Source organism: Ammospiza nelsoni, chromosome 5, assembly GCF_027579445.1.
Source record: "Ammospiza nelsoni isolate bAmmNel1 chromosome 5, bAmmNel1.pri, whole genome shotgun sequence".
NCBI lineage: Eukaryota > Metazoa > Chordata > Aves > Passeriformes > Passerellidae > Ammospiza > Ammospiza nelsoni.
Genome location: NC_080637.1, coordinates 19,725,143 through 19,797,231, shown reverse-complemented (window position 1 = coordinate 19,797,231; position 72,089 = coordinate 19,725,143).

Here is a 72,089-nt window from a genome sequence, read left to right as displayed (position 1 = left end):
ATCTGTTATATTCTATTGTTTCGTGCTATTTGTTCCTGAGGATGATTTTCCTTATGAAAAGCACCGGTGGCATTGCCATGATGGCTGAAGGGCTTTGTGGGATCTCCCATAGATTTGGCTCTTTTGATTTCCGTAGTGTTATGCCATGTACAGCTTTCAGAGGAAAAATGGGTACAAGGCTGTGAACTGTTACAGAAGTTTTTGCAAATCTTGAAATCCACAGTTCCCTATTTTTTTTTTTGACAAGGCAGCTAAGCAACTTTTTCACATCCCTTTTGTTTCTCACATATCTTCAGACACCCATTTCCCACCCACCTCTATCTATCCTCAGCAGCTTCCTTTTCATGATGTTTCTGTTTCATCTTCAGGGCTCCAAGAACATTTCTTCAAACTGAACACTTAACCACAGTCAAAACAGCAAGCCTTTTTTTTTACCTCACAGATCTTACTCTTGATTTCTGACTAACTTTATTTATTAATTTAGCAACATCAGACCTTGCAGGAGGTCCTTCCACTTTGAAAGGGCAAGCATGGGAAACAAATGGGAATTTGCAATTTTTTTTTTCCTATAAAAATCTGAATTCCAGTTAGATGAAAAGGGAAAAAGAAGAAGGTTGAAAGGCTATATATGAGAGGAATGCACATGAGAGGAATGTGCAGGGTATGACTAATGTTGCACCTTTTGAAACAATATATAAAGGATATATCTGCTGTCAAATTATCCCTTGTTATGAGGTTATGAGTGAGGAATGAATTGCAGGTCCAAGTCATCAGGGACCACACAAGCACACAATAAGACATAGTTTCTAAGGAGAGGAAATTGCTTGATTGTGAAGCCTGGCTTTTTTTGTTACAGAGGTATTACTTATTAGTTTGTATTAATGTGTCTCCCATTGTTGCATAAAGAATTATCTCTGTTTGTTTATAGCATACTTGTATCCAGCCTTGCAGATCCAAGATTTGCTTCCAGGTCTGCATTCTCACTAGCCCTTCTTTTCTCTTAGTTTTCATTTAGTAAAAAAAAACCCCAAACAAACAACAAAAAAGCCCATAGAGATAATATCATTGTATTGCACTGTGATGATACTCTCTCTTCCCTACTCTGTTTTCCCAGAGATATTAAAATATTTATTTTGCCCTACGTGTTCCTTGTGCTGAAAAACTGGCTTCAGATGTAGGTTTCATGTTTTCTTCTCATCTCAGCTATTTTACTTTAGTAATTTGTTATCTGCTTTACTATAGTAATTTGCATCCTCCAACTGTTTATGTGGGAAGACGTAATCTGTCATTGGGGAGGAAAAGGTATATAGTATCAGTATTTGTCTTTCAGGTGAATTTTAATTTATTGACTTGTTGCCAGAATTGCTTCCCTTTTAGGTAAGAACCTAAAAGCTGTAATCAATCATCTTTTCTTATCTCTTTCATTATCTCTTTCCTCAGACCCCTGTGAAAATTGTTCAAGTTCTTAAACTTTTCTGTCTTCAGGATGAACTCACAGACTGATTTTTAACTGGATCTTCACCATCAATGGCAACCATTTCAATGTCAGTTCTCATTCCAAATTTTTTTTTTAGCTTTAGCTGATTGCAGATGAGAAAGCTTTCAGGTGAATTCCAGGTACTCTTTTAAGCACATAATATGAACTGGAGAATTATGCCAGAGAATCCAGAGGGAAAATCTGTGGAATCAGTGCCTGTGCCACAGTGGCTGTGCCATAGCAGGGAACAGCTGACTGCAGCATCCAGGTAATTATGTGACTTTCTGTCGGTTTCTCAGCTGTTTATGTGGCTTGGAAAGGTTCGGGGATGGCCTTGAAGAGTTTGCGCTTCAAAGGACGAGAAGAGGCTTCAGGTTTTTTCTCGGTCTCGGTGTTTATTAATTGTTTATCTAAAAGACTTTTTCTCGGCCCGACAGAGGTCTGCCCAGCATGTCAGCTATGGGCACACTGAGCGCCCCCGGGGCGGTCACCTATCTTTATACTTGAAGTTACGTATACAATATTTATTATTTTTCTCTAATACCTTTTACCCTTATTAACTAGTGCACTTTTAGTAATAACCAATCTTAAAGTGCCAACATCACCACAGAAGATGGAGGCTAAGAAGAAGAAGAAGAAGAACAGGACACGCCCCAATTCCTCCATCTTACTTCTTTAGACTCCCCTGTACAGAAATCCTAAACCCTGTGTCTTACACTCTAATTAACTTATCCCTTCACCATTCACCCAGTAAAATCCTCCCATCCTCATACAGGTGTCGTCTCCTGTGTCGGATCAAAGTCCAGCCACCAGACACTTCTGGCAACGTTCCAGGACTCCCGAGCCCCCCAAGGGTGGTCTCGGCCACTCTGCACCTCCGTCCTGAGGTGCTGAGATCCCACAACTTTCCTGGCTCTGGTGGCTGCCTGCAATGTTGGGGAGCTAAACCTCAGTACAGAAAGGGCAGTAACCAAGGTTAACTGTGGACACACAACCCGTTATAAAACTGGTTATCCTTTCCAGTTGCAACACAGCTTCTTTTCATTTTCAGGGGATGGTAATTCATGGAAAGTAAACCAGGTAATTCTAAAAGTACAACCTGTTCCCAGTTTCCTATAAGGGAACTAGGCAAATGTAATATAGACCGTAATCTGTGTAAATTTCTTCAAAGTTGGGAATTTCCGCTTGACAAACATTTCTTGGTGCAATAAAAAAAAAAAAAAAAAAAAAAAAAAGAAAAATTCTGCGAAGAATAACAGTGGCAACAACAGTTTCCAGTAAGGCTGTCATGGTAAGAACAAGCCAGCCAGTGCTGGGAACCCCTAACAGAACTACAGAGCAACACAGAGTGACAAAGGGAGAAACTACCACAATGCAGCAAATGCCATTACTGTCAATCGTTTTTCATGTGGCTGTGTGAGGAAGTGTGACTTCCTCTTCTTTGCTGGTTATGGGCTATTTCATTTGGGAAAACCCCTTGAAATCTGCATAGGTAACACCAAATTCTGGCCTTTGCAGGCTGGGATCTTTCTGGGCTCCCCAGGGGACTCCACTGCCCAGGGTATGCTCATCTGAATGATCTTTACTGGTTTGTTGTAGAACTGAACAAAAGTCACTTGTCCAATGGAGGAAAAGGTCAATCTGGAAGGTGTGAGTCACTGGATTTTTTTGCCATGTTGACCAATCATGTTCTTAGCCAGTTACCAGCTACTCAAATTGCAAGATTAATGACATTAAATTAAAAAACACCCAAACATTAAAGACCTCTACAGATTTTATTTCTCTTAATGATGTCCCATGAAGGGAGCAAGACATGGAACCTTCAGAGGAGGAAAAGCAGTATGGTATGCCAACTCCCTGGGTACTTGGCACATCTGTAAGGAGAAGGGGAGGCTTTAAGTGTAGCATCATCTAGCCTGCACTGTGCTGCTGGAAACTACCCCTTCCGGTTGGGCACTTTCTGCAGAAGGTAGGTGGAAGGCTTTGCAGTGGTTCAGCTGATGGTTACCCACTCACATTTTACACTGCTGGGAATTTGAAATGGGGATTTGGGGTTTGCTAGAGGATCACACATGGAGTTCCTGCTTTTAGGCTGCAGCAGTCAGAAGATGCTGCAATAGTTCCATTTTCCAGAGAGCTCCAGCTGTCTCAGGGATCTGGGCATCTGAGGACACTCATGAGGAGCACACTCCAGGCTGTGTGGTTTATAATCACTCCTCTCCACAGGGTGTTGTGGGAATGAAGCACCATTTTCACTCTCAGAGAGGCATATCAAGTATGCAGGTTGAGAGAGCGATTGATTACAGGCAGATCTGCTCCATTTGCTGTAGATGCTTGCCCTTTTGCAGGCCAGCTCCTGCCAGATTTTTGGATGATGACACACCAATCTGAATTATGGAAATATTTAGCAGGAATTTATTGCTGATATGCAGTGAGCCACAGGAATGTAAGCAAGTCAAGGGTGATAAGAAAGGTCTACTTCCTCTTTTGGGTGAACTCCTCAGGTTTCATGTTTAGGCTGAATTAATTATGCAGTGCCAGGTATAAAAATGCTGTTCCTTGGCTAATGTACTGTGTAATGACTTTTTGGAAAAATAATTACCTCTGAACACATCATTCTGATTACATCTATCTGAAATATCAGCGACAAATTTATGCTAAACCAGAAATAACAGTAAGTTTTTCCAGCTTTTGAATCATGATAGTGTTGATCACAGTTATAACATGCAATTCAAATCCAGTATAGAATGGGAAAACTTGATTTTTTTTTACTCTGTAAAAACTCATTTGGGGTGAATTTTGATCAGTTGTTCTGGGGAAGAGTTCTCTGAGACAAAAAGATTGCTAGTAGGTACTGTCATAAAGGACTGTGTCCCTTAATGTAATTTCTTACATAGAGTTAAACTGGAAAGAGTAAGTTTATTATGAGCTTCTTTTTTCAAGCAGGAGCAAATACAGCTAAACAGCAGAAGAAACTTAACAATTTCTGTGCAAATTCAGGCAGTTCAAAGTCCTCAGGGGACTCTGAAATAAAAACAGAGGATAAGGCAAATTCATAGAAATTACCAGGATTTTTAAGACCTAAGTATAACCTGCTGGTTTTGTACAGATAGAAGTGACAGTGAAGCACATGGGATTTTGCTTCAGGACCAGGTCTGGGAATTGGAGTGTAGGTATCACCAGCCTGTCACCCTATGAACATTCCCTTCTGACAATACCAGACATGTGCTGTTCAAAAGCTTTTTAAGGGATATCCTCAGGCAGCTGCTCACTTTTTTGGCATGTTGAATGTGTGCTGTGTTCCTCCCTCTCTGTAGCTAATTCCAGCAAGGAGCTGCCTCCTGCAGCTGGAATCTTCTCACCAAATGACATGGTTATTTATAGAAATTCTTCCTTCTCCCTCAGAAGGCTAATATCTCCACTTGTTTTCTTCTACTCCCTTCCTTCCACAGACATGGTTTAGTGGCAATATGGCAGCACTGGGTTAACAGCTGGATGTGGTGATTTTACAGGTTTTTTCCAATCCTAATGATTCTATGGAAGATGATAAATTTTGCCATCTGGCAATACCAACAAAAAATGCTTAGATGCAATTCCTTTTCAGTAGTGTAGATGATTTGACTAACAAGCCCATTTGGATGATTCTTCATTTTATCTTAATCACAATATTTTTGCAATTCTTCCTAAAAACAAAAGTACTTCTGTGCTACCTACTTCCTAGCATGAATTTTCCCAAGCTGGTTTTTGGTTACATCATCAGGTCCTTGCACCCCTTTGAAGCTTCTTGTTGTCTTGTGGTTTATTTCTGGCGCTCAGTCTCTTTGCCAAACCAACTGAAAAGGAAGCCTCAGCCTACAGAGTGTAGTGACCATGCCCAGTGGATCTCCTGGGGTGGCCTTGCTGCAGAACAACTCTTGGCTCTGAAGCCCTGTGGCTCTGTAGCTAGCAATTGCATGGCTTTGCAGATGAACAACACAGATCTGTCAGCAGATAATGGATTTGCAATGAGAACTACACATGGGACTGACATTGGGACTCCTGATGACAAGTGGGAGGCCTGAGATTCTGGGTGGAGTGGGTGTTAGGAGGGCTGAGCATTAGATAAGGTTTTTGGGGGATGCAATAAGGTTTTTGGGAGAAGGCAATGAATTGGTACACTGGCAGTTTTGGAGGTAGGCTGCTGGTGCAGCCATTAGGTCTGGGGACACAGTCTGAGGAAACAGAGACATGCTTCTGGATGTCAATATCTGTTTGTGCCTGGCCTGGTAGGTAGGGCCCTGCCCCACCACCCCCAGCCCAGAAAAGTGGCCTAGATGCTGCTGTGCATGAAAAAAAGAATTCTTCATAGAATCATAACATGGTACGAGTTGATGACCCTAAGGGTCATTTGGTTCTGATGCTACTGCCATGGACAGGACACATTTCACTAGACCAGGCTGTTTACAGCTCTACCCAATCTGGTCTTGAACACTTTCAGGGATGGGGTAGCCTGTTCCAGTGCCTCACCACCATCACAGTACAGAATTTCTTCCCAATATCTAATCTCACTCTGCTGTCTTTCAGTTTGAGGCCATTCCCCCTGGTCTTGACACCACATGCTCTTGTAAAAAGTACCTCTCCAGCTTTTTTATAGACTCCCTTCACTTACCTGAAGGACACAATTAGGTCACTCTGAAGCCTTCTCTTTTCCAGGCTGAACAACCCCAAATTCTCCCAGGCTTTCCTCACAGGAGAGGTGCTCCAGCCATCTAACCATGGTGGTGGCCTCCTCTGGACTCGCTCCAACAGGTCGGTGTCCAGAGCTGGGTGCAGCTGTACATGGGATCTCACCAGAGTGGACCAGAGGGGTAGAATCCCCTCCCTCATCCCGCTGGCCACACTGCTTTTGATGTAGCCCAGGATACAGTTGGCTTTCTAGACATAGAGTTGGCTTAATTGACATAAGATGCTATCACACTAATCTGAGGTGATTTCACATTTATTACGTTGTTTATTGCTATTGCTCTGAACCATAGTTCTCTGTGAGGAGTCCCCAGTCCACCTTTAAACATAAAAATGCAAAAAAACGCACTAGGATTCCTCAGGGTGTCTTCCAGTATGACAAATTTGTATCTACAAGATTTTGTACAGAATCTTAGTTTTAGTCATTAATATTTTTACAAAGACAATAAAAATGATGTGCTTTCACAGAGCTGGAATTTGGCTGTGAAAAGCCACTCCTTCTCACAGATTTATTGGTCCATAAAAATTGCAGGCATAAAACCAGCCTTTGGATTTTTATGAAATCTGCTAAAAAATCTAGCAATATAAAAATGGATTATAATTTGTGGCATTCCTTAAGTTACCAAAAAAGACTGAATCAGGGCAAACCAATTCAAATTTGAACATACTGTCTACAGTGCTGCCAAAAGATAAAATCATGCTTGAGTGCTACAGCCTTATTTTATAGCTTATGCCTGAAGATAAATTTTATGGTTCAGATAAGGCCTTTTGAAAATAGGCATTTATGACTCTTTTATTAAAGAGGACTCTTCACTGGGCACCACTGTAATAAAATTGTATCTCTGCAAAACAGATGATAGTGTCACTTTGACTTTTACCATGCAACAACAGAGTGCTGCTTCAAAGTCTAGCCACAAACCATACACAAAAATGCTACAGTTTGGATGGGCAAAGGTTTGTGTTATTCTTTCTGTGGAAACTGTACATTCCCTTTAAGGCCACTTTTCCTAAAATTAAAAGTGAAATTTTGACATTGGAATGTTTTGGTTTCAGAGAACTTATGAGCTATGCATGGTTTGACTAGATTCCAGTTCTCCAATCCATGAGGAGTTCCCAAAGCCAATGATGGACACATTTCATCACAATCTGAAGGTACTACTGCTACTAAATGCACAAGGGCAAGGGAGAGAGACTTTGATCATTCAGTCTGTTTAGCTGTAGCTTCACTGCATGGCTCTGGTTTGTCTCTCTCCTATCTGCTTTAGCAAGGACACAGCCCAGGCATAGCTCTGGGGAGTTCACTCCAGGCTCTTTTCCCCAAAATACATGGAACTATCCTGTCTCCCTTCCCCTCTACAGTCATTCCATAATACATATTGCCCTCCATTCACTGCTGCAGTACATCCCTGGGCATACAATGCACACACTACATCTGTTGCTACCAGAACACCCTGATGGACTGCAAAATGCAGTATTTTGAACACTTTCAGCTGAAAGCAGCAGACCAAGTAGTAGCAGCATTTTAGAGGCACCAAGGTATGACTGAGGCACAAGGATGCGTGCTCTGAAGGGAGCTAACCTTTCCTGTGTGGCCACAAGCCAGTCTACACTGCTCAGAGGCTTCTACTCAGCCATAGTGAACAAAGAGCAAACTGCAAACAAGCTAAACGGCTCCAAGGCATTGGCTTGAGAAGTGACTCAGCAGTAGACATCAGTTCTACTGCTGGTGTTTACCAGCCCCCTACCTGGCCTGCTTTTGCACATGACCTGTTAACCAGCACTGCATCAGAAGGTGGCCAGGAGCGGTTTCAGGGATAACTTGAGGTCAGAGACTGGCTGCAGTACAAGGTGTAGTGAAGATCATGCTGTGGAAAGGATCCAGCTGTGCTGCTGTGAGCAAGCCAGGCCATCCCATTGGTTTGCATGGTCAGAAAACACACCCCAGTCATCCAGCTGTAGCCAGTATTTCATTGTAATCAACATCATGGTTTTCCTTTCACAAATGTGAAAGGAAAACACAACAAAGCTGTTTAAATATGGCAGGTTCTCCTTTGCTTTAATGTCCTTTTGTAACTTTGTAACCTAATTGGCTGAATTCAGTATGATTTTAGTGCTGTTAAACAGTGTCCAGTTTCAGTCCTGAGAAAAGTTCCAACATTTCAATACTGTTTTTATTACACATGAAGAAAAAACGTGAGCATGTAGCTCTCCAGAAAACAAGATGTTCCCACAAATTTTAATTAAAAATCTCAACGTTTTCCTGCTGTTTTTAAAATCTAAGTGAAATATTATCATAGACCACAATCAAAAAAATCCACTTTGGTTTACTGAAGTGAACCCAAATGATTCATTTTAATGTTTTCACCTCCCATCATACACCCAGCATAATGAAGTAGTGTGACCATGCAGAGTTCTCAAAAGAAAACATGGGTTCATAATGAAAAATGTAGGGATTGAGAAGCCTCTAATCTAGGACTGGGGCAACAATTTTGATGATGATGGGTTCCATCTGATCAGGTGCAGACATCTACTGCTGAGCTGGTTGTCTGCTCTCTTATTAGAGTTACTGGAAGGAAAGAGGCACTGTTTGGAAAGTGAACAAGGTTCAGTTTCTGAATGTAACTTAACCACACAGACTGAGCTAATGATATAATTCTAGGTAATTTTAATGAGTAGAAACAGGCCTTTTGGAGTGAAATCCTTTGCCAATATTAACTTCAGATTGAGACAGAAAAGGACCCAGAGGCAGGCACAAAACATATTTGATTTGCATTTCATATTTTTCCATACTTGGGAAAATTTCTGTCAGGTATTTTATTGCCCATATTGCCCAAGACACAGACATTCTTTGCAAACTCCTCCAGCACCAGAGTCTGAAGCAGCCCAGAAAGCATCTGAATGATGTCTGTAACATCTCTGCAGTTAATCAGTGTCAGTAATGATAGACAATGACAGTGAAGTGAAAGGCAGAAAGAGTTTTTCTGACTGCCAGGAGGTAATGAAGCTTTTGAACTCATGTGTGTGGCATCATATCACTTTGTGCTGCAGTTATTAGAACAGTCTGGTGGATAACTTAATCAGGCACATCTTTAAACACCACAAGTGAGCAGTCATAGATTCTGAATAACAAGGATTTTCTTTGTACTTGCTGTAGGTTTGACTTATTTGCAGAACTCATCAAGAAGAAATGCAATTATTGTTTTCATTTATGAAGACCTCAGAGTTAAGAATGCCTTGCCAGTGTCTCCTGGACAATGGAGGAATCTCTGTAAGCTTGCTCTCAGCTTCTGATGGCTACAGCTTTTTAGAAAATCAGAGGGTAAGCCCATCACTCCAACCAACCCAAACTTTCTGTACCCTATTCTATTGTCCCAGTCCCTTTTCTGCAAGGGACTGACTGGCAGAAAGGCAAGACTCAGTCACTGGCCCAAGCTCAGACCCTGGGGTGCCTCACTAATAAGCACAGGTACACACTGTTTGGCACTTCCATGCAGAACAGTCAGAAAATTAAATTAAATTGAGTACAATAAACCAAAGTCTCCAGGCTTTGAAGAAAAGGTTTTTACTCAGTCATAAGCAATGCACAGTACAAATGGGTGTAAAAAAAGGGAACATGGGAGGACAGAAACAAAATACGTCATGAATATACCCAAAGGCAAATTACCACCCCAGAACATACCACTGCCAGGATAAATCCAAGTTTCTTCCCTGTCAGTGTGGAAGCAGAACAGTGACTCACCTCAGACAACCACAGCAGCCACCACCTTGTTTGCCTGCTGTACTCTTGAATCTTATTTTGCAGCTCATGTCTGAAACTGAAGATCTATGTTTTCTTGAATAACTCTTTGAAATTATTTTTCTCTAAGCCAGTTGCCAGTGGGTAAGTAAAGCCATTCTCACCTGTGATACAACACTTGAATGGAGGGGAAGTCGCTTTATTCAAATTGTTGGTATTTTATACAACAAAGTGTTAGAAAGAAAATTATGCAACAAGAAGAGCAAAAAGATACATTTGATGCATGAAACAGCTTCTCAATTCAACTTTTTCCACTGCAAATGACAGAAGACAATCCCCTTCATAGGAGCTATTGACCAGTAATTTTTCCATGGTAAAGGCTTTGTAGTGTTGCTCTGTTGTCAGTCCAATATAGAATGGGCTGTCTTCACTGGGCTCACAGGAACTGAAGATTAACTTCAACTATGACAGTTTTATCCCATATACAGGAATTTAAGTGGCAGTGGACCTGCCTTTTAAAGTTTTTAGTTTACATAGTGACTAGAAATTACCTGGCCAACTTCATAACCAACCCAGAAAAAATGTGAACTTGCGTGTTCCTCCTTTGCAATTCAGTGTCTACTTCTTTCTGTACCTTCCTGCAAAGGGGAAGTTTTGAAATGTCTTAGGCACCACAAGGTGCTCATATGATTTGGAAATCCCTGATCAGGAGCCAGTCTGAGCTGTCTCCCCCACTTCTCCCAGCCTCTCACACATATTCCAAGGCTCTACTCAGAACAGCTATTTTTGGCTGTTTCAGAAAGCTGTGTTGTTTATTCCAAGAACCCGTCTGCAGAATTTACACATTGGAGCCCACATTGCCAAGAATATGGAAATTATAACTGCAATACAGAGGACAGCTAATAAAACCAAGACATGATCCTAATGAAGTAAATGCTTATTTGTGTCCTATCTAGGAAGCAGGAAATCTTTATGTATGCAAAGGTATAAGAAAAAAATTCTTGTTGCTCAAAATGGTGGCATAATTATTTTAATAGGATAATAGCTAGGTGAAGACACATTCAGATGATGTCAGCGAGATTATCTTTTACAAGTGGAAGTGCAGAAGTTGCACCTGTGAATGGGAAGACAGTATTCTTGTGACTTGTCCATAGACTGAGGACATGGTCCTGCACAGCTGAAATGGCAGGAATTGGGTTTAATGAAACCATGGTTCTAGCTCTGTTTGTGGAAATTTGTAGAGATTGCACACGAGAATTAGTACCCCAAGCTGATAATAGTTCTTTTCCCCCAGTGCAAGGCACATTTCAAGATTGATATCTTGCCAGACTTGCTATGAAATTAAAGTTGTGGTGAAGTACAATGAGAAGCATCAAACAGTGTGATGTGAAAGGGTGTGAATCTCTGCTGAAGTACCGTACTATAGAGCTTGGTGCTGGACAGGAAGGTGGGCTAGATTCAGAATTCTGACTGTTACTTAGCTTATGACCTAGAAAGGGACACTCAATCTGCTTGCTACCACGTGTACAAATGACACCAAATTGTTATTCCCTTTTTGCCTGTACACCAAGGAATTAAAAAAAAAAAAAAAAAGTCACCCCCTTATGCAAATAATGATTAGCGCAGTTCTGGGGCCCAGGACGCTCCTGGAGATCATCAGCCTTGGGTGGAACTCCCTTACCCTGAGCCAGCCGCTTTCCCAGACCCACCCCTGCGCTTCCAAACACAGAAACTCCCTGTGCCGAAACACACAAATTCGCGTGGAGTTTTGTCCCAGAGACGACCCTGGATCCCCTGCAACCCGTTACGACTCGCTCAGTGCCATCTGGGAATGGTCTGGAATGGCATGGCTGGGATCCCAGCCGTTCTTAGGTCCCGGTACCGGGGAGGCTCGCTGCCCTGCCCGCCTCCCCGCACCAGCCTGTGGAAAGAAGGTGGCTGTGGCTCAGCACACGGACTCCTTTCCGCAGTGTCTCCCGCTGTGGGGCCCGATCCAGCCGGGAAGGGCCCTGCTCGCGTTGAGCGCGGCCGGGATCGCCTCTGCCCCGGCCCCGCCGAGCCACGGCCTGCGCGCTCCCCCTGCCGGCGGCGCCGCCCGAGCCCGCCGTGCCCGGCCCGGGGGGAGCGGGCGGCCTGAGGCGAGCCGGGGCTGGGCTGAGCGTGTGCCGCTCTGCGGGTTCTACCATCCATCGGCCGGGACGGATGGACAGAAACTGCTCTCCAGCCTCCCGGTGCTCATCATGGAGCGAGATTTCCTATGGGCTGTTGAATGAAGCTGAGCTGTGTAACAGTAGCAGCGTTCCCTTGGCGTTTCGACATTACAGGGCAGGCCGGCAGTATCCAGGGATGGCCCGTGCGGTCTGTTAGAGCAGGGCATCGGTCCTGAAGAACCTGAAGTGGTTTCCATGCTGGGCTTTCGAATGTCGGCCGCTACACTGGTCTGCCTCAGTGGTGACAGAGGAGGACAGTGTGAACACTAGCGAGGCCTTGCACTGGTTGTGGAATTATTGTCTGCGCTGTGGGCCAGGTTGGGTCCTTCTACACCTGGGCAGCTGGGGACTGACTGCCTGGGGGACAGCGCTGCCAACAGGACTTGGGATACAATAAAAGTTATTTTCCAGAAATGCATCCTTTTGCAACGATGCGGCATATTGTTCTCCAGTGGGCAGGGGGCTGCAGCAGATGGAGGGAGATGTTGCTTCTCCCAGCTTGGCTCAGCCCTGGCAAGACTGCAGTCAGTGTTTTGTCCGGGACAAGAAGGACATTGATATACTGGAGTGAGCCTTGAAAGGATCACTGAGATGATTAGGGGATTAGATCTAATCCTGATATGTAAGGATAAGCTGAGAGAGATGGGACTGTTTAGACTACAGAAGAGAAAATTCAAAGGGTTATTATCAATTTGCGCTAATATCTGAACAGGGACACTGAATGAGACGGAGTCTGCTAAGTGGATCCAGTGAAAGAACAAGAGGGAACTGACACAAACTGAAATATGATACATCCTGCTTGAATGTAAGGATAACTTTTAAATGATGAGGGTGCCAAACACAGGCACATGTTGCTGAGAGACCCTGCGAAGTTTCTGTTCTTGTAGATGCTTGAAATGTGGCTGAACATCATGTGCATAAAGCTGCTGTGGGTGACTGTGCTTTGAGCAGAGAGACTGGACCACATAATCTCCGAAGGTCCCTGCCAACCTCAGTCATGTTGTCTTCCTTTAAAAGAAATGTAAAGAAGAAAAAGGCAGTAGGTGAGGAGAATATTTCCCTTGCTCTCTGTATGCTAAAGACTGAAACAGATAAGAGGGTTTTTTTTCTCTTTTATTGTTGAATTGAGTTAGGTAAAAACATGAATAAGGACAGGAGGGGCACTGGTAAACAGAATACTTATATTATTACTCAGTCAAAAGGATTGCAAGCCTGAGAGGGGGACTTTTTTTTTTTTTTTTCCAGGCATGTAAACCCATTTGGAATAACCTTGTGTTTTGGCTGGCTGCCTTTTTCAGCAAGGAGATTAGCAATAAGTTTATTTGTCATCTTCAGGCAGGTATAAGCCACCATTGAAGTGGTATGTGTGGACTTGTTCACTGTAAACTTTTAAAAATTAATCTTAACTATATGTTTTGAGTGCCACAGAAATGAAAATGAAGTTTTAAACTGTAGGTCTGAACACGAATTTAGAACATCTAGCAATACAGGGTGCAGTCATTTGCTTCTGCAGTCCAGGGTTCAATTGGATGTTCCCTGAGGTTAACTGGAACATAGCAATCAGCCTCTCTTTGTTAAATGACACAGTGTAAGATCCTTACTCAAGGCAAATCTCATCTTCAGGCTTTGTGTAACTATTAATCCTCTTTGTAGCTTTTCTGTAAATACTGTGTAGCTAGTAAATACAGAGGCCTGACTTTTGATCATGTTTGTCTTTCAGGAGATATCGTGAAACATGTATAGATGATCTATTTATAATATGATCTAATTAGAAAATGCATTGGGCACATCCTGGTGTTAATCCCCATTCCTTAGTCAAAAGGTCAGTAAAAAATGTGTCATGCTCAGTAATCTCTTTGTGTCTCAGACTAATACTCTCTGGTTATGAAACCATACTTTGTGTACTCTTGCAGCCTGTAAAATGGGGGTCCATATGAGGCAGCAGAAGTTGCAGAGTTCCCATGTCAAAGCAACAGGAAGCATATGCTTCTTTTCTGGGTTGTGCACACTTGTGTTTCATAAAGTCAGCCTGCCAAAGGTTTTGATTTCTTCTTGTACATGAAGATGAACTTTGCGTGATAAGCCAGCTGATTGCTTGTGAGCTAGGTTTAGTGGGCAACCAACATGTGTGCTAGAGTGGGTGTCTGCTGATCAGACAGGAAGAAGTAGATGAGATCTCCTAACTAAAAAAAGTAATAAAGGAACATAGAACAAGTAGTAGGAGGGTCAGGTTATTCCTCCAAACCTTGAGGGAACAAAGGCACTGTCTAGGTGTGTGGGAAATCAATGAGGAAAATGGAAACCCACCTGAAGTTGTCCCATTTCACATTAATTAAACCAGACCATGGAATGAAATAACTTTTAAATTTGAAAAGCTGAAAATGTTACTGAAAATCGCTGTTTGGGGGATTTTTCTGTATTTTCATCTATAGAGAACTATAGAGGGAAAACTGAAAAGAGAAAAGCTGAGACTTAGCTTTTTCCTTGGATGAAAAGAAGATGGAAATGGCTTTTGCCTGATTCTCCCTAAGCTGGTTCTTAGACTAAAGCACCTCAAGAGTTTGTTTAAGCATAAAGTTGATCGCCCATGCCTGAAACAAAGTTGAAAACATTTTCAGGTCCAGAAGTTCAAATTAAAATTTGTGGGAATTACAAAACTAATTAAGGATATTCTTAAACATACATATTTTAGGCTGGTGTGCTGCTTTGGAATGCATCTGTTGGACTCAGGCTCTAGAAATGTTTACACTCTCCAATATAGTATCACTTGAATTTTTTTCAAAAGTACTTGAAATTAGTAGGATTATTCCCCTGAATCAGAGCATTCCACAGCTCTGCCCTTTCCTATTCTCTGAATGTGTAAGTACACTTGTAACTTCATTCCCAAGAAGCTTGGAAATATTCGGGTTTATTATTGAAGAAGGCCAGTGGAAGTAGAAATTCCTAGCTTGGGTAAGAATAGTTACTGTAAAATACATGTTGCTGAATGTTTCATTCTGATTTCCAAAGTACATTATTCCTCTTGAAGCCAATAGGATTGGGGTACAGCTGGAAGATAATTTTCTTTTATAGAAGATTAAAAAAAAATATAATTTCCTCTTGCTTGCAGCCTGTAAAGGAATTTTTGTAGGTGTTAAGCCATATAAACCTTTTGAAGGCTGGTGCAATGTGAACTTTACATATTTATAGTTAAAATGCCTCAGGTCTGTATTTTGAACATGTTCTGATCTTATAGTATCAGCAAAGTGTAGATTTGCTTTGAATTGTATTTTGGTTTGGATATGAGTACCGGGCTAGAATTAGAGTTTAGATTTCATATACTTATTTAGTGGGAAGACCAACATTAGCACTGCTCATGTGAAGCAGCAGTGCAGTAAAATGATAGCACAAAGGCCTTCCTGCTTGTCAACAAGCCCACTAGATGTCCCTCCAGCTCTTTGTGAGACATAGGTGATTTAGGCTAAACGGATCTAAGATGAACAGCACTGCATTTTATGTCCCATGTCTTGCATATGTAGCTCTTTTTGGATTCCTACAGCAGTTATGAATTCAACATAAATCCAATTTCAGAAAGTGATGGTAGGCGTCTTCTTTCTATATGTGTACACCTGTGATTTTGATCTGTCAATAGCAATCTTTCCCTGTAGGGATAGTGGGCAGATACTACACTGGGGTGGAAAAACGAATGCATTTTTTGGTTATGCCTAGATTCTTACAGGAAAAAAGGACAATTTAGTTCAGTCTCAACATTTCCATTCTGCAGGTGAAGACTGGTCTGAGAGGTAATGTAACACAGTAGTTCAGTTGGTGGCCCTATCAGATATTCAGTCTTAGTGTAAAAGTGGTCAGCTCAGAAACCTCAGAAAAGTTTAAGATACTTTTTCACTACACCCTAAAATATGAAGGTTAATCTCCTCAGAAATGCTGTTAGCTCTGTTCCATATTTTCAGCTGCTACCTCTGAATTTGTAATTTTTTCAAGCATTCTGCTGCCCTGATGCTTGTGACATCTGGAAATGCAGTTCCAGAGTCTGAGTAAAAATCATGTGAGATGATAATGTATTTTGATTGAATATCTTTACTTCTGTGGTTTGACACAGAAAATTAATATAAGTCTTGTTCTTTGTATTTTTAAATCCCATTGTCTCTAATTCACCTGCTTTCTAAGGAAAATAATCCTTAAATTTTTGTGATTTTTACCAATATCCCTACTCTTTCTCATCACATTTTCCTTTTCTCCCTCAATTTCTGTGTGTTATGTTTTCCGTGGTGAGGTGACTAGTGTAGCATGAATTTCTTTAGATGACAAAACCACAGATGTTGGCAGAATAATACACTAAAAATTTTAGTTGTTGGCAAAATAAATTAGTTAAGATACAGAAAAAATAGCTCTTTGTAATTTCATCTGCAGGACTACTCATACACTCATTACACAGACTGATAGTTACTTTGAATAGAGATAAAATTGTTTGAAGATAAGGCCTATTGCTTTGTAATTAGGAGGTGCTTCTGCTATTAATTTTAATGTGACCTTTTTATTATCTTTTGCTCACTGTGCATTTTGCCTCTCAAAGCACATCCCCTGTACAGTAGCATAGCAGTTGCAGCTAGATAATAGAGAGCAAGTGGTCTATGAAACCTTTGCTAGGTGTCAGGTATGTAAATGGTGTAGGACAGATGTTTCCATTTTAATCTTTTGTTGTAGGTGTATGCTCTAATCTGGGACAAGAGGTCCTTGGTTATTTGATGTGGTAACTAAGCAAGGAGACCTCAGACCAAAGCCCTGAGAGTTCAGAGCTGTACAAACAGTGCTGTTTAGAATTAGAGCAATAGTTAATCAGATCCTCTTGGTTCCTTCTGATCCAGTTATGATCAGCATAGCCCAGTTATGTAATTTAAAATTATTGAGCTTAAGATGTGGGTGAGACATGGTGAAAGGAATTATTTTCTCTGCATGGGGCATGGCAAATGCCTTCAACATATCCAGTGATGACAGTGAGTTGGAGTGAGGATGAGGGGGGAAGAGAGTATACAAGGAGCCATGCAGATTTACTTTGATAAATCAGACTTCTGGACTCTGAATCATCTCTGACTACTTCAAGCCCTTATCAATAAAATGGGCTAATTGAGATCCATAACAGAAGCTGGTAAAACTATTAAAAGAAAATATTAGGTTTTATTTTTCTCTGTAGATGATTTTAATCAAATCATATAAGACATTTTTCTCTGATCATGGCCACATAGCAAGTTGAGAAAACCACAGTTTAATTCACTGGGGGAAAAATACTCCAAGTTATGTGTAAAAAAACTCCAACCCCAAGCCAACAACAAAAAGATTATGTCTGTGCTTTAGGATTCCCTGAGTAAGCAGGAGTGGTGAAGCTGGTGTTATTGCCCTGGATGAGCCAATGTTCATATGCAACTGGGTTGCTATGGAGTTACTTAAGGCGTATCAACAATAAGGGATGTGGTGATTCCCATATCTACACGACACCTCCCTCCTGGTCCTTCTAGACCCCTCTGATCCTTTGCATCTGCTGTTTTAGTTATTGTTTCCATGGTATTGCCTGTCATGGATAGGAAGGAACTAAAACCACATTTTCTCCTTTCTCTTCTGCTTAGCTTTTCTTCCAACCTTCCTCTCCTTCTTTCTCCTATGATAATGGGAAATCAAACAAAGGAAGTAAGATTAGGGAGGTTGATGGGAAATACCTTTCTTCTCTCTGCTTCCCATTCTGATAACATGTGCTTGTACTGCTTCTCTAACTCCTTCTGGTCCTGAAGTTGTCACTTTATCATTCAGTCACTCAACTCTGTTTTCCTGTCCAGTTCCTGGATAGGTTTATTAGTCGTAGCTATCACAGAAATCCTCAGAAGGGCAATGTGTAAATTCTTTGCTGCTGAAGTTAATAGTTCAGATCTTGACAAGTATCTCATTGGCAATTTTGAAGATAGACTTCAGGATCAAGTAATTGTTATAGAAAGTGGCTTATGTTATTCAAGTACTAAGTAGCATCACCTGTGCCAAATTTTTCACTTTGGGTCAGGGATGCACTTGTAAAACATTGAGAATACTCTTTGCCAACTCAGACGTGTAAAGACAGATGCATAAACTTCTGACCTTAACTTACTTTGTAAGAGAATCTGTGCTCAGTAGCCTGGACAGCTGGTCATCATTTATCATGTAAAAAGAAGCATCAAACTAGGTAGGATTCTCTTAGTAATCTTCAGGGTGATTGCCACAGAGAAATAATTTACTTTTATTTATTTAGAAAATGGCTTTTACTAAATTCCTGCCTGTTTACAAGTCTTCCTTAAAAAGCATGACAGAGAACAAATCAACTAAGATAATAACATAGACATGTTTTCCTGTTGAACAAAAATGTATTGGTTTTGGATTGACTTAGAAGAATAATATATCTTTTCCTTACTTAGTAGTGTTTTAAAGACTAACTAATATTAATGTGATAATGGATAATGAATTAGTTCTTAAAAACAGAAATCTCTTTTGTTGTTCAGACTATCATAACAGATAAATAATTCATGTTAATGAAGCCAAGAAAGAACAATATTAATTGTTCATCATGGAAATATTTCCATGATGAAACTTGCAGTAAGACATTTCTGTATATCTTTTTCATTATCTTTTCGGAAGTCTATTACTTGGCAAGTCAGCTCTATAAACTAACTCACAGTAATTGCAATTCTAGTACTTTGGAAAAAATAAGTTTACCCTTACCAAAATCCTCTCAAATATGTCTATTTGGAGTCATTTTTACAGGCCAAAAAATAGTCAAGCATAGGCTGTTAGTGATTTCAGATTGCAGACCTGCAATCTAGTAAGTATCAGTCTGATACAGGGGTGTCACAAAGAGCTAGTTCCCTCTGATGACACTATTTTAAATAACACAACTGTAAGAAGCTCATTTGTTAAGGATCAGATGTCTAAGTCCCATGTTGGAGAACATGCAGAAACCAGATTGCACCTAGGTTGTATTTTTGGGATTGTCTGTACATGGATTTTTCTTTGTGCTCATGAAGTTTCTACAGTGGTTTTACTCATGATCACATGGTACAGTTTATTAGGGATACAGCTTGGTGAGATCATTTGTATGCCCTCAGCTTTCAGCAAAAATAATAGATTCGTGTTTTAACAAAGGTGAATTCTCAACCCATAATTATTTACTGTGTCACAAGGATGAGAGGCCATTGAGGTTTATTTTTCTTTGTCATTCTCCCATTCCTTTTTGTTGGTTAATTCTCAGGAGAAAAGATAAGGTGACTGGAAGTGAGCCTAAACCTCTCCTCACTGCCCTGGAGAACTTGTCAACTTTTTATGATCCATTTCTTGTATTTAGTAAGCTATCAGAAAAAGGAATCTACAGTTTGACTTGTCACAGCTTCTATGTGACAAGTAAGGCTTTGTAGCATATTTGGTGACACCACTAATAAGTCACCTGCTTTAGGAGGAACCTTAGATAATGTAATAAAATATGCCAGTTTCCTTAAAAGAACAGAAAGAAAAATGTCTCCAGTCTTCTCTGGCCTGAATTATCTCTTTGCACAGTGGAATCTGTGCACGTTAATGGATGATTGCTGCATGCAGTCCTGGGCACCAAGTGCGTGTCCTGACCATGTCTAACCACTCTGGCGTAAGTTGTAGATGGCCCCCTTCTCTCATCCTCCATAGGCAGAAAACCCAGGCAGGGGAGGAGGATGTATGTAGGGGGATCATAAGCAAATAAAGGTAGTATAGAAAGTAACCTTACCCTTAAAGAGTTGCAGATGAGCCAGTTATTAAGGATTAGGAGCAGGCCTGAGTTTAACAGGCCACAGCTGTAGCCAATAAGAAGAGTGTTATAAAAGAGTGGATTGGTTGGTTGAGGGGACCTGGAGTCAGTTAGGTGCTGTGAGGACAAGGAAGAGTCAGTGCCTAGAGGAACTGCCTACAAGAAACATCAAGGAGGTACAAAACTAGCAATATGGACCCCTTGCAGTGTAATGACAATGGCTGTAATGTTCCTATAGCTCCCCCAAGACAGAAGATTGGGACAGCAGGGTTAATAGTGATTCTGACATTCTCTTCTCAAATTTAGGAAAAATATGTGCCAATAGGTTTATTTGTAATAAAATACATACTGACCTTTTCTCTTTTGCACCCTATTCTGCCACCTACATTTTACACTAGTGAGAGTTTTTGTTGAAAGTGTGGGGCATCTCCTGAGAGGAACCAGTACTTGTGCCCTTTGTGAAGTGATGAAAATGTCAATACCAACTATGTAGGAACAGGTTACCTTTACCCCAATTTCATCAGGTCAAAAGCCAGCTCTTCACAATTTTATGCATGAGTGTGGCATTAGCAGAAGCTCTATTACTCTGGTTATTAATGGGCGTAAAGGATGTTTATCAAAAGGTGTATAGTTCATTGAGCACTCTCTGAACTGTGTTTCTCAGAAGCCAAGGATTTGTTTTCTGTTCTGAATGTCATGGAAAACACTTTCCATTTTAGTCATTGTATTTACTATGTGCTGCTTCTCAAATCTGTCATCATGCTGTTCCTCTTGCCTCATGTTTTCATCCTTTTTTTTCTGTACTTAAGGTTATTTTGATCCAGGCTTTTATTTTCTTTCAGTTCAGTAATTAATAGGGCTGATGTCACTCCTTTTATGTCCATGCTGAAGTTGCCTCATTTCTATTTTGCTTTTCAATTCATACGTCAGCCGAGATCTCTAGTTACAATAGCTTCATGTTTCCTGGAAGCTCTGCGTCATGGGGCCAAATTTATACCTGGTGTATTTTCCATTGACACAAAACTACTCCAAGAATGAATCATCTTTATGTTTACATGAATCTAGTCTTATGTTTTTCCTCAGACACTGTTCATTTGTACCAACCATGTAACACTTGTAGTAATTTGAATTATATGAAATCAAATTATGTTGTTTTGGGGACTTGGCAAAGACAGCAACAATGAAATGAAATTATGAAAGTCACAAATCCAGGCTAGACCTGTTTTTATGACATAGTGTACCTAGTACTCACAGTAAGTACTAAATCTTATTGCAGTCTCTTTTTCACTGCCTTGGAAAAAGAAAGAAATGTAAGATGGGAGAACAGATTTTAGAGATAATATTGCATTTCTGAGTATAAAAGCTCAAGATATCTTTGGCTGCCATGCAGAACAAAAAGATGGCTAGTAGTTAACGAAATTTGAAGTGATGCATACTTAAAAACATATAGAACAACCATTTTGTGATGTTATGGGTGCCTAATATGGAGGTAAACAATGGAGCTTTTCATTGTGTTTGTTAATAATACTAGAAAACTAAACATAAAAATAGGTTAATATATGACCAAAGTTGCAACTTATTTAACTCTACTGATTCCCTCCTGAAATGCTTGCCATCAATCTTAAGAGAGAAGCATAAGAAAAATGAACTCTTGTTCTGGATTCAGTGCCAGTCTTTGCTCTGTTCCTAAGTATCTGATAAAGAGAGAGGCTACCTCTCTGCATCTCTTGCCTGCAGTACTTTCTAACAGTCTGTGGGGATGGTCCCTGCACCACTGGCACAGCAGAAGGAGCTGTAAGAGAGCAAATGAGTAACCTGTTTGATTGATTTCCACCTGAGCTTAGAGGCAGCAGTACCTGGTCAGTATTTGTGTACTCCTCACAAGTGGCTGATACACCAGCACATGGTGGGGGGATCTGGGTGTGAGACTCTTCCCTACCCAGCCCAGCTCATCCCCAGACAGTGAAGGCAAAGGAATTCTGGAAAGTAACCTGGATTTTATCTGGATCATGATGATGATAGACACTGTCTCCCACCACACTGAGGTAGAATTTCGACCCACCATGAGAAATTTTCACTTTGGTGCCTTGCAGGGAGCACTCTGCAAACTAAAAACAAGTTGTAGAATGTAATAGTTTGATTGATGAAAGAGATCTCCACATGTTAATAAAAAATATACTGAAAGAAAGTCTTCCTTCTCACATCTGTTCTTCAGTTATGGGTATTGCAGAGCACCCAGATGTTTATTGTGAAGACTGTTTAGATTTGGGTTTGATATGAGGGGCACACTCTATTTACAGAAATTATGGGATCTCTGGAGCCTGCTTTATGCATTTAAAACATGCTGAGGCTGTCTCTGCCTTGTGATGGGTTAGAAAATTACTCTTAGCTTTGTCATTGAGATGAAGCAGATTGGGGCAGGATAAATACTTATGTGGATACTATGGTGTGGTAGGAGATCTTTGAAAAAAGTGACTGGTGCAATAGGTCCCAAACCCTGAGGCACAAACTAAGAAAGAGGTGCAAGGAGAACTGGAGGGGGAGTCAAGCTGAGAGTCTTTTTAAATGCAGAGCTTCAGTTTCCTTCACACATATTTTCACAGAAGTAAAACTTGTGATTTCTAATCCTTGCATGCTCCGGGTTTTTTAAGCTATAAATGAAACTAGAAAAAATAGTTTGGGTTTTATTTTAGTTGTCAAAACTCTCAGCAAATTTAGTGCTAAATTCACTAAAACATTGTGTCTAAAAGAAAAAGACAAGCTTTGACAACTGTATTTTTACAAATTTGTGGTAAAAGCGCGAAGTGACAAACATTGTTCACTAAAGAGCCAGACAGAAAAATTACTCTTTTCTTGCTTCTTCCTACCCAGTCATTCTGGACTGTAATTTTAGAAGATGTGAGAAACCCAGATTCAATTTTCTTTGCAATTCAGGGGGATTTTGAACCCATTATCACAACAGAGATCACCAGCCAGTATTGGATGTGTTACTCCAGAGTGGATTTCTCTCAAGTACTCTTTCTAATGTTGCTCAGCATTGCACAGAATACTAAAATCTTTGTGGAGAAAGGATAGGAACTTTGCTGTCCTGCCTATTTTTGTGACTTTACCCTGGTGGATATTTCATGTAAAGTGGACCTATTGCAATAGGAATGATTAAGACCAGCACTCAAGTATACTCTAAAGTGGTTTAGGCTCCCCCTGGGAGGTGGGATGCGAGTCTAACTGATTCTAGGAAGTGGAGGGGTCCTGTATCCTTCCAAATAAGCTTAAGTCCAGATATCCTGTATCTTTCAAATACTTTAAAGCTGAACTGTTAGTGTGTGTGATAAAAGGAAGAGGTGAATATTTACTTCCTTGAATCTGTGTCCTCCTGTATTGCAAGTACAAGAGCCCAAATACTTTCCTTGTTGTTTCCTTCAACTTTGTCCACCTGTCAGAGACCCATAGTGAAAGAAGTAAAACCACATTATGAAAGATGTAAGACTGCACTCACTAAAGCCTTTAGGGAATAGACACAAGTGCCCATCCCAACCTTGTAGTATCAACCAAGCAGGAGTGAACAAGCTGTTGTAAAGCAATATCTCACTCAGCCTTAGCAGGTCCTGCAGGCATGTCAGAAGCACCTCCACATCAGGGACTGATGAGAGATCAAGTAAAGTTGGCAGGGATACTTACTGTATTGAATGATAAGTAATTATAATGGAGAAAAGAAAAAAAAAAAGAAAAAGCAAAACCTCAAAACTACAAAGACTAATGGGGGCATTTGTACATGAACGTGACTTGCAGTTACTTATCTCCCAGTATGTGATCTTGAGCAAATTCAGACCAAGTACTGTCTTTGTTCATTGCTTTAGTAGCTACAAGCCTTCCTTAAAGGAAAGATGCATTTACTTTTATCATCTTATCAACTTCATGTGAAACAGAACCTTTCAGTCAAAAAGAGCCTTGTGCTGAAGGTGCTTTGCAAAGTAGGAGCTCTGTAAAGACTTACTGTGCACTGACATATAAGCAAATGGAATGGGCAGGTGTGTTTGACAATAACTTTTACACAGTGTTTTGTCTAAAATTCTGGAAGAACTGTCCAGCTATGCTGCATAGGCTTGTTCCTTTTTTTTTTTAATGTCAAAAAGTCAGTCTGACAGAACTAGAATGTAATAAAAAGAAGCAGCTCTTACATGTTTAAGTGGACCTCTAGCTTGTCAGGCTTTTGCTAAAAAGTGATAACTTGGATTATATGCAGATGGTTTCTGTGTGGTGGTACTCCTGTATTTGTGAGGTTCTGACATGGGAATGCTGTTTTCAGTATGAATTGTATAAAAAGCTGTTAATAGGTTGATTAAAGATTTATGTCTTGCAGGACAACTCCTTCAGTGTTTTCAATTATTATTGACAAAACAATGGCAGTTCCCAAATGCAAGTATTCTTCCACATCAGCTCAGATAAATGTTATTTAGCTGTTGTTTAAATTTTTTAAACTAAATTTTAGTTTAAAAATGCAGACATCATGAAAGATAATGCTTGTTTTTAAACAACTGAAAAGGCAGGAGAAGACTGAAAGAAGTTATTCTCAAACTTATTTTGACGTGGCTTACTGATTAGGGCAGTGCATCTAATTTCAGAGTAATATCTTTGTTCTCCTTGCAGGTTTTGGAACAACATGTGCATGGTAAATATTTCTTGCCTCTCTCTTTCAAACAGAGATCCAAGGCACAGCATGAACAAATGTGAATTTCATATTTGGAGAAGCATGACAAGCATTTCAAAATTTAGCCCAAATATAACCAAATATATTCCTTGTTGGAAAGAGAGCCTATAATTAACCTTCTGAAACTTTTTACCATGGGTGATCATGGTTGTTTTCATTTCTTTTAGGTGCATATCATTGCAACTATGTGGCATTATAAACGATGGATAAAACCTCATGGTTTGTGTTTTACTTTGAGAACACAGATTTATTGCCAGATTTAAGAGTGTGCCTTCTCAGAGGCAGATCTTTTTAAGAAATACAGATTATTTTATGAAAAACTAGGGGGACCTACATTCTTTCAAATTTGCTCTCCAATGAGCAATCTACAGCATCTAGCTGTATATCCTGAGCAACATGAATCCTGGCTTTTTTTGGTTCTCTAACTAGGTGTAAGAATATCAGAGTTTTCTCAGAAGTGTTGAAACTTCTGTCTGTGCTACTGGGATTCTTAACTCTCCATGGACTTTCTTTAAATAGGGCACAGCTTTCACTGTGTCCCGATATCAATACTGACCTTGCAGGAGAGTGTTCCCTGGCATTGGCTCTTTGAGATCAGCCTAACCAGACTAACTCAAACTGTGACCCTGGGACTTTTGCTAAGTAACTTGGAGCCTCCAGGCACAGAGGGGATGATGATGTAGTTCGGGGGTTTTTTTCAATCTTTTCTTTCCCTGACACATCTGTGTCACTGGTCTAGAAAACATGTCTTGCTCAGCATGTCTGTCACCAGCTGTGACTTCAGAGCACCTTATTTTCCTTTTCTAGTGCTGCACTACTCTGGCCTTAGTGGCTTTATTAGGGCAGTTTCTCATGGCTTGTGATTCAGTTACATTCCCACTGATGCTCAAAGATGATTAAGCTATTCCCTTCCAAAACACACAGCCAATAGATGATAGCTGCTGATACTGCAACTTTACCCAGCACTCACTCCATGCAAAAGCAGCTTTGCAGGGAAGGAATGGCCATGGTCTTTCAGAGAAGGTGAACAACAGGTTTGTACTGTTAGGGCCCTTTTTGTTCTCTTCTGGGCTTACAAATCATTCTAGTCTTTATGGAAAAACTGTTCAAACAGAAGGGTTGGAGTGTGCTACTCACTTTGTGGTAGATCCAGGCTTGGTTTTGAGGATAGCCTCGGGAAAGCAAAGCATCTGAGAAATGCCTTGGATCCAGTTTTTGTACTTGGGATATGTATAGAAAAAACATAGCTCCCTCAGCATTATATGTCTGTCAGTCAAGTGGATTTCTGAGCCACAGTTGGCAAACATATGCCATCTTATTAGAAACAATTTGAGATGCTGAGCTTCAGGTGAGCATCTCTTCTTCTCCAATGTAGAGAAAAATTTTAACCCTGAGGCTGCTGCAATATCATGCTCCATTTTTTTTGGGTAACTGACTTGCTCTTTTCTGTTTGCTTGTGGGAATGGTACAGATTCCAGGAAATCTGGATTGTCCACACAGTTTCACACAGCATGCATGATGTGCTCAAGGAATATCCCTCCAATTTTGGGAGAAGTGGCATCCTATTCATTAGCTTTTCCTACTCACTTATGTAGATAGTGTGCTCATTATTTATCTTCCATATTTTTCTGTAATGCTACAAGTTACATGTAGTCTGAAGCTTACCCTTACTATTTTCCTGCCCCGAAGAATGAAGAGTGTCCCTATCTGTGCTTTATCAGAGTAAATGAGTGCTCTTTTCATGCCCTAAAGAGCTCATCTGGAGTAATGTGCAATGCTTCTTTTCCATAGAGAAATATAATCCAAGTCACAATCCTGCTGAAAATAAATGTTTCTCTACAGCCTGGGATCTTTATCTAAGCATTCAGACTCTAATTACATGAACTATTACCTCTCAGGTAATAGTGTATCACAAGGCCACAATGAGGTTCCTGGATATTAAGTTATGATTTAACTCACAGGTTGTGACTTCTTGCAAAATATTAACTGGTCTCAGGTTCCTGGGAGCTGATGCTGTTGTGGGCCTGGGTTCATGGGTGCTCTGATTCCACTGAAGATAGCAGGGGACGTATCATACTTCATGTCGTGCTGCAGTTTCAGGGGAGTTTTTGTTACAGGCATTCCAATGATATTCAGAGCACATATCTAATTTCAAGCAAGCTCTGCTAGTCTGGTGCCATTAAACATATTGTTTGCACAGTTGGTAGAATTTTGAGGAGTGTTGAAGGTAACAAGTGGATTCACTTTGGTCTTTAAATTGCCAGGGAAACACAGCCATGCAGTCACTTTTTCATATGACATTGCCATCCTCAGCCAGCTTTGTTGAAAGTATGTAACTTCAACATGTGAAGTATTGATGACTTCAGTCATTCTCTATCACATTTATAGCAAATAAAAGAACACTGTGTTTTGCAATGACTGAAACTATTCAATGTGCACTGAATTACAATCATTGAAGTCAAATGGAGTTTTCTATCTACATGAGGAGTAACAGCACCTTCAGCAAGGCAGAGGGTGTGGGACTTGAAATATCCCAGTAGAAAGGGAAGATGGAACACTGCGGTGGTCATGGGGAAGGAGCAATAGCATTCAGTGAGCATTTGAAAAGTGTATGGCCCATCTTTGCAAGTAGAGGAGTCTGACTGTTGTTACTCTGACTACAAAGGCATGGGGAAGCAGCTCTAGGCAGCTGTTTAGGAATGCTCCATCAGGCAAGGCAACTGAGCAAACATATTCAAAAAGGAGTTTAACTTCTGAATCATCAATGACTGATTGATTCAGAAAAATCTGTAACTCTTACTGACAGGGCAAATAAGCCTGATTTTTGTGTTCTTTTTGTTGCAATTGTTTAAGTTTTTAATGTTTTTGCCAGTAACCAAATTCTTTGAAATATGCTGAATGCATATTAGGGTTTTCTTTTTATTTCAGTGCCTCTCAGGACTTGAGCAAATGGTCTAGGGGCTGGTCTCATTGATACTGTCTCCAGAAAAACAATCTCTTTCTGCTGCTGTGTTTCCTTCATCTGTTATAGAGGAGATTGTGAAGGAAATTTTAACCAAGTATATATTTTGTTTGCCTTTAGTTTTTGTCTAATTTTATAATTTCTTTCTCATGGGAATTGCATTAACCCTATGTGTTACAGGTCTCAAGAGGAAGGATCATCTTCCAGTGTGAGAAGAGCAATGTGGAACCATTGGAGATACTAATTTTCTGTTTACAATGCTGTTCCTGCACTTGCAAGGCCTGTCTTTAAATGAGGTACAGTTTTCAGTCTTTAATCTAACTGAGAATTTCACTGGCATGGTTACACAAAGGATTTAAGACTGGTCAACTACAAAGCAACCTAAATATGTGAATGTTTTTAAGCAAGTTCATTCCTGTCTGTAAATGCCAAAAATGAAATTATTTTTGCAATTCGTTGGAAAACTCAGCTGCTTTTTTAGCTTATTCTTATTTCTTATTTTTTATCTTTTCTTTGACCACCAAGAAGTCTGAGAAATCATACTGCATTCTTTAGAAAAAGCCTTGTTGAGGGGATAAAAATGCAAAAGCAGCCGGCAGGATCTTCTTTATTTTCAGCATTCTTTGAGGCTGGCTCATGGTTTAGCTTTTTGGTTATCCTCAATGGATGACATCCACACAGGGCAATCCCTCTAAGCAATATTACTCCACTAGCTTTTAATAATCTGACCTACACAAGGTCATTATAAAAATCTTCATATAGAGGTTTTCTATCCTGAAAACCTCTCATCAGTCAAGAAGCCAGAATGAATGTGAACAACCTCTGTTCTAAAGTGTCAAGGAAATAGGTCTGAGTAAGAAAGTGCTTTTAAATGCACAGTCTTGCCCTAGCTGACCTGTGATACAGCTTGCTGTCCACAGCCCTTGTGTTCCATAACAACATTAGAATATGCTGGGACTTCTGTGGCCTAACTTCCTATTGTAAATCACAGAACCATTTAGGTTGTAAAAGACCTCTGAGATCATCAGGTCTCAGTTGCTAGCCCAGCACTGCCAAGTCCACTACAAACCTGTGTCCCTAAGATCCACATCCACAAGTTTGAAACACCTCCAGGGTTGGTGACTCGTTCACTTCCCTGGGCAGCCTGTTCCAGTGCTTGACAACCCTTTTGGTAAAGAAATTTTTCATAATATCTCACACCAAAACCCTCAGTCATCTGAACTGCTATCAACATCAGGTATTTGTATTTAGGGAAGGATACAGTGGCATCTCTCTTATCACAGAGGAGGTCTGCTTCATTGCACAGAATAGTTAGTGTTACTGAGGATGCTTTTACAGACAAATGAGCTGAAAGTCCAGTATTGAAACCACAATCCTGAGAGTCACTAATAAATATGGACACTGCTTGAATGTATGGGTGCTGCATACATTTCAGTTTAGTTCTACAAACCTTCTCTTATTTCCCTGCAAAAGGCTAATTACCAGGTCTGATGTATTTCTCCTTGCCTGTATATGTTCTCAGTTGTGCTTATTTCAAACTGAGACTTCTGCCTATATATCAACTCCAAGTAAAAGGAAGATGTAATTGCTGAAAGGATTCTTTTGGCATAGTGGCTATTTAATACAATTACCATTTATCAAGGAAACAAGCATTAAAAGTAAGTCAAATTTTGATCACAGTTAAAATCTTCTTTCATGAACTTAGAAATTGAAAATATTTATATGGATCCCTTTAAAAATCACCTATGTTGCTTCTAAGTATTTTATGTAAAGGGCTGGGATCAGCTGCTCCTCCAGTTGTTGTATATCCAGTGTTGTCAAAACCAGGACTGATTCCTAAAACAATTTTTGAAACAAGTACTAGGTGGAAAAACTGTTTTCCTTCATAAATGTGTAACTTCCCACCTGCAAATCTGAGTATATTATAAAACAGCAGGTCAGATTTAAAGATACAGTATTTGCTAATTGAAAGAGATGGTATTGATTAATGAAGTCCACCTGATATATAAATAAAATTTGATTTATTCATTTATTGTTTAAAATATATTTTACTTTTATTGGTTATGGATCTTTCAAACTCCCTTCAAGGAAAATTTAAAGTACAAACACAAAGCCATGCCACTTCCAAGTTTCCAAGATCTGTTGGCTTGCATAAATCCACCAAATATTTTATGAGAAAGAGTGTTTACAACTGTGATCAAGGAACAACTGAAGATCTAAGTCATCATTGATTCAACTAAAATTGGTGTTACACTTATATATTGGATTTTGGGATTTTAATGGTCTGCTTGTCTGGCTTTTTTTCCTCAAGGTGATGTGTCCATTAGGAAAGATACTTATAGCCAATGAACATAGGTTTTTTTTTTAATGATAATAATGAATCAGTTGATTTTTGAAGGAAAGAATAGAGTCTGTGAAAGGGTAAAACCACTCTATAGAGGCTAAATGACCTGCAGGTCAGAATGTCAAAGCTGAAATGTTTGAAAGTGCACTTTTCCCTTCTCCTTTAATACAGCATTGAGATGTGCTTAGTGTTTTATTCTTTATGCTTTGTATTGATGCATTTTTTGAAGATATTCTAGTATGGATTATTTAATATATATTGAGCTTTGAATATATATATGATATATATTGAATTTTGAACAAAGGGAAAGTATTTTTATTTAAATTGACCCTTCCTGAGACATATCACTCTCTTTTTTTCTTAAAATGATTTTTATATAGACAACATTTAAAACTCTAAATGTCTGAATTCATATCTATATTTTCCCATTGAATAAAAGTAATTGTTTTTAAGATTTTTCTTCATATTTATACTTACCAGGGCATATGCTCATCCATTCAGAATGTTAATTGATGGCAGAGTTCAATTTTTCTGTCATCACATGGGATTTGTCAAGGACAGACAGCAAAAACTAAGAGCTGGGAGACTGCAAAACATGTGTCCTAGCTGAGAAAACATTGTCTTCCATCACAGCAGGCTTTCTTGTGTATTAGAAAAGAGCTATTATTAGGAAACTCCCTTCAATATTTCTAGTGATTTGAAACAGTGACACTCTTGCCTCAAATGTGTATGGTAGAATGTTGCTGAGTGTACTAACACTCTAGCCAACACTAACACTCCCACCCTGGCTGGATCAATGATGTGTGCACATATACCATCACTCCAAATCTGCATATATGGCTTTTGCATGTAAAATACAGGTTCTAGCACAATGCTTCCAAGTTCAATATGTCATGTATTGTAGCATTGTATTTTGAAAGTAGTAGCTGTTATCTGATATTTTTACAATGCAGACTCTGGGCAATCAGGTATGTGGGACTGGCAGCAACTTTTGACTGTTGTTCTTTAAGAAGTTTGAGAAACTATGTGGTTTTGAAGGGCCCTTTCCAGCCTTTTTCTTTCTGTGAGCAGTTCCAGACATGCACCACCCTGCCCATGGTTCAGGGCACTGTTCCAGCCCCCCCAGGCCATCATTCCCATCCTAGTGACTCTGGAGCAGGGCTGGTCTCCAGCTCCCCACAGCCTTGCCCCGCTGAGCAGGACCCACCCACAGCTTTGCATTCCCAGAGAGTTGCCTGATGCCCAGGGCTGGGGCTGCTCCTGCTGCCCAGCTGCTGGCTGGGGTGGGACATGCACTGGCTGACAGGCCCTGCCCAGATGGGTCTCCTGGGGAGCTCTCACCACCCCCAGTGTCTAACCCTGTAGGACCCACCAGCCCTTGTGGTGCTTGGAGATTGGGAATGTTTATTAAAAGCATATTAATCCAAAAGAAAAGAAAAAAGCTAGTAGGCTTTTTCTTAACGGAAACATTTCCCAGAAGACCTCTTCTTCCAAGCCAAAGCTAACATTCATAAGACTTTAGTCCTCTGTGGCAATATGTGTTAAATTCAATAGCACAAAATGAGTTGTGAGCCACCACACTCTGAATCACCAAAATACTGCTGTATTATTACCAGACGTTAAACCCAACATCTTGTTTGAGTAGGAAGAGCAATGCAAGTTCAAGAAATCCTTGTGACTCAGTGGTGTGTGTAGGAAGCACTGTGGTGTTGTGTAATGGGACGAGCAGCCTGGAATTGATCCTGCCAGTTTTTCCTGGGGAAAACCGCCAGAGACTTGAGCTGTTAAGTCAATGTTGCGTTTTAATGAAATTTTTGGCACATCTAACGCTAAAAGTCCCCTGAAGGGAAAATATTGTGAATCCAGCTGGTAGTGCTAGAAGTTAGGTTTGTAGGTTGGGAAGGAGGTTGTTGCTTGTAGTGTTTGTTGGGAACTGGGCAGAGGTGCTGCTTCCTGTCCCGTGGGATTGGCCCTAGGGAAGTAGGGCTGGGAGCTGCCACCGGGCTCCTTGCTGTGAGGGAATTTGCTGTGGCTGCTGGCCCTGAGCCCTGGATGTGAACAGGGGGGCAAGAAACTCGATGGAACTACTGCATGGACGCTTGTGTCAGAGCTGTGATAAGTGAAATGAACCATGAGCAGAGATATAGGGGAATATACATGCCATGTGTCTTGAGATATGTGTTTTAATATGGGCCAATACATCATGAACTTCATGACTGTGTACATAAGTGAGAAAGGAAGCAGTTGACAAAGTGTTTGTACTGAAATAAAATTTTACTTCAAACACTGCTTGTAAGCATCAGTCAATTAGAGAAAATGTGTTTTTTTTACTTGCCCTATGAGTTTCAGAAACCATTTCAAAGATGCTTTCAGGGTACTTGCACTTGGGAAATATAGCTAAATACACTAGTGAAATATCTAATTAATAATGATGCAGTTATCAATTGATACTAATGCATACAATAACATTAAATTCATAACATAATGTGTATGTGCATGTGTGGGCTTTCTCTTCCTGATGGCTCTGAGAGCAGTTCATTAAATTAGCAGCTGAAAACTGGAGAGTGTTAATAATTCCCATGTTATTTATGTATATCTTTGTGCATTGTACAGTTTATAGCCTATGTAGAATTATCACTTGTCTGTTGGGGTCTCTCTGTTATTTAATTTTTCTGCAGGATCCCACTGAAAGGAAACAAAAGCACTTCTGTCCCTCCCAGATCTGGACCCTGAAACAATCCCACTTCTGTTAACTCCTGATTATGGAACTGGGCCAGCTCAGCTACATTTCTCTGCTTCCAGAGTATGCAACCAAATAGTTCTACTAAAAGTAGGAGAAAGTTAGCTGGTGAAACAAAAGAGCACTTTAGAGAGATGATTTTATAATCTTGAGTGTATATTTTTCTCCCATAATGTTATACATCATCAAAAGCTAATTTGGTATTCTCCAGGGATAAAGAAAAGGAGCAGATCTAGCCTGCAGTCTTCTGGCAAGCCCAGAATTCCTTGAGGCTTGTTGCCTCAAGGCCCTAAGCCTGTTTTGCTCAGTTTCTGATTGTTTATATTTCTCTTTCCATGTTTTTTTTTTCCATCATCCATACAAAAGAGCTGATTCTCAGATTGTTCCTCCTTTCCAAAAGTTCCATAGATTAAACATGGAGAGGTTGTTTTGCAAAGAACATCTACATGCATGTTGGCCACCCTGTAGTGTGTCGAGAAGCCTCTCTTTGGACACATGGAGAAACTCAAGTGAGAACAAACCATTTAAGAGTGGGAAAGGCTGTGATGGAGCACAGTTAATCACATCAGTATGGAAGCTTATGAGATCTCAACATTCCAGGCAAAATATTTTATATGGAGGTAGAGTTCAGACACCTTGAAACTGCTCTGTGCTATGACTAAAAGTGGTGTTTGATTTATGAATGGAAATGATTAGGAAATTCCTTTTGAAAGTTCTGTTCTGGTCAAACTTAAAACAGTTATGTACACCTATAAAGTTCCAGCTGCTGAATTTGTTTGCAGCCTTGTGAACACTCATGACTTAATGAAGTCAACAAAAACTGCTGACAATTTTTCACATGCAATAGGTGCTTGAGTCTTTGAAACTTTGACTCATTTGTGAACTATTGTACCATTTTGATACTTGCAAGAAGAACATTTGAGACTATAGTATCTTCCAATCCAGAGTCTCCACCTACACTGTGCTGTGAGAGTCAATCAATGAAAGAACTTTGACATAAAACAAAGTATTAACCCGGGAGCAAAAGACAATTTGATCATCAAAGCTACTGTTTTTGATGGTCTGTAGAGAAAGAGGAATGCAATTCTAAATCTAATTAAGCTGATGAGTAGATCTCTCTCTTTCTATTAAATAATTTTGACATATGCTGAAAGCAGTTTAACAAAATTCTAAGCTGCCTTTGGAAGATCCCACTGGGCAAAACCAATGAACATTCAAGTGTGATTTCAAAGTTTGGCAAGACAAAACTGCAATGTATATGAAAGAACTGAAGGCCACATACTTAATAACTTCTCTGCACAGAAAAGGTGGGGAAAATGGACTTTATAGATATCTCTAATGGAAAATAAAAATGCATGAGCCTTAAGTGACCTGGCTGTGATGTTGTTCCATGATACTGAAGGCATTAAAACTATACATTTCTTTAGTGTATCCTGACTGCACTTCATCAATAGTCTATAGAATAAACTCTCTAGTTGACTTACTTGACTCTGAGACTAGCTCTACTCCTTAAAGCATGATGCTAATAAGACTGATGGTGAGGGTTCAATCCACTTATGGGACTTCAGAGTTGGATTTGGTGATGCTTCTGGGTCTCTCCCAACTCAGAATAATCTATGATCTACTTTAGGTAACCATACTTATATTTGGGAAGAAATCACTATCTTGAGGCATATAGAACAGAGTCTTGGTTTGTGCTGGACTTTTCCGCACATGGTTTGCTAATGCAAACAAAAGCTACGGATGTGGCTTCTCTGTTCAAGATATTTGTATGGAAGCAAGAGGGGGAAAAATAGAGATTAAAGAATTATGCTTCAAAATATTAGATGTTAAAACTCATAATAGTTTAAATTCTATGAAATATTTTTTTATAAAATGGTAAGATATTTCTGAATTTTGTCTCTGAAAGACAACCAAAGAACTTTGCCATTGCCAAAGTTAACTGGGACACTTTGTTGTGCTTTTAGGGAGATAACAATTAGATGTAAAACCATAATCTCAAAGATTCAATAGTTTGGGTTTTTTTACATGAAAAAGGGATTGAAGTGCTTTAATTCACTAAATTAGGTACAATTCCAATGTGATAATGAAATCAGTAAAGATCTTTTCCAGGAGCTGGTATATGCCAGGTTAGACGTTCGATGAGATTCCCAAGTAAAATCTAAGGCTCTTAAAATTAACAGCAAATCCATATTTTATTGTAAAATTAATATTTAATTTTTTAATAGAGAAAACTAAAATTGGCAATTTAAGGTATTTCACAAGCCCTGTTTATTCCAGTTTTCTCCTGCTCATTGTAAGCTTGTGTGATTGATGTTAATCTGCTCAGTGGCCTTCTCTTGGTTGTAGCAAACTTTGCCCAAGCTTTTTTCACCCTGGAGTGTTTATTCCCCTCCCTCCCCCCCCCAGAGAGGGTGGAGGCTCGTGTGGTGGGTTTTTTTCTTTTTTAATTTTAAGTTTGTTTAGGGTTTCTTGTGTGTGTGTTTTTTCTTTTTGTTTGCTTGTTTTTGTTGTTTTTGCTGAGTATTCTTACTACCAATTGCTTTGCTTACTTCTAGAAGTGATGAGATTCACTGTGATGTTAAGGATGCATTGGCTTACTACATCCAGGGAACTTTATGTAACCTCCTGTTCTCAGAGATACATGGCATGGAGTCAAACAGCTCTTCTGTAGCTCTTTGAATGCAAAATTCTGCTGCAGTCCTTTCACCAGCTTGGCATAATGTTCAGGCACACTTGCCTGTCTTGTCAGTTGTTCAAGAAGGTGCATCAGAACTTGTTTTTTAATAGGGAAATATTCTACTGTTTACCTTCTATTTTTGCCCTTTTTTATGTTCTTTGAATGTAAAGGTGAATTTTCTAAAATGCAGGTTGAAGGAAAGCAGACAAGAAAGGTCCTCAGAATTGTATTTTAGAGTGCTTGAGTATTTTGATACTAGTGTTATTGTCTCTTTCAAAACAGAAGTTTGCTTTTATTTACAAGTCTCCTGAAATTGTTCAGTTTTCTTCATATTTCAGTAAATGAATTAAGCATCCCCACTCTCCCAAACCTGTCTCTTATGATACTCTCCATATATGTAATATTCAGTAAAAGTCTGTCTTCCACTGTTTGCTAAATGTATTCAGTGTTTGAATCAATATTGAGGTTTGCTATGAACAGTTGCGGTCAAGTTTATGATAAATTATCTTTTCATCAATGTTATTAAATGTAGCATTCAGACTATTTGCCAATTAATATGCTGTCATCTTGGAGGAATTTGTGTGAAACTGGATTACACTTGCACAAAGAATTCCTGTAGTTTCTTCAGGATACAGAAAATTACATTTAGGATTAATCTTCTTTTCTCTCCACTTCTTTCCCCTCCCCCAACAACTTTTTTCCTTTCTCCTCCTTCTCTGTTGATGTACTCATTATTTTCTGAATGAATGCCAACACCGTAGCAGATTTTTCAAAGACTCTCATCGTAGCAGACATTTTGAGCTATGGCTTTGACAGATTGCACATTTTGAAAGTGTGATACTGTAGCAAGCTTTTTAGTAAATTTGGCAGACTACATACTGTCTTGAAATCCACTGATGAAAAGTGAAAAATCTATTAGATGTAGGTTGGCAGGATACATGTGACCTGCTGACAGGCTGTGTACATTTTTTATTCAATTCTAGGAGCAAGGAATCCAATTCTCAGGGGTTTATGAAAAATTGCAGTAAATGTCACTTACAGAATGAAAAAACATCTTGGAAGATTTCGATTGAAGAGATGACTAAAAAAAAAGTATTGCAAAAGTCTTTGTCTTACATACAGGGATTTTACTTAAATTATAACCACTGAGTTATGAACTTGCTGGACAGCTGGGTGCAGAGAGTGGTGGTGCTGCATCCTTTTGGTGACCAGTCACTGGTGGTGATCCCCAGCAATCTGTGTAGGGTCCAGTCCTGTTTAATATCTTTATCAATGATCTGGATGAGGGGATCAAGTCTACCATTAGCAAATTCACACAACACCAAGGTAAGGGGGGAGTGTTGATCTGCTGCGGGGTAGGAGGGCTCTGCAGAGGGATCTTGACAGGCTGGATTGGTGGGCCAAATCCAACAATATGAGGTTTAATAGGACCAAGTGCGGGATTGGGCACTTTGGCCACAACAACCCCCTATAGTGCTGGGGACAGATGGTGACCAGAGAGGGACCTGGGGGTGCTGACTGACAGCAGCTGAATGAGAGTCAGTGTGTGCTCACCAGGCCAAGAACCCCAGTGGCATCCTGACCTGTATCAGGAATAGTGTGGCCAACAGAAGGAATTCTTCCCCTGAAATCAGCACTAGTTAGGCAGGACCTTGAGTACTGTGTCTAATTCTGCGCCCTCCAATTTAGGAAGGATGTTAAGATGATGGAGCACACCAGAAAAAGATAAAAAGGCTGGTGACAAGTATGGAGTACAAGTCTGATGAGGATTGGCTGAGAGAACGGGTTGTTTAGCCTGGAGAAAAGGAGGCTCAGGGAAGACCTTATCACTCAGCCATACAGGTGCCTGAAAGGAGGTGGTAGCCAGATGAGCATTGGTCTCTTCTCCCAGACAACCAGTGACAGGACAAGAGGACACAGTCTTAAGCTCCACACAGGGATGTTTAGGGTGGACATTAGGAAGAAGTTCTTCACAGAGACGGTTGTTCAGCACTGGAATAGGCTGCCCAGGTAGCTGGTAGAGTCACCATCCCTAGAGTGTTTAAGAAAAGACTGATGTGCTACTCAGTGCCATGGTCTGGTTGACAAGGCGCTATTAGGTCACAGGTAGGACTTGATGATCTTGAAGATCTTTTCCAACCTAATAGATTCTGTGATTCTGTGAGAGGATTGGTAGAGAATAGATAGGAACCTTGATAGTAGTGTATTTTATAGGGCTAAAGAGCTGCTTTGATGATGCCCCGTTCTTGAAGAAAGAATTTGCGAACAGAGGAAAGCCTTTCATTTACTAGCGTTTAAAATATAGCTTACACTTGGAGTTTCAACTCTCCATTTTTGATGTTGGGGCTGGGATACTCAGCATTCCGTGATTACTCTGCAGGAAGGAGCTCAGCTTCCAAAAGGAGAAGTTTTACAACAGTTTATTCTCAGGCAGAATGCTGCTCTGAGGAGTTTCCTTTGTGGCTTTGAAACCTGTTACCCTTGGTAGCTTCTCAAAAAGTGTATCTATTATACACATTCTTGTATGGAAGGGTTAATACCCAGTGCATACAAATACCAGAAGGACCCTGTGAGTGTGCCTGTGGTTAACCTGCAGTATCATGAGTTTAGTTTGAATACTCAGGTCATGAATCTGGCAAAGGGGTGACAGGACCCTCCTCTGCATCCTTGACAATATATTTTCACTTCATCTCCACCTTTGTACTGGAATTGCCTTTTGGCAGCCTATGGTTAGTTGAACCAAACTGCTAATCTAGCTCAAAACTAATAAAAGTGAAAAACACAAAAGAAGTTAGCTTACAGCTGGGTTGGGGGCTCAGTGGGCACATGGATAGTAGTATTTGGGTAAGAAGAAGAGGAAATCTACTGTTAGGGAAGACAAAGAGTGGGACTACATTTCTGATAGTGGCTTAACTTTGCAGATTTCTTTAATTCCGTGCCATGTACACATCAGAGAAATAATTGGCTTCCTAATTCTTACCAAAGCTGTTGTAGGACTTAGATGATATTCAAACAATCACATGTAAAAGTGGAGGCATCTACATTGCACTTCATTGAAGTGTAAGTGCATCCTAATTGTTGCTTTTTTATTCCCCTCATAAAAGTCCTACCCTAAATGATAATAATAGTGAAATATTAAAACAGATCTTACCAAAACAGGTAAATTGTCTATCAAATTTTCTGTCTGTATGTGTTTGGGTCTTTCACAATTTTGCATTGCAATAAGAATGTACTGTTCTCTTATTTTAATATTCTGTATTTCCATTGAAAATATGTAGCCTTAGCACTGACGCTGTTGTGATGTACTAGTAACAGAAGACATAAAAAACTTTACTTAATACTTTCTGATTAACATTTTTACAGGCTAAAGCAGATGTATTTCCTTTCTTTGCAAGATTTAGGGATAATAAACTGGAAGGAGGATTGATAATGAAATGATGAAACAGACTGTTTAACAAGAGAAAGGACTATAAAAATTTTTAAAACTTAAAACTATTGATTTTGGAGTCCATAACTTAGGTTTTAATATTCAAAGCTGATTCCTACTTCTAATACTAATTTTGTGTCTAAAAATATGAATAATGAATGCATTTCTCAGATGAGAAACAGGATGTAGGAATTCTGATTCCTAACAAATTCTCTAAGTTAAAGCCTTGGGTTCTTCTTTTTAAGACTTGAATAAGAGACCTCAGACTGTTTTATGGAGACCTATTCTGTTTTAGAAAGAAAACACTGGCACTGAATATTGTCCATAACTTAAAATGTCACAGGAAGTTGCAGATAGAAATGTTCTAGGGGACTGGAGGTGTTTATAGTTTCTCTGAGTGAGGGAGGATGTGTGAGAGAGAAATTAAAGACTTACAAAGATGCTTATAATGAGATTCATACTGATTTTTACATATGAGACACAGCCAGCTGCTGATACTCAGTGTGGGTCTCTCCTATGAAGCATTTGCACACAGCAGATAGATATCCAAGAGAAATGTTGCACAATTTTAGACAATCAAACAAATCTTGGCCATGAGGAAAGGATCTGAAGATGTAGGGAAAAATAGATTATTGGGAAAGGTCCTCTTTCCAGCACAGATATTCTCCCATCTCACCCCAACCCTGCATCAGAAGCTGCTTGACAAACATGGGTCAGGCAACCTGGTGCTGATGTCTGAGCACACTGGAGAAAGAAAATTAAAAATAGATGATACAGAAGGAAAGAGGATGGGGGCTAGGGATGTTGGGAGATAAAGGCAAGCAGACATTGCTGTTAGGGAATTGGGAGAGCCTGGGGTAAAGTGAAAGGAGTATGCATGTAAGGGCAGAGGAGGAAGGATTTGGTGTTTGGCATCCTTTACTTTGGAATGCAGGGGTGTCTGACTTGTGGATAACTGTACAGAGGTTAGAGAGATACTAAAGTGGCGAGAGTCATAAGGCTGGGCCTGGCAGGGTAGATGATAACACACAGTAAACTATAAAAATCAAGATGGCATTTCCATTTTTGTTACAAAGGAAATATTTATAAAGAGTTAAGATGATGTTTTCTGTGTTTGCTATAAACAGCATAGTATTTTTCTGTGAACCTCCAGTGTATTCTATTGTGAAGGGCAGCATATCAGGCAAAATACAACATTTTTTGTTTTGCTCCACTATGTCAGCTCCCAGTTTAAGTACTAATTTAGAATAATGTACCACCTATCAATCACAACCTCCATGTCTTTCTACTTTCCTTTGTTGTCATCTTCAGTCTTAAGCTAGCATGTTCCAAATATGTGTCAGTCTTTAATCAGTGTAGCCAGAATGGCATCCAACCTTTTGCAAGTTCTTGTGTACTTTTTCTGAACCGACATGTGATCTGTCAGATTCACACCTCTTGAAAATGTGAAGATGTAGGCAACAGGGTTAGTATAAGAATTATGTAATTGTGAGACAAAATGTATAAATGCTTTTCAGTAAATTCCTTTTCTTAATACCATATATAGTAATACTGCCAGTTCATAATTTCTAGTAAATGTGTGTTTAAAAAAAATAGTTCCTCAAATTAAAGTAATTCTCCCAATAAAGACATAAATAAATACATAAAATTATCATCCTTAGGACTGAAGGCACTATCTTAAGGAAAAAGAAAATCGCATTGATTGCAGGTCCTTATTTGTAAGGCACAAGAGAATTGTGAACTGTAAGGGGTGACTTTCAAAAGGAGAAAAAAGAAACGTTTTTTTCTCCTTTCAAAAGGAGGAAAAAAAAGGAGGAAAAAAGGAAAAAGAAACAGATTTCTTACTAGTGGTCTTTGTTGCTCTCTCCTTTTTTTTCTTTTATTTTTAAAAAATATTGTTTCCTCTTTGAATGCGCACTAATATGTTTTACTGAGCTATGAAACGACTTTCTTCAGATCACTGGGGAAGAATTGACATTCTTGCAGATGCCTGTGATCAAGCTACTTATAGAAAGAATTGAAAATGCCTTGCCAGCTGCATGCATTGTATTAAATTCAAATGCACAATATCTTTGGACTAATCAGTTTTGCCCTCGTGTGTCATATACAGAGGAATCTGTGCAGACAGACTGCACTGAAATATATTAGGGACTGAGATGAAGCAGGCATCCACAAGTGACTGAGGGCTAAAATTGCCATGTGAACTGTTCACTTGCTCTCAGGTCCCTGTTCAGAAATATGAAGTCCCTAATCAAGGCCTGTTGTGTCTCAGAGATAGTGACAGGTGAGAGTAAACTATGCATAAGTCCTGGGAAGAGCTTGATTTGTCAAGCAAATGAATGACATACTGAAGATGATGAGTTCAGTTTATAGTAAAGAAACACTGAGTATCATAATGGTTAGAGTACTTTTTTAGCAGGGAAGATCTAGAACTAAAATCATAACTTTTGTTAAAGAGATATGAATCCTGACCTCCCACTTCCCAAAAGAATGCCATGGCCTGTATCAGGGTACAAGCAAGTCTAAGCTGGCAGGGTGAACAATTTCACCTGTGACAAAGGGTACAGAAAGAATGCTCAGCTGAGATCCTGAAGAGAAACAAGTTGAAACCTAAGTATGAACACTGGTGGGAATGTTGGAGAGTGAGGAGAAAGGATGCTGCTGGTGTTGCCTGTGCATTCTGTGTTAAGGACCTACAGAAGGGGTACATCAGCAGCACTGGAAAACAGGATCACACCTTACCACAGAAAATGCACAAAGAAATGGTTTGATTTTATTAGTATAACAATGCCATTTGAAGTGCTTACTTACTCATTTACATGACTCTTGTCCTAATCAGAAGCCCTCTGAATTTGATGAGCTTGTCCATTTCCAGTGTAGTCTTAGGCTGTAAATTTAAAATTGCCTCTGCCTGTTTCAAAGAAGTGTTGTATTACATTTCAGACAATGTTTACTGGTGATGATATGAGTTGTCATTTTGATTACAAAAAGAGGCTCTGAAGGGAGTTGCTAATAGTAGCTCTAATAGAGAGTCAAACCATAAAAGACTAGAAGGACTCAATATAAAATATAACTGTGCTTTAATTTACTATTGTTGTCTTACAAAATTCTCTGAGGAATCTTTTAAAAAAAAGTCATCCATACAGCTGTTTTTAAAGGAAAAAAGACTCTGGCAGAATGGCATTGTACCTGTGGACAATAAAAATATTAGTATTATTTTCTTTTAATAATACAGTGCAAAATAAAATATTTGAAGTACCAGATAAGATATTTAAAATTGAAAGACTGTGAGTCTAATTCCTTTTCTCAGCAAAATTTGGTCCCTTCATTTATTGCATCTGAGAGCAATACGGTGTTAACCCCAGGCAGCATCAGCCATAAAGTTAAAGTGACAGCAAGATGTTCCTCAAGGGAGAATGTGAAGATGCTTCTTACATTTGCATCAAAGATCAAAGCACAGTTTGAGATAGGTGCTGGCTGAATGTACAAAATTCAAAGGACATTTAAGGCTAATAGCTCTAATTAGTAGTTCTCCAGACTGCTTTAGTGGCAGAATAAGAATTTCATACAACATAACATAAAGAAGGGAGTCTCTGTAGCTGAAATGAAAAAAAATAAAATACGATTTCGGACAAAAATTTACCAGCTTTTTTGTTTGTGTTGCTATTTTTTGTTATCTACTATGGAATAAGGTAAAACTAAGATTTTTTTTGTCGTTGTTGTTTGATTTGTTGTGGGGTTTTTGGTCAATATATACTTCTCACCTTTCAAAACAGTAACAGCAGTTTAAGACTATAGAAGCAATTTTCAGAGTATGGCAAGATGCCATATGCATTATCAGGTAAGTGATAATTTGTTATAAATTAAGTCCTCTTCCTTTGTGTATGGCAGGAATAGGCAAATCAGATGCTGTCCACAGCTCATTAATAGTGGTCTGAGACCTTGGGCAACAGGAGTGCTTGCTGCAGTCTGTCATCCTGACGTTTTTCTCTCTCCATGCACTAAGCAATATTTAGAGTGCAATCAAGAAATCAGACTGTTTTAAATCATCCTATTATCATATTTATTTCTTGAATTTAACTCCTGTGGTGAATTTAACTATCTGCTATTTTATGTAATTTCTTACATAAAGCCTCAATTTTAGAGGTTCCACAACTAGAAATAAACCACTTATAACCACATGCACTAGCATGGTTAAAATGTCCCTTTGTTCCCATCTGCTGCTTACGCAATTTGAAATTCTGTATGCGGGAAGTAAGGCTATTCAATACCCTGTGAATTAGCACAGAAGATTGACCCAAAGTGATATTATATTTTTCCTGTAATTGCAATGCATAAAAAAAAAAAAGAAAAGAAAGAGATTCAATGACTTCTTTGTTTTTGCTGTAGTTTAAAATTTGTCTTTTAAAATAATAAAAAAATCTGGTTAGAGAAGTGAAAAGGTATCATTTGTGACCAGAGTGTAAGAACTGTAATATAATATATCTAAAAACTTGTTTGTCTTTCTCTATTGGCTAACATCTGATTTGCCTTTTTCTATTGGTAAGCTTTCCTAAGCTCTGAGCTCAAGCCAATGGATCCTTTAGGGATGGACAGATATGCCCAAAAAGGCAACCTGAAGCCAGATGGCCCTGGGGATGTTGTGAAATGAGTACACATTTCAAAAGAGAAGCCCAAATAAAAAGAAAAAAAGATGCATGTTTTGCATTGCTCTTTGGGTTGGCATATCCAGTCTGGAAGCACAGAGCTGCTTAGGCATTTTGAAGGTGGACATATGAAATTACACATACAATGAGCTGGGATTCTTGGTCTATAAGGTTTTCCAAATGCCTCTTGAAACAAAAGGGATATTTTGCATATTAAATCAATTCCCTGTAGAATCAATAAGCCCATGGTAAAATATGGGGCTGGTGTGGAGTGGCAGCAGTATATAGCAATCTTGTACCTGACTTGAGAATTCAGTAAAGGAGTTACTCTGAGAGACTTGAGCTGTCCAACAGACCAGTCCCCATTTCTTGTTTCTCTGGAATTCTGGAACAGGGTATTCCTATATATCAACATAGTCTCTGTGATACTTTGCAGCAGGCTTTGAGGGTAAGCACCGGATGCTAAATTATGAACACTAAAAATACTGAAAAGAGTAGTTTTTGGCCCTTTCTTGCTCACCTCATTAAAAGCTGCACAGATATTGGAACATTGCTCTTAGGGGAGATCTGAAGGTGTGCATGAATCTTTTAATTAACAATTTAAAAGAAAAATTATTCTCTTTGTGCATATCAGCTTATTCTTAAAATGGTGATCAAAATTATATGCAAGGTACAAAAAAACCAAGTCTGGAGTAACATGTTATACCTGTGGTTAGATTTCAGATATTTTCTGTATGTGATTAAAATACATTATATCTTTGTACAAGAGCTTATTTAAGAAGTCTGGCATGAAGAAATTATTTGAGGGATTTGACTTTACCATATTATGCATTTAGTAGTCTACTAAAAATGAGTGTCCAGAATTGACAATAGTTTTGCCTTTAAAAAAAAGAATTCCAAAAGTAACTGCAATAATGAAATCTAATGTATTTTTACAGAAAATCCCCAGTGTTTTTTATCAATTCAATTCAATTAATCCCAATGAATTCTTACACTAAGAATGCTGTTTTAAAAATATTGCCTTTATAAGGATTGTCAGAAAAGAAAGTACCTATGTAGAACTTGGGAACAGTGCCTTGCTATTTATTTGTATGAGATGCTCCAAACTTTCTTATAAAATAATGTCTCTTTCTTGATGTACATATCTTGAATTTCCAGACTTGATTATTACTTAGGGATGGATCAGCCACCCGTTGCCTTGAGTGTCCTTTTTCCTTTTATCTTTTCAAGGTGACTTTAGTAGTTATGTCTCAAGACACAGCAGGAGCAGAGAGCAACAGGGAGGAGAGAATATCAGACAGCCTGCAAATATCTGGGCCATAAGCACAATTTGATATGTCACTATGTACTAACTGTCTGTTAAATTTTAGGGACAGCCAAGAGCTAACTTCACCTGGTTGATACGTACTAGTACGTTAGTGCATGGACATGGAAATGAAAATAGCTATGTTTCTCTCCAAACCAAGTACAATTATTCACATGAAAGAAATTTTTAAAAATCTTTAATCAAAGCCATCTCGACACTATATTAAGTACTGAAAGTATGTTTCCTAATTGTAGCAGCTGTAATGAAATCTTAGGCTAAGAAAGTGACTGAGGAGGGTTTAAGTTCTGTATCTGCCGAATGCCTACTTGTAGTTTAAGAGGAGAGTTCAATTCACAGCTGTCACATATGGACATGCTGGAGTAATATCACAGACTCTTGCTCTTTTTCCTGTCTCTACTACCCCTCAGAATCTAAAAGCTTTTTATTAACAAAAGGAGAAATTATAATGAGGAGCTGTCTTAGCATAAGAAATATGGGTCAAAATGCAATAGGGCTTAGATAATTATTTTCAGTAAAGCACTCTGGCTGTTTTTGCTCTGAAACCACTTATGACTAAGAACTGGCCTCTGTGTGAAGCAGAAGAGCCCTGCTGATAGTGGATTGATGTTCTCCATAGGAATGTGAGCTGCAGAGTTTTGGCAATGAAAGCAGCTGCCATTGTGGCCTTTTTTCCCCCTTTTCTTTTCCTCTGCGTCTATGTCTCAAGAGCCTAGCTGATAAATTAGAAACTGTGATTTGTATTCAAATTGAAGATGGAAGAATATCTACTAACTTTCAATTTAATTGCTTAAGTTGCTGAGTGGGTTGTGTTTGAGGTGTTTGTTGCATTGCAGAGTGATGGTTCTGAAGTGAGAAGACTGCTTGTACCACTTAGGCACTGCTTGTTTTGCTCAGAGGGTGAAACCTGAATGTATTGCTTTATTCCTATGTTTGGAATACAATGAATGAAAATGGTACCTTATGCATTCTGGGATCTCTGCCTGAACTAAGCAGACTGGAGGAACTGTAATGAATGCAAGAACAAAACAGTCTGTTAATGATTCAGTTTAAAAAGAGAATGGAAATATCTTTTGTCAGCTGACAGAAGTGTCTGAACTCTTAATGATAGTAGTTTAGATTCAGTAGAAAAATTATCTTATGAACAGCTGAGTAAACTAAACAGAGGTTAGTTTACTGTTGCTTACTCTTGCGTTTCTTGACTTCTATGCAACAAATAGGCAAAGGGAGGAACTGAACTTGTTTGAAAAATTAAATAAATTAAAACTGATAGAGTGAATACTTGTCTTGTCACAAGTGTATTTATAGCTCTGTTTAAAATAGGAAAGATGAGAAATTCATCAAAATGAAAGTGGGGACTTGAATGGATATAATGATAAGGGTGTTCCATTACATTTTAGATTTATGGATGTTTTATGTTGTACATTTTCACTGCTTGTGGAAATGACACAAGAAAAACTCCTGTCTGTATTTTACTCACCTAACTGAATTGACAGTAAATAGAAACTCACTTCTGCTGATTTGCCTAAAGTTTGTGAATTCAGTAGAGAAGGCTTGTGGTGGTGTTTCCACAGACAAGAATGCATGTGGTTTACTCTACAGATGGAAGTGGATCTCTTCTCTGGGTTAACCACATGATTCATGAAATGGAGGCAAACACTAGAGGAAACTAGAAGAACAGGACTTCTTTACTGGCTTTTAAAAACTACTACATGAATGTCCTTTAAATCCTCCCCAGGGATTTGGAAGCATATGCCAGAAATAAGCAGCTGACCTTAGGAAGAGAATTCTCCCCTGTGCATCTGCTTGGGCTATAGGTTTATGGCAATACTGAGCTGTGGAAATCAATCTTGTAATCTCTGCCCTTTATGCTTTACTCAGAGGGCTGCTGTTGCATCTATAAACAATCCATTTGTGGATCTGTTTGAAGATAAAAGAAGCTGGCATGCAAAAAATCTTTGACATGCTCTCCAGTTACGTATCCAAAAGTGAATACTCAGAACCTGGTTTTGGGTTCACCTGATTGATTTAGATGTTTTTCACTCTAAAATGGTGTTAATGCAGATTGCATATTCAAGACAAGGCTTATAGTACAGGAAAGACTTAAAATTTTATGTTGCCTATAAAATCTTATCAGAATAAACCTGTCCAACTATCCTGTAAGCAAGGGCCCAGTGTATAGAGGTAACACAAATGAAATATAAAAACCTGCAGGTAGAGCTGTTTATGTCTGTGTACTGTACTTCCCCAAAGCTGTCCAAGACAGGAGGGAGGAAGGGTTGGTAACATTTTGTCACAATGATTCTATTATTCTTAAGTTTTTACACCTTCAGGTATGTTGACTAACTGAAAACTAGCAATCCTAGATTGGAAAAAAAAACCAACACCAAACATCTGTTACTGTGGCTCTCTTTCCAGAAATGGCTACATTATATTTAACGGTACTATATGTAATCTTTTTCTTTCTTCGGTAACAGATTTATTTTGAAGTCTTGTTAATTTGCCTCATTGTGGTCCCTCCTCCTTTAGCCAGGTGGGACTGCTTCTGCATTTTTCCTCTTCTCTGTTTCCTTGGGAGAGCAGAAGTTTTCCTTATGTGTCTAGGTGACAAGCCATGGATGAAAGATATTTTTTATTACTTTAAAAATATCTTTACGGTTCCTTATCTTTAGGGACAAAACTATCTTTGCAGCAGACTACAGAAAGCTGAAGAGCCCTGTGACTTAATATGGAGAGGGGAGAGAATTATTTCACTTCAGAAGTATGGTTCTCCCACTGAGAGTGTGAAGGGCAGGGGACCCCTTATCTTGCAGCTTTAATGCTAATTGAACTGACCTTCTGATAAGTGTGCTTTTCCTTGTGGGTTTTTTTCAATGCTGGATCCATTTGGAGACAGCATTTGTTATTTTACTGGGGTGATAGGGGCTTCTAATGATGCAGAAATCCAAGTCTTCTCCACCATTTCCTTTGAGAATCTTAGCTTGTCTGCTTGACTATTTTTAGAAAGCCTTTTGTTATCTTTTCCTGGCTTATGAAAACTTAGGAGGATATCTTGAAAGTTATGTTAACATAGATTCTCTGATTTTGCCACAGTTTTCTTCAGTGATCTTTCTTCTAAAACCTAAAGCAGCAAAACAATGTAGCTGTTTACTGCCCCCCTTCCATTGGTGGGTAAGGGCTGAAGTGCCATGTAGACAAAGGCTGTCGTCTTCTGTGGGTCACAGAACAGCTCACTTTGAGGTAGAAATGGTGCTGTGAGGTATCTCATCTTGTGTTCAGCTTGATTCTCATCTGATGTTTTAGGTACCACTGTTACTTTTGGCACAGGTAAGATCAGCACCCTTAGTTAAGTGGGTGACCTCAAGTTTCACCGACTTTTGAGTTTGAAAGAGAATTTAATTTTTCAAAGATCTTTTTATAAATTGAGTGACTGGTGTAAAAACAAGGTCAGAATTCTTTACTAGAAAAGAAGGAAAAAAGAAACAAGGATGTCTTTAAGGCTGACACAATGAAAACGATCATGTAGAAAAATGGTAAATACTATGCTTACTACAGTGAGCATCCAAATTATTCAGGCTGATGAACTGACTTAAACTACACTCGTTGCTCTGTGAAAGTATACTGAAATCATGCATTTGTTCTATTATCCTAGGTCCTAAAAAGAGCTCAATAGAAGTAATTGGATTTGCCATTGTTAGGATGGCAGCAGCACTATCACCCTGTGTAACTACTGTGTTTAGCTAAGGTTACCATTTTGTGAGGATGGACCTTCTTCATCCATGGTATTCTTCACAGCAGGCATTTCTACCAACTCTGATCTCAGCTTCCATTCCAGTTGTATTCATTCCCCTCTTTCACCTTATCACAGACAAGCCAGAGTTCCTCATATACCACTTATGTAGTTGCCTTTCACAGAAAAGTATTGCAGAGGCATTCTAGACTTGGACAAGAAATTCCTGTTTGATGAGAGACCTGAAATTAAATTATAGCTTACAGAATTTAAAATAAAATTTTGGGAACTATGGTTTAAAAATATTTGCTTTATTTCCTTGCTTTTAACATTCTCAGGAAGCATGAATATGGCCACTGGTCATATGGCTTATTTGGATGCAGTGTGCTCTGCAATAGCAGTGATACAAACATCCTCAAAAAAACCACCAGGAGTTGTATCTGACTGGACCAGCTGAAATAGTAATGAGCAGCAGTTAATGTGTGAGAGCAACTGGATAGGGCAGAGAGAATTTACAAAGAACACACTCTTCAGTTCTTCCTTGGATGCCATGAATTGTAGGCCAATGTTACTGCCATGAGCAGGTCCATATTGTAGAAACTATCTGTGAGTCTCTTTGTGTGCAGGCAAATGTCTCCTAAATTGAAATATTTGTAGAAGCTACAAAATGACTTCATAAAACTTCTTGCTAAGTACATATGGGTGACTGTTCTAGGTTAGGTAGCTCTAGGGATATTTAAATATCAGATCTCTCTCAATGTTGGAATTAGTGAGTTCTGCTAATTACAGTTCTGTGTAAAGTTTACAGGAGGCTTGATATTACCCTGAAAAAAATTGGAACTTCAGCTCTAGCTTTCAGCTACAACAAGAAGGATGTTATTGAGCTATTAGGATAAATTGCAGAAAAAAGTACCTTTAAGTATTTGATTTTGGTTTGTAATTGAATCTCACAAACTCTGCAGAAGCTCATTTAGATTTTACCTTGACCTTTCTGAATATTTAATATAGGTATTGTTTTAATGGCATACACACCTGAAATAACTATTTAGAGCCCTCATTATTCAGAGACTATATAATGTACAGTTACATCTGGTAATAGAAGACAACTGTAAAGTGCTTTAGACAAACATGCTTTGCTTTACTGTTGTCATAAAAAAGAGAAACATATGGAACTTGGTGTTCCTAATGGAATGTATTGGTCTGGAAATAGAAATGCAAAGTGGAGAAATCCAAGAGGTTAATTTCCATTCTACATTATGAAATTAGAAATATGCTGATCTGAATAGGAACTGCAAAAATGCATAATGTCTTTTGACAGAGATCATAAATCATGGACTTTTCAAGGCTATTAGAACAAAATTCCATCCACATTGTCAGAGCTGTTTTAAAGTACTTTTGTTAACTAATGACTTGTGATATGTTTTGAAAAATATGGTCTCCTTTCTCAAATTATTCAAGTTATTTAAAAAACTTAATTTCATACTCAAATTTTCTAATGCAGTGGTTCTAAATTTATTGATACGTAAACTGCAATGCTTTTAAAATCAGGACGAAATGCTGAAGATAAAACCTTTGTATGCACTGGTATTATGATACTATCCACTAGACAATAAAACAGACATGTAACCACAAGAATTATTGTGGGTTTTTTTTCTGTAATTAATAAGTTTTCTCCAATGATTGCATGGCATGGAACATCTTACATTACTGAAGAGAAAAAGGCTAATGTTAAATGAGAAAAAGGCTTGCAATGTTTGTCCTTCAGAAAACAGAAAGGAGCTTTGGGTGTCCTGAAGGCCTACTGAAAATCTTTCTTTTTATCTCAAAAATGAAAACTAAAAAAGCTTTTATGTGCATTGTCGGAAAGGAATCAATATTTCTTAAAACTCAAATGTTTTTTTCTGGCAGTTCATGTGTGTAATAATAAAGACTCCAGTCTAAAAATGAAGCTTTGCTAACAAAACAGGACTAAAACTTTTATTTTTAGTGGTAAAATATAATAAAGGAAAAAAATGATTCATTTGAATGTCTATATTTATGACAATGGCATTTGATGTTTTTCCCAAAAATGGCAAAGCATTTTAGAAACACTCATGTAACATAAGCTGCCAACTAAACACTGAAAAAACAAGTGTCTATTAGTGCCTCTACTTTACAGAAAAATGAGAGAGTAGCAGAGCGGACACTGATTTTCCTGGGCATGCACACAAAATCACTGTCAGAGTAATGGAAATAACTAAAATTATTAATTTCTTATCTTTGTTTTTAGGCATGAAACCATGGCCTCTCCAGTGTGATTGAAATGTGAGGTTAAATGTGGCAAATGAATGAAGAAAAAATAAATGTTGTTTATATTTCCAGATAGTGAAGTCTCACTTCAGGCAAAATGTATGTGAAAAATTATGTTTTATGACTGAGGTAGTCTTTCTTAGGGCTTTCGTGGGACACTGGATTTGTGACAATTTGTTCAAAGCAATCCTTGAGTTGCTGAAATTTGCTCTGAATAAAAAAGTCCATACAACTATTTGTGAATAAAATAGCCTAAAAGATTATCCTGCATTTGAGGTGTAGATTTATAAGACCATACTTGCTTCTGTTAACAAGAAGAGTCAAGGTAAAGCAGAACCATCTGCTGGCTAGAAAGAAAGGAAAGCTGGCAGTGTTTATAAAGTTGGTGATCTACCTCCACAGTTTTGTGTCCTCGTTAGCCCACAGCTATGTTTATAAACACCCTTAGGTGAGGGATAGGATCTCAGGCTCAGAAAAAGGAGCCAGGGAACATTGTCTTGGTGATGTAGGCAGGAACCTGAGCAGATGTGGGAGTCTCTGCTCTGCCTCTTTATTGTATGATTGATGCATGACCAATGCTTGCTTGTATTTTCAGGAAAAAGAGGAGGGAGAACAAAGGAAAGCACTCTCCTTTCCCATTGCCCCCTTATGTATCTGTCTATGGCTCATTTCATAAGGAAAGTTTATCCCAGGATAAGCTTCTCATTTAATGAAGATATTGATAGATGCAGATATTGGTGTGGCAATGACAATGCAGACCCACAGATTTTAGCCACCTTGGTGGCTACAATCCTCAGATCATGCCACTAGGAGTTTTATTGTCAGTCTCAGTTATGTTGTGCAGTTATGTTATTTAATGCATGTTACTATCTTAGCTGATAGATACCACCTACATTACATTTGTGGCTATTTAAATTTTTCCCACCCTCCTTAGCCATCAAGTCAATTGCAGTCACTTTTAGCAAATCTTTTTCAGCAAGTAGATCTTAAAAGCCTGTTCTGATACCTGAATACATATTGCAGAGGTCTTTGCATGCATCAGAAGGAGATGTCACCCTGCTTCTTTTTATGTCAAAAGAGAAAATTGCTTGAGTATCATGAAGCAGCAGCAGCTCACAGGAAAGTGTGCTCAGCAAGCCCAGAGCCTATCCTGTTGTCCTGTGTCACATTAACAGTCCAAATAGGATAATCAACAAAATAGTCAACAGGAACTGTGAGTCTGAGAGTCAATATCCAAACCCCCACAATCCAAAGGATCTCCCCTGCTTCATCCTGAATAAGTGATACTGGTGGAGGCTACAGCCTGATTGGTTTTTTTTAGCTGCCTCCTCCAGACAGGTGACCCACTGCTGTTTCCAATTTGATTTAGTGGATATTTAGGCACTTTCAGGACTTAGATGTATTTTTACCTGTTTGTATGTCAGTGAATTCACATGCTCTTCACATTTCTCAGAAGAGGCTTCTGAAAGAGTTAAAGACACAGGAAAATGGAGATTTAGAGATTTTGTGACATTAAGCTTAACTCCAGTGCAGCATGAATGCTGTGTAATTGATTGTTACTGTTGACACGTTACCTAATATGTCCTGTTTTCCTTCTTTTTTAATAGCTTAGAATATATTAAGTCCATAGTCTTGATAACTGAAAATATCCTTAGATTTAGGATTTTAAAATTACATTTAAATAGGAATATAAATTGTTTAGGGGGAAAGAGTTTTCTCTGATATTCTCTGATTATAGTTTATGACTTCTCTACCTTTCAAACTGATTTTAATATTTTTCATTAAATTTGGTATAGTCCTTCTTCCCAAGAGATCTGCCTCTTCATTATAACCATTTCCATCAATGACAAGATCACAGAGCATTTTTAATGTTAAATAGGATAGAAGGATAGAAATTAGTACTTAAAGGGTGAAACTATTAGTATTTCTGAGTGCTTCTATGTATTCATCACTGCCTGATACAGATCAGTATTAATAATGGGACCAGCCAGACATAATCCATCTGCTGGATATTCCTTTTCTTTCTATGCAGTGACTGTCTTGTCTTCTTTCTCAGACAGTGCCTGCTCTGGTCTCCAGACAGGAAATCCAGACATGCCCATTCATCAATGCTGCTATAATCTGTCTGATTTTATTAGCTTTTGAATTTTATCACCAAAATGAAAAGGAAGGGGGGAAAGGAGAACCCAGCAGTATGATTCTTCTATACCTATGAGTCCTCCTCAATACAGTGAATTCAGAACAGACAAAAATTTAAGCAGGAAAAGGTACCTGGCAAATTAACTACCCCCTGCTACCTCCCTCTCCCATACCCATCTTTTACCCCTCTACCCCCATGTTATTTTTAAGAGGTTAATCACTTTTTTTTTATTTCTTCTTCCACAAATGCATGTGGTGTACTGCAGTGGAGGTTTCTGGTTGATTGATACTTTTCCTTTATTTTAGATTTTGTGGTGCATATTGAATATTCCCTGTTGTTATAGGGCCTGCCTAGGATTGGATCTTGTTTTGGAAAGCAGACATGAACAACCATTGGAAATTGAGCTGTTTGGAGCTGCTCTAAGGATTGAGAAATTCCAGTTACAGTGGTCCCAGATGAGTAGATTCCAGTTGGAATAACTGGTTAAGGCAAGATTGTTAAACTTTGTAGACACCAATGGAGAGAAAGAAGGAGTGGACTAAAGCCTTTGATTGTTTCTGGCAAAGTGGCATAAATTGTTTCTACCCAGGGCACCAAAACAGCAACTAACTGAAGACAATTAATATTTTAGTTGTCTTTACCCCCATTACCAAATTTCTGGTGAGGGAGAGAGGGTAAAATTTATGTTGTGAAAAGTGTCTGTCTTGGAGCTGTGTGGAAATGATTAGATTTTCTCAAGAAAAACAAGCTGTTTGCGGATTCCTTTGGATATCCTGCTGTGGCAGTCCAGCTGGAAGATGAATGTGGATTCATAGAAGTGTGATGTGTGCATGCAAGGAAGGAATTCCCTACTTACTGTCCTCTGTAGGACTGAACAGAAGTGACTGAGTAGTTGCCTGCCTCCAATTCTGCTCTCCATCCTGCTGCTGGGGAGGGAAAGGGGGAGAAGGGGGAGAAGTACCATTCCTAAGCCACAAGAAAGAAACAACATAAGAGTAATAAATTAGCTTTCAAAACTATATTTATTTGGATCTCCCTTTGCAGGGTATTTGAGCACCAGCCCAGTACACATCTGCTCACTTATGTAGAGGTTAGAAATGTCCACATTATTGAAACAGAATCTGGAAAAGACATCAAATTGATATCTTTAAAAAGAAGCAGATTAATTTTGGAACTTCCTTGATTCCATGACGAAATTCAAACATTCAAAAGTGGAATGATGTCAGTGGTATTCTTCCAGAAGGATATATAGCAGTCTGTAGTAACAGCATTGCTATGTGGTTTGCTGGCTTTTATAAATTCACTTGGCATCATAGTTTTACGTATTATTACTGTGGCTTTACTGATTTTGCACTTTGGCATGGCATGTGGAACAAAGCAGTAAGTATTCTATCAGTAGAGATCAAAACAGCTTTTGTAGTACTTGATATGTCTAGAGTCTTGGTATGCCAGTAATTCTGTAGAGAAATGTCCATGGAAACATCTGTAAAGAGTCTAAAGTTTTGTGTTGGCATAAGTCTACAAGCACATTTATATAAGCCTAGCATAAAATGGAGCCTGTGAGAGAGAATTCCTTCTATATTTTCAATTCCTCATTTTTGGAAAACCAAGAGCTGCTCCATTGCCGTTTATCAGAACTGTAAATACAGAAAGTATAGCTATTTGGCTGATCAGGATTTTCTTTCAAAAATCATACACTTCAAAACTCTGCCTTTTTAGGTTCATAACCTTGCCACCAATGGCTTGTGGGGTAGAACTTTTGTATACAGTGACTTTGTCCTCAAAATACCCATGCAGAAAGTAGGAAACTCATATTTGATCCTTTTGCCCTAAAGTGTTCAGAACACTTGTTCAAAACACTCAAAAAGAGAGTGTCCTCTGTCCTTCAGAAATTAACTCAAAATATCTTGCTGCAATTTGTTCTTAGATTTTGCAGCCTCCACATTTCTTCTTGGAGCTAAGGAAGTAATTAAAGAAAAAAAAGAGAGTAAGATTGCAGGGACAGGAAGACAAGCAGGAGAATAAAGTGAGTGCTGCTGCAAAAGACCACCTGGGTTTTAATTTGGTTGTCAGTGAAGTCTTGTATGGGTGAAGAGCAGTAGGTCACAGGTCTTGCTCCAAGGGTTGCTCCTTATAACTGAAGTACCATCACTGCTTCAGCAGGTCCAGTGTGAGAGGAAGCAGTGCTTTCTAAGAAACCAAGTGTATGCAGGATGTGAGATGTGTACTCTGTTATTCTGAAGTCAGGCATTGGATAAGAGTAACTGTTACTAAAAAAGGTTTTAGAACTATAAAAAATACATTATAGAATTACTAAAGGACATTTGAAGTAATTACTGCCTAAATTATAGTCTTAAGCTATATGTAAAGACGGGGGAAAGATCAAGGTGTTACAGTGCACACCTTGGGAAATAGTTATTAAAGAAACAGTTCTTAAAAATATATTTTTTGTGCTTTTGTTGTTTTTGTTTTAAGCTAATTAAAAACACGTATTAACATTCTTTATGGGAAAAGGTATTTAAAGCAACAGGAGCCTCTAATCAAATCAAATGGTCATTTCATGTATGAGGGAGTGTGCAAGACTTATTATTAATTTGAATAGCATAGATGGTTTCTCAAGGTATTTTTCCAGTTTAAGAAAATGCCTGGTTGTAGTGGTTGGACCTTGGCAGGCTGCCAGATGCCCACCTAGCTTCTGCTCTCTCATTTCCTGTCCTCTTGTTTCCCTTCTTCTAAAGGACAGAGGAAGAAAGGCAGATGGAAAAGTTTGTGGGTCAAAATGAAGACAAGGGAATAATTTACCAATCAGTTTCACAGCAAAAGAGACAACATGGAGAAAAGCAATTTAATTCATTACCATTTAAAATAAATTAGGAGGGTGACAAAACCCTTCCCTCTCCCCTCTCATATTTTCCCCAGGAATAACTCCTCTCCTTTGTTCCAAATCCTCAATTTGTTTCCCCACTTGAATGTCACAGAATGGGTGACTCCTTGTGGCTGCTGCTTTCTTTTCACACTTTCCCTTATACTATCTTGGGTTCTCTCCAAAGGCTGCGGTCCTTCAGCAAACATCTGCCTTCTCTGCTTTGGGGTCCTCCCTGTGCTCCACCATGGTCAGTCCACAGCTGCAGCAGAACATCTGCCCCAGCACCTGCTGCCAGCACCTGGACACCTGTGCACTGGTAATCAAAGAAAGTGAGGACACACCTACATAAGAAGGCATATTTATAGAATCATGGATTCACAGTGTCCCTGGGTTTGGCAGGGGACAACTGCCAGATTTTTGAGTTTTTAACAGGAAAATACTTGATCACTTGAAGTTGATAGAGTGAGGTCTCCTACCAGCAATTTAACCTGCAGCAATTCAACATAGGATCTGAGTGTAGAAGTGGGTGAGCATGAAAATGAAGGCAGTGAAATGCACATCTAGTAATTACTAGTGTACGTACTAAGCATTGTGTGATAGATCGTCAAGCACCCATCAGTTTCTCTTCCAAAGAGATGAAGTCATGCACAAAGGCACTGTCTGAAGCTCTCCACTTCCAGTGTGGATGTGAGGTTCTCTACAGAGTGCTTAGCTCCCTGCCCATGCAGTTAGGACGGAGGACTGGAGCAAACTTCTTTTCTGGTTAATATGTAATGTGGACATAATGGCCTAGAACAATTGGATAGCAGCAAATCAACTTCCAAGGATACCCTCTTTGCACCACCCTTAAAGGTAATGGTTACATTCTGGCTCCAGCATTTCTTAGTGAAATCATGCTGCCAAACAAAGAGTGCACATGGAGCTCTCTTTCTGCTACATAGTAGGAATAAGGAGAGAGCAATTATTTTTAGTCAGAAATCCTGATTCAAACATGCAGCTCTGAATCACAATACTTTATTTCTATCCTTTCCCAGACTTATGTGACAAAATTATTCACTTTAATTTCTGGGGGTTTTGTGTTACTTTTAGCTTCCTATATACATAATTAGTGTCTTCATCTCCTTTTTAGGGCTTTCTTCAGGAAATTTTCAGCTTGAATGGCTTATTTTTGCTTAAGGCTAGTTTATAGGGATATGGCTTACCTTGTTTCAAGCTAGCTTGCTTAATAAAGGAATATAATTGATTTAGCCTACCTACATTCCAGTCAGAGATTAGACAGATAAGAAATTCTTAATAAAAGAAGAAATGAAGAGAAAGTAACTTAGGATGATTTAAAACAGGAAGGATAGAAATGACATACACATTAATGGGCTGGTTTACTCCCTGAGACAAGATTATTTACTTGTGTCCAACTGCAAGGAAATGTTTCTATGCTTGAAGATAGAGCAAAAACATATAGCAAAGAATGTTGTCTGTATTCAAGCTGCAGATTGCTCTAGTTAGTTCTTGGTTACTGTCTTACCTGTCAAAGTGATATGTACAGGACAGTTAAAGTAGACTTTAATCCCTTCTACTCCCCAAATACAACAAAATATGGTAAGGGGAATGTAAATGTGTTGTAGCTGTATTGTTTCAGGAGCAAAAAATCTTACTACTCCCTAAACAAAAGAATTAAGTAACAAACTGGACTAAAAACTATGTTATCTTTCATATGAATATCTATTCCCACTTTAATGATGATTACCCTTCACTGTAGTCTTAAAAGGTCAGAGGTGAAAAAGGGCAAGACATTAAGGTCAACATTTCTTCCAGCAGATGAAATATGCATAGCTTGGCTGGCCTTTGCCCTGCAAATACAGAGAAGTTTAAAAAATGTCATCATTAAGTATGACAAATACCATTGATTTTTCTTGTTAGATGAACCATCTGCCTTTTTGATGCTAGGATGAATTGTCTGCTTCTTGTCAGTAGCAATGGTGGTATTTGTTTTTTTTTCCACTTGAATGCTCAAAATTTTTCTCATTGAAGGTCTGCATTCCTGGAGCACAAGAGGTTTCTGTAGCCTTGTGGCACGAACAAACCATCTGGCTTTGTTGGTGTAAAGGTTATTGCCCTCAGCTCCTTGTTTTTCTGTCAAAGGTTATTGTCCTCAGATCTGCCTGCATGCTGCTCATATAGCCACTCCCATTTTTTCCCAGAAAAAATGAACAGGCTAGCTTAAATAGTTTAAAATAATAGTTCTGCTGGGCAGCCTTCCTTTTTGATGGGTGACTATTGATGACTTTTAGAATCATAGCACCATTTTGGTTGCAGAACCTTTAAGATCATCAAGTGAAACCATTAACCCAGAACCGCCAAGTTCTCCACTAAACCAGGTCCCAAAACACCACATCCACATATCTTTTTTCTACTTCCAGGCATGGTGACTCTACTATTTCCCTGGGCAGTGTGTTCCAATACAATCTTTCCCTGAGGAAATTTTTTCTAAAATCCATTCTGATACCATTCTTCCCTGGTGCAACTTCAGGCCATTCCCTCTTGTGCTATTACTTGTTTCTTGGGAGAAGAGATGTACCACAACCTTCTTTCAGGTAACTGTAGAATGTCATGAGGTCTCCCCTCAGCTTTCTTTTCTTCAGGCTAAACAACCCCAGCTTCTTCAGCTGCCTCTCGTAAGACTTATGTTCCAGACCCTTCACCAGCTCAATTGTCCTTCTCTGGACATGCTTCCAGCACCTCAATGTGTTTCTTGTAGTGGAGGCCCCAAAAGTGAACACAGGATTCAATGTGTGGCCTCATCAGTGCTGAGTACAGAGGGATGATCCCTGCCCTAATCCTGCTGGCCACACTATTTTTGATAGAAGCCTGGATTCTCTTGGCCTTCTTTGCCCTTTGGGCACATACTGGCTCATGTTCAGCCACTGTCAACCCCCAGGTCCTTTTCCAGTGGGAAGCCTTCCAGCCACTCTTCCCCCAGGCTGTAGCTCTGAACAAGATTATTGTGATTGATGTGAGGGACCCATCATTTGGGCTTGTTGAACCTTGGCCCATCAGTCCAGCCTGTTCAGATCCCTTCCTACCAATTAGCACATTAACACTCCTGCCCAGCTTGATGTTGTCTGCAAACTGATTGAGGATGTCCCAGATCTCATTCGAACCATCCATTAGTCTATTAAATGGGACTGAACCTGATACTGATCCTGGGGAACATCATGAGTGACCATCTGCCAGCTGGATGTAACTCCCTTCACTACCATTCTCTAGGCCTGGGTGTTCAATTATTTTTTTCCTAGTGACATGTATTCCCATCTAAATCAAGAGCAGCCAGTTTCCCCAGGAGAATTCTGTGAGAAATGGTGTAAAAGGCTTTGTTAAATCCCAGGCAAACAAGATCTACAGACTTTCACTCATCCACTAAGCAGGTGAAGTTAGTCAAGCAGGACCTCCCTTCCTAAACCCATGCTGTCTGGACATGATCTGGTGTCCTACATGTGCTGTGTGACCACACTCAAGGTGATCTGCCCCAGCAAACCTCCTCCTGCACTGAGGTCAGGCTGACAGTCCTATTACAGTTCCCCAGATCCTCCTTCAGACCCTTCTTATAGATGGGCATCACATTTTCTGACCTCTAGTCAACTGAGACCTCTCCAATTAGCCAGGACCACTGGTAAATAACAGGGGATTGGTGAGCACTTCCCCTGCTCACTCAGTACCCTGGGATGGATCCCTTCCAGCCCCAGACCTGTTGTGTATAAGTGGTGTAGCAGGGCATTGGCCATGTACTCTTGTAATATGGAGGCTTCATTCTGCTCTCCATCACTGTTTTCCGGCTCAGGGGCCTGTGTATCCCCAGAGAAACTGGTCTTTAGGTCTGAGGCAAAGAAGGCATTAAGAACCTCAGCCTTTTCCTGAGCCTTTGTCACTATGTTTCCCCTTGTGTCCAACAAAGGACAGAGATTCACCTCAGCCCTCCTTTTGTTGCTGGTGTATTTATAGAAATCATTTTACTGTCTTTTTTGGTAGTGGCCAGTTTAAGTTCTAGCTGGACTTTGGCCTTTTTTATTTCCTTGCTACATAACCTCATACTATCCTTGTAGTTAGGCTGAGTCACCTGCCCCTTCTGCCAAAGGGCATAAATTCTCCTTTGTTTTCCTGCCTTCCAGTCAAAACTTTCTCTTCAACCAAATGAATGTTTGCAAAGAGCTGGTCTGTGTATACCTGAGACAACCACAGGTGCACTTTATTCTTCACCCAGAGTTAAACAAGCTTGTTTCCTGTCAAAGAGTATTATAAGTTCTGGCTATTTACTTTATCTCTGCAATCATGTTTTGGAGTATTTCCCTCAGAAAAAGATGCACTGATGCACCTATAGTCTGTGTGATGTACATTTCCATTTCATAATTACTGGGTCAATCAATTGTAACTTGGATAAAGTATAAGCTGCTTTCTGAAGTGCATGGGCTTTATGCATTCAGAACACTAAAATGTGATTTATAACATTGAATTACTGTAACTTGCTCAAAATAGGTTTGAGAGTAAACAGATTGTTTGCTACATCTTATTAGCACAGTGGTCAGTAGTGTCATATCAAAGTAGTCTGGGTGTGTATAATTATGCCACAGTGTATAATGAATAGAGCAAAAAAAAATAGACAATTTGATCAAATAAGCACTTTATGGAAATTTTTTCTGTAAGACTTTCCAGACTGCTGTGAGGCACTAAATTGTTCTGCCATTCTTGGCTTACAGAAATGCACATACTACTCATATTTTCTCACTGCTCTGTGAAGTATTGAAGTGGAAAAGTGAATTGAGCTGTCACAGTTCTTGGACCACTACTGCACTGGGGACGTGGCAGGGTGTTTAAGCAATCTCACTAAGTCAAGGACTAAACTACTGCTGGATTTCTTGATTCTAATTTTCTATTTATCTCAGTATTGTAACTGTACTTTAACCAATTGTGAGTCAATTATATGCTTGTTGTAGACTCCTTGGCTCAGACATTCTTAATGTTTTATTGTATATTCAAAGATTATGTTAAACATTATGGAATTTAATCATTAATGAGTGCATTTTTTTTAGGGAGGAACTCTTTCGTAAATTAATTAAAATTATCTTCTGTCAAATTCTGTCATTTGAACACCAAATCCTAATCATGCCAATCTTCGGGAATTGAAACTTTTGCCTGTCTTTTTTTTTTTTTTTATCTTACAGTATTTTCTATTTTTGGTGATTGTTCTTAGCTTTAGTTCCCGAAGAACCTTTGAAGGCAGATACACCTGACACCAAAGTAGTTTAAAAAAATCTCTCTGATTTCTGTACAATCATTTCACAAGTTTTCATACTCAGCAATGTCTGTACAAGTATATAAGAAGTAGCTAAAGGGTCCTGACTCTCAGGTTCTGGTCCAGCAGTACTGTAGGGTCTTGGACCAAGCCTCTGAAACACTGAACTTAGTAACAGTTGGTAGCATTGTCTGCTCAGGACTTTTTTCATTCATGAGGAGTCTCCTTGTGTTTTCAGCCATTCCCTGACAAAATGTAACTGTTCTATGTGAAAAATTATATATCTTTTATTGCACATCTCTTAGTCCAAGAAGAATAACAGGTTTTGTTTTTCACTGAACCACACATTTATCTAACATCCATAGAGTCAGTGCTAAGGGAGCTCAGGGTCAGAACTTGGACAGAAGTCTAAACAAGCCTTTCAAATGTCTTTTTTCTGAAAAGCAGAGTTAGTATTTTTACAGTCTACTCAGGATGATTGGGTTATACATTATATATACTGGCTCTTACATATCACCGATGCTTTGAAAGGCGACCTAGAACAGAGGCTAGACTGTGTTAAAGGAATAAGGAAGGTATTTATTGGAAAGGCCTTCAGAGGCCTTTACCTTGGGCAGTACAAGAGCCTGGCCGTGGCTCCACCCAAGATGAATGATAGGTCACAAGTTTTCACACTATTATAAGTTTTGGCCCATTTACCTATTGGGGTTAATTGTCCAATTAAAGCTCCCAGATTCTCTCCTCAGTTTGCTGCTGTTTATACTTTTTGGGCCTGAAGCTGCAATGGTGTCCTTGGTTCTTGGGCTGGAAAAGGATTGTTTAGTCTGACTAAACTGTGAGTACTTGCTAACACTTTATAGGAAGTTCAGAGCTATATACTAGTGCAGTACAGAATCTGGAAAACATGAAAGCTAAAACTTAAGGCATGATCAAGTGAAGGTATGGAACCTCACTTTTGGTGGATTTCATAGAGCATTGCCTACATGATTTGGACATACTCCAACTGGAATCAGAAAACCTGCCACCAACTGCTGTTCCATTCACACTTTTCAGACCATTACATGTTTGATTTAGCTTTAAGTTTGGATGCTCTGACTGGTAAAATAGTTTTACGATTTTAAAAAATTTTGTAATTTTGTTTTTATTTTTTATTTTTTTTTTGCATGGGCTCTCTGACCATGCTGCTTCATAAGATCACTACTCCGAGGGTAACTATGAGTGGAGGTTTGTGCAGATACACAATAGAGAAATGTAAATTCTCAGATTCTTCAATTCTCACTGAGCTTCTGTGCAAGTAATTCCACATAGCTGTATATACCCCTCATTTTGCTGTCACCTTTGAAATCCTGCTAGTGGCTGCAGGATCTGAGGCAGCTGTCTGGTTTGAGGAATGCTGCCCTGGCCTACACAGAGGGATGTGTGAAAGCTCTCCAAGGCTTGTCAGCGTGTGCAGTTTCCACTGTGACCCAGGGTTACTTGTGAATAGGTGGAGTATGCTCATTGTTGTGTCAGTCCTCTTCCCTTTCCTGGTACAGAAGTGATCCTATCAATGATTTCTAATCACACAGCCACAACAAACACAGGCTATATCTGGTGCACAGACATCTTCCTTTCTGCCAGCCACTCAAAGCAGGAGAGGCAAGTAGGCAAACCAAAAGTTGCTCTGTACCTTACTATTCACTAAAGGACCTGCAGTGGGAATGCAGTAGGAAATCTATTTTAGCCAGCTGAATGTTATTCCACCCTCAGCAATATCTGTTAGAATCACCTGAATTCTCTGGCTGAAGGAAGTTTTTAAGACTCTTAAGAGAATCAATGTTCTTAAGGAACAAACTTCAATTCTGGTAAAATCTTTGTGATGCATTATTAATTTCTGTTTAAAATGTCACTGAAAATTTGGATATAACATATCTAATGTTATTAGTAAGTCGGTAATTCTGAACCATGTGTCTGGGTAGTCCCATTTAAGACAACAGAGATACTCATATGACAATCTGATGTGCCTTCCTCTTTAGAGTGGCATTTTGATGTACTCAGGAGTCTTTCTATGGGTTATATTAACAATTTTTTCTTTGATGATTTGAGAATATTAGCTTTTACTATTGCTAAGTGTAGGATTTTCCTTCTAGAAGGGTTACGAGGATTACTTCACTTTGACACTTTAATGAGACTGCTAGAAACAAATTTGTGATTGTTCTGTCTGCTCTAGAGTGTGACTTGAAGGAATCATAAGAAAGGGTTCAATTTTTTCCACTGGACAATTCTGCTTAATGATCTTTTGCCATTTCTATAATATAGCGTTTTGTCATTGATGATTAAAATATTTTCAAGAAGACAAAATATTTTTCTAATGGATTTATTATGTATTTTATTTAGGCAAAAGTAGCTGTAGAGCTCAATTAGCATGCTCAGATGCAATCTTAAACGCTATAACTTCCTTTAGTACCTGCAGTGCCTGTGTTGCCCTGCAAGCTGAACTTTTTAAGTGCTCAAACTCTTTTAATACAGATTTTATTGATGCAGTTGAAGTCAGGATATGATTATATTTTAAGGTAAATTTTAAAGTGAACTGATGATTTGTGGTCAGGTATGATGGTGAAAAAAGTGTGAAAGGTTACAGATTTTGTAATTTGTGAATTAAAATAGGTTTATAAGTGGTGTTGTGGTTGCACACAGATGAAGTCCAAAACAAAGACATGTGTCCAGACCTTGCTTATCTCATGCAATCACACTTGCTGGATGTATATAGGCTCCTAAATTAATATTTCCAAACAGTATGGGAAAGAGATATATTTTTTATCTACCTCTAAAAGAAAGTCCAAAAGAATGCCCAAACAACAGACACCTGTGTGATAGGGACATTTATTAAATATGATGAAAGTTTTAGGACTTGTTTGTGTGCTTGATTTGGAATAAATGCATTTCTTTCTCAAGTAGACTGTGAGCCCATGCCTGCAGTCTTTTAAGAAGTGCATTTTTAGTAACTAGAACAAAACATAAAAGCAAGTGCTTGAAGAGCAAAGAGAATTTGTTAGATTTTTTTTGTAAACAGCTTTTTGAGGTCATCTGTCTATATGGCTTCAACAACCCTCTGTCCTTTTTTTTCTGCAGTAGTCATGTGTGCTATCATCATCTCTGGGATGTGAAAGTACTCAGGGCTGTGATCCTTTTCCACACCTTCCTTTACAGACTTTGAAAGTGGCATGCTAATAATGTACTCATTAATAATAATGTACAGATACATTAATAATAATTAGATGCAGATAGGTAAATAACTTTTACTCTCTGTTGATATGTGAAAACAGTAATCAAACACATGATGGTCCTCCTGCACATGATGGACACATTTAGAAGGGTATCAGACCAAGAATATGAGTTGTTTGAATATAGAGGGAGTCACATGGCCACTTTGCACCAAAATAAAGCAACAAAATATAATATCTACAGGTGTATGTGTAGTGATTATAATGTGATAATAATGTGCAAGGCAGAAATGTTGGCTGTATTGTGCATGTAATGATAGTGTGATAGTCTGGTACGTAGGAAGAACCAAATGGTTTATGACCCACATAATCATGTAGAAAGATCATTGCTCGCCCTGCCTTGGATTCTATGAAGAGTTTTTACTCAGCTCTGGATCCACACAGGTTTATTATATGCAAATTAGCCTGACTGCATTTAGGTTTCCCATGTCAGAGGACCAGACTTTGCTTTGAATTGACATTTGGGTCTACTTAGAAATAACAGTAACTTAAAATTAAAGAAATCTTAGCTCTAACAAAGCTCCTTTTATCCGCCAAGATGAATTACCCCATTCCTGTAAGTTACATTATGTGATTAAAACAAAAAGGCTCATCTCCATGAACACAAAGGAGGAACTACAGAGGCCCAGAGGAATAACAATATTGTCAAATTTTGTGAAACATTTCTAACTGAACTGTTGGGAAAAGTTTGCTACACAGGGAACAATGCAGGATAGCATCTGGGGCAAGGATGTACAGAACCATTGTTGAAGGAGCTATCATGCAACAGCCAGGGACTGTGGGCACTGAATAGCTTTTGATCCTAAAAAATTACTTTCCCAGATGCCAGTGGAACTATGTAAAATCAATCTACCTAATGTTTCAAGAAGATGGACTATCATGTTCTCCACTTTCAGTCTGATAAAAGTTGAATAATATCACTGAATCCTGTTATGTGCCTGCCAAAAGCCATCTCGCAGCAGGTCTTGTTAGGTGAGATAATTCATTAATATAGAAAAATACCATAGACTTTTATAGTGCCATAGAGTTCTTTGGGGTGACAGATGCTGTAGATACAAATCAGTATTTCTAATTGCAGTGGTTCAAATTTCTCTGTTCCTGTCCATAAATTACTATGGTGTTGTTGTGCGCGCCAGTTATGTGTGTGTATTTTGGTGGCTAGAGTGAGGGGGCAGAGAAAGAGATGGAGAAGAGAGAGAGAGAGGCAGAGAGGGAAGGAGAAAAAGAGAAGGGAAATATCTTTTCTTAAGAGATCTGAGAAAATATGTTTGCAGCTGGTGAAAGGTACATTTACTAAATAAATGATATAGTTCTCTTTTCTGCAAGGTTTTCAGCAGAGGAAAATGGCTTTAGTATTTGGTGACTGGTTTTAGAATAATGTTGAGAGGCTTTAATCTTGCAGAAAATACAGATACTTTGAATGGACAGACATGTGGAATAAATGGCTTATAGCTAATCCCCTGTGAATAGACGTGGCATGTCTAAGGCTGGTTATGGATCTCCTGTGTTAATTGGTGAGAATGAAGTTGAGTTCTCCAGGAATAAATCAGAGCTGTCAAACAGTATCTAAAATGATAGTCATTTCCTGGTTGGCACAGATAATAATGCTAATGGTTGTCAGTGGAATCTTTGCACAAAAGATATTACATTTCCCTACTATTTTATCTTCTAGTAATGTCCTTATTTTCTTTTCACTCGTTAAAATCTTAAAAGATGCACACTATTAACCCTCAGCTATTCCCAACAGAATTTACAAGTTAGCTACAAATAAAGCAGTGGACTGGTTCAACAATTGAAGAACATGTATTTTGAAGTGAACTTAAACTGAGCCCATTTAGGACATTCTTCTCCACTGTTTTCCCAAGATATTTCTTCCTTTTTTTGGAGATGGATTTTGAAGACCTCTGGCCTGCAGGATGCACTGGGTGTACCTCACATCCTAATGTCCTGCAAATGGTGCGACATTTATTTCCAAGATCATCACATCTAAAATAAGTTAGAAAGGACAGATCATTCCTGTTGACATGGCACAACATTGATAGAATGAAGCATAAACTCTATTGAAACACATAGAAAAGTGTAAGTGAACTTATGCTTTGCTCAGGATTCTTGCAGATACAAAAATTTCCATTTTCTTATGTCTGTGTTATTCATTATAAAAACTGAACCTCTGTTTTCCTTACTCCATGGTGTTTCACTAGAATATTATTTTCTAATATGAATTCTTCAGAGTCCTCAAATTTCTTTCTTGTTTTGATTTTTTTGCACTTTTACATATGTTATGAATAGAAAAGAAATGAGTCTATTTACTGCAATCTTGGGTAGACAGGGAAAACTCAGAAGAATTCAGAAAGAAATTTGTCATGGATTGAAATGGGACTTGCCCTCCTAAAACTTAAGAGACTTCCAAATTATTTTTTTGTGTCCTGTAATTTGCCCAGCCCTGATTACCAGCACTCAGGCAGGCTTGGGCAGCTAAAAACAGATTTGGAAAAAATTTCCAACTTTAGACTTTGCAAAGGATTAAAAAAATATTAGTTTTAAAACTTATTTACTTAAATAACTTAAACAAAAATTCAAATGTTGATATTTCAGATGTGTGTGTAATTACAGCAATACAAAATTTGAAAATTTCTTCAGAAGTCTAAAAATATGTTTAACAACTGGAAAAGAAGGAAAGTGGGGAGAGATTTCATTTCCTCAAGTGGAAATAATGTGATTTAGATAACTGGTTTCTCAGTAAGAGTAAGAGATAACATTGTTAGATCTTAAAGGTTTGGTTTGGATGTTTCTATTTTTAGACTGCCTTAATGACTTAATTTCTAGACAAAATCAGCAGTTTCTTAAACAAGCACAAGAAAACTGCTAAAGAAACGCCACCTGACACAGGACAGTAATTTGCTATCCACTGTGTATGGAAAAGTGCCCCAAACCTACTTAGGGCAGAGGGTTATGCCGTAAACCTCCCCTTAGAGGCTCTGTGACCTCTCTGGCTCTCAAGGTGCTAAAACTCCCATTACAGCCAATGTGATGAGATCACAGGTGCTTGTGGCCATTTGAACCGCTCAAGTCACGTTCAGATATTACATGAGGAAAGCTGAACTCTTGTGGAGTGTTTCTAGAGGCCAGGAAGAATAACAGACCTTCTAGATGGAATTATGCTCTTACCTCTGGATAATTGAATTTAGCACCCAGTTAGTATGGTGCAAGGAGAGACCAGGAATAGCTCAGGGATTGTTGGCCAGCCCTAGGGATACTATATTCTAGTCATATTGATAATGTATTAAGGTGCTTCAAATGTAGTGCTTTGTAGACCAGTGTGTTATGACAACGAATGTGTTTTAGAAGAATGTGACTTGCTCTGATACTACTATAATGGAGGTTATATAAATGCTTAAGTGAATCAGATATGCAAAAATCAGCTACATCATAAAAAAAAAAGGGAGCTTAATTAGCTGAATAAATAATTAACTGAAAATAGTTCCCTTGCCCATAATACCAAAATTGATTTACATAAACAATGGAGCATATTGTAGGAAGATGTTCTGTTCTGCCACTCATTGAGAAATGCAGCAGAAATTCTTAGAAATGAAATAATTTTCATATAGAATGTCTTACTTCACTCTAGCAACTAAAATATTATTTATATGAAATCCTATTTAGTAGAGGCATTGCCTTGACATAGGCAGATTAAATATATGTCTTGAGAACCTGTCCAAGCTCTTTACTTCTGATCTTTCTGGGTATGCATCATGAGTCCTTACTCTATAAATAATGGTCTGTTCCTGATGAAGAAAGCCTGTTTACTCTCTGAGTACAGAATGTGGTGTGACCATCAATTATGTTTTTCACATATAAATACTGGAAGTAAAACTTTGCTTCCTCAAAGACTAGTGGAATAATTCTGCAGTTGGGCTTCAGCACTATTATGTCTTGTGATTTACTCAGCTGTAAAGAGTACTTGCAGGTAAAATGCCATATGATACAGTGCTGCCTTCAGAATGTCAAGGACTGATAACATTGATTTTTCAGAAGTGTTTCACTGAAAATTTTCAAATCAAGTAACTAGAGCTCACTGCATTAGAGATACAGGAGTAGATTAGATTAGCTATGCAGACTACAGGCATCTAAAAGCACTGGGAAAAACTGCAATTTCACTGAAGTCTGAGTTCAGCCAGGGCAGAGCTCAGGAAGATGGAATTGGTTTCTTTGTGCTAGTATCTGTACCTTTTGTGTTGGATGTCTTGTAAGGTGATCTCTTCACAAGTACACCAATACACTTATGCAGGTTGAGTGTATTTCAGTATTTTGCCGATAGGTACCTACAACTGATTATCCAAAATTCACAGATCCTCTTTGGGTTTTCACCCCTTTTTATGACAAAACAGCTAACAGGTCCTAGAATGTTTAATCTTCTTTCAAGGCTCACAATTTCAGAGGTGAAGAAACAAAAGGATTTGAAAGCTTAAAAGAGAAATTAGAGAAAGAATGTGAATATCAAAATTCATAATACTAAGAAAATGTCTCCTTGTAAATGACACTTTATCTTTCTAATATGATATGGGTGAAATGCAAGCTCATTTAGCATTAAATGAGATAATGGAGGTTTTATTCAGGCAAAACCTGATCTTTACAACTATTAAATGTGTATTTAAAAGTTTATTTTATGAGTTCATTAAACTATTGTTTTCATCAAAAAGATTTTTATTTAGCAATTATAAATTCTAAACTTTCTTTTCTTTAACTTTTATGGTGATTATCATATAAATATACATACATATATTTAGAATTAACACAATTGGGAAAATCTTTCTTAATTTTACTGCAGTATGAATGACTACCTTCAGAAAGGTTCTGGAGCAGATTGCAGGTGATATGTCTTCATGAATTTTGGGAGAAAAAAATGCTGTTTTCGATATTCAGCTTGACAAATTCCTTGCTTGAATGCCTTCATGGAGTTTTCACTCAAAAACTACCTTGTGCTGTGCAAATTGCAAGAAGTTGAAAAGATAACACACTCCATCAGGAATGTAATGTTATACACTGATACTCTTGAAGTGAAGCCAAGAAAATGAATTGTCACTAACCCTAAATCTGTTCAGTTAGATAAACTCTCATTTGAAGAAAAGGAGGTTCCAGAATGTAACATTATTAAGCATCTATTTGTATGCTCACTTCTGTGTAGATTTTTTGTTTATACATTGTGCATTGTATTTCCAGATGCAACTTCTACAGGTGTCTTAAATATTTCAGTGAAAACTATAATACAATAATACATTAAAACAATAATACATTGAAAACTTTAGGATGTAAACACTCTAAGAAAGCTGTAATAATTTCAGAAGGAAATCTTGCTATTGAGGGAAATTCAATTGAGACATTCAGCACAAGGAATCTAAACATTTGAAAGGTGGGAAAAGGCCTATTTATGACATTGGAGGGAGCAGGATCTATCCCTAAAAGAACTTTATAAACCTCTGACACATCCTGAGTCTTAGCTCCCTGCTGTGTCCAGGGTGATGGACAGCACCCAGTCAGCCAGCATGGCCTGGGAAATACCCTGCAGCCCCCAGTGTGTGGGAATTCCCACCAGCATTAGTCAGAATGGAGAGTACACGTGTGAAAATACCAACTCTGTAACATTTACTAGGTAGAGGTAGGCATTTCAGTTAAACTGATATTATTTTAGAAATCTTTTCAAATTTTTTAACTTCTTTCAGGTTTCCATTGGAATATCACCAAAGTTTGAGCAATATAGTTTACAGGGCCACAGGTGGACATTACTGACTTGAGCCACTTGCATGCCTCAAACGTGTCTTTATTACTTTGAAATCTGATATATCATATGTAGTTTGTGTGAGTCCTTGAAAATCCTTCCTATTTTTGATTAATGCATTCCTAGATTTAGGATTCAAATATGATGCTATTGTATTGCTAATTTTCTTAAAATGAGTAATCAATTTGCAGCTGCCATTTCCTTAACAATGCAAATACATTAACGTGCTTCTAAAAGACAAAGGTACAAAATTATTTTCAAATATTAGTCATTTAGCTAGCACTGATTAGAAACCTTATACATTATTAAGACTGTATAATGAGTTCTTCAGTTTTAAAAATGATTTTGCATCGAGATTTATTAGATGCTTAAGCTTCTCTATATAACACTAGAACCAGTTGATCCACCCTGGTCCCTCCCAACTTTACCCATTCTATGATTGTGGGAATCCGTGACTTGACTTGAAACCATACTCATTCATTTATTCCTTTTCCTAGAAATACTTATGTAAACTTGTAAGTTCCATGTCTAACTATGTACTCAAAACATGGAATGCTATCTATTATTTATATTTTTATTTGTTGAGACAAAAATGATATATTGATATTCTATGATTCTCTTTTCAGCTGTAATTATACTCTAAAGACTAGAGATCATAACTAAAAGTCTCAAATTCTTCAGTTCAGGAAAAAGATTTTATCACCATACTTTATGAAGATGTGAGTTGAATTAAGGACTAAGAATAGCTCTTAATGTGCAGACATTTTTGGTACCAGATAATAGCTGAAAGTATTAATTAAATGGAAGTGAGAACTGCAGCAACTTCCCCAAGCGGTGTCTTCTAGTAGAAACATGAATGCATAAGGAAAAATGGAACTTCTTTTTCAGCTGACTAGTCATAGCAATGTTCTGTTTGAAAGACTTATAATAAAGTCTTTTAAATTGGGTTCAGCTTATATTGCTGAGTTTTTGTTTGAATTGGAACATTCAATTTGTTTTGATAACTATTATTTAACTAAAAAATAGAAATGCTTTAAGTTCCATTAAATTATTTGTAATAGAGTTGTGAAACCTTCAGAGAAATGAGATGAAAAAAACCAGTGATGACTTGACTTCACCATTTTTTTTCTCAGATTTCAAATTGAAATTATTCTGTGAACTTAGAATTATCTTTTCAGGTCTAAAATGTAGATTATGATGTAATTAACTCCACCTGTTTTTTAATTATAGAGCAGGATTTAGAAGGGAGTATTTTTCCTGCAATTTAAGGTCCAGAAGTGCAATCAAAGCAATCTGCATCCTACCAGTAGCACTGTCTCAGGATTATGTGAAATACATTGGTTTCCCTATTTTTAAGAATAAATTTGCCATTGAAGCATTTCAGAGTTCTTCTAGAGGCCTAAAGTGGATGCATTGAATAAATTATTTTGGTAAGTAAAAAATTAAAGAAAGTTGTAATGAGCAAAACAGTAATATCAAAAAAAAGTCAGTTAATCAGCTTTCTGGAATAACTCAGTCTGACAAGTGATAATTTAGAAAACTTATTTTGATTAAAAACCATGACTACTTACAGAAACAAAAATGCAACTGTCTAGTTTGCTGCAAAAGAGAACACAATCTGAAATGAGCTCATTAATTTTACTGTAATATCTGATTTTATTTGGTTAATTGCAGAGTAGCACTGATTAATTATTTAATTACCACAAAACAGACTTCTGTATATCAAGCCCAAGAAAAGTCTGGAGCTTCATTTAAACTCATTAAAATGCTATTGTGTGGGCACATGAGAATGTCTCTCTGGAGACTGAGAGCAGAGACAAATGGAACTGAAGAGGTTTCCACCTCCACAGACTGCAGTTCAGGTCCCCTTTGTCCCCTGGAGCAAAATGGGAACAGTCACTGATGGCTGCTGTCTTGGTTTTGGTATTTCCCACTTTGTGTTCATGCAAGTATAACAGATGCAAAGACTCTTCTCT